The sequence below is a fragment of the Halichoeres trimaculatus genome, unplaced genomic scaffold (genome assembly GCF_033239565.1).
Source record: "Halichoeres trimaculatus isolate MK-OKI-2021-1 unplaced genomic scaffold, fHalTri1.1 fHalTri1_scaffold_2, whole genome shotgun sequence".
In the NCBI taxonomy this organism is placed as follows: Eukaryota; Metazoa; Chordata; class Actinopteri; order Labriformes; family Labridae; genus Halichoeres; species Halichoeres trimaculatus.
This window is the reverse complement of record NW_027437180.1, coordinates 37,910,454-37,980,128: the sequence shown is the minus strand read 5'-3', so window position 1 is coordinate 37,980,128 and position 69,675 is coordinate 37,910,454. Positions and strand designations below refer to the sequence as shown.

Sequence of the window (69,675 nt, the reverse complement as noted above, 5' to 3'; positions counted from 1 at the left end):
TTAAAAAGTGAAGTACTGGCCCTTTAAATCATCACCTCAGCGAGCAGCAGACCCTGTTGACTCATTTTCGCTTCATGTCTCCTTAATGACCCAAAACTGAGACTGTCTGATACCAGACGTCAGGAAGTGAATCAGAAAACACACAGATGTTCACAGAGCTTTGTTTGATATCAGTGGCTAACAGAACCGTTAGCGTTAATAAAAACAAACAACGCCAATGATCAGAACGTCTTCTGAAAACCCAACCCAGAAACTGAAACGACCTCCAAACTTCAGATCAAAGAGCCGCTTTCCTTACAAGACTTCTGATTGGCTCTTTCCTGCCAGCCCCTGTCACGCTGTTCAGCTGCTAGCATGTATGTAGTTCAGTGCTAGAAGCTAGCATGAAAGTGGCTCAGGTGAGCAGAGACGGACCAAATGGGGACCTGGTGGAAGTGAAACATGAATATCCCCATTGAGCTGAGACGGACACTAAAGTCTTGTGTGTTAGCCTTTAGCTTGTGTTTTAGCCTATAGCTTGTGTGTTAGCCTTTAGCTCATGTTTTCAGACTATAGCTTGTATTATGGCCTGTAGACTTTTTTTAGGATTAAAGCTTGAATTAGCTGTAAGCCAGTAAGTAAGCCTAAAACTCATGTTTTAGCCTTTAGCTTGTGTTTTCGTCTTTCACACGTGATTTAGCCTTTAGCTCGTGTTTTAGCCATTACTTAGCGTTAAAGCCTTTAGCTCTGGTTTTAGCATTAAACTCCTGGTTTAGACTTGAGCCAGTGGTTTACTCTTTAGCTTGTCTGCTCGCCATTAGCTGGTGTTTTAGCCTTTAGCTCTCGTTTTAGCTTTGGCTCATGTTTTAGCTTTTAGCTTGTCTTCTCGTCTTCAGCTCATGTTTAAGCCATTAGCTTGTATTTGAGCCATTACATTGAGTTTTAGCCATTAGCCAGTGTTTTAGTCTAAAGCTTTTTGTTTTTGTTTGTTTAGCTCGTGTTCTAGTCTTTAGCACAATGTTTAACCTTTAGCTTGTATTTTAGCCTTTGGCTTGTATTTTAGCCATCAGCCAGTGTTTTAGCCCTTAGCTTTTGTTCTGGCCTTTAGCTTTTGTGTTAGCTTTTGGCTTGTGTTTTAGCTTTTACTTGTCCTTTAGTCTTCAGCTCATGTTTAAGCCATTAGCTTGTATTTTAGCCTTTGACTTGTATTTTAGCCATCAGCCAGTGTTTTAGCCATTAGCTTTTGTTCTAGCATTTATCTCATGTTTTAGCCATTAGCTTGCGTTTTAGCCTTCATCTTGTATTTTAGCAATTAGCTTTTGTTTTAGCATTAAGCTTTTGTTTTAGCCTTTAGCTTTTGTTTTAGCCCTAAGCTTGTATTTTAGCCATTAGCCAGTGTTTTAGCCATTAGCTTTTGTTTTAGCCTTTAGCTTGTGTTTTAACCCTTTAGCTTACGTTTTAGCCGTTTGCTCATGTTTTAGTCTTTTGCTCATGTTTTTGCCATTAGCTTGTGTTTTTAGCCTTTCGTTTTTTTTTTTTTAGCTTTTAGCTTTTGTTTTAGCCTTTGGCTCCTGTGTTAGCCTTCAGCCTGTGCTCTGTCTCTCTCCTGTTTCTCTTTCTTCTGCTCTTCTGTTCTTTTTCTGTCTGACAGTGTCCACCATCACTACAAAATTAATCACAGAAATCTTTTTCAGCAGAGAAAGACTCAGATCTCTCTTCTCACTACTAAACTTCATTAGCCGGCATGGTTTGGAAGTAGCATTTAGGAATAACCTGTGTTGTTGCTGATAATCTCGTGTTAAAGTGTGGATCAGGATCAGGGAGATATCTGGAAGAGAAACTTTTTCCTGCTACTCAGAAACTCCTCACAGGAACTTTAAAGTGACAGATTTAACTACCGGTGTCTCATCAGAGATCCTCTGACTGATTCGTTATTATGTCCACAGGCCGTCCGGTCTCACAGCAGGTTGGAAAGTCTTAAAAGTCGGTGAATCAAAGAAAACAGGAACTCTTCTGTCATTCTGTGAAATCTCAAACTAATAACTTTTGTTTTCGGCTCGTTACACGCCTTTAGAAATGAAAGGCCTCAGTGTCAGCCTGTGAAGCGTTTTACTCAGTGTTGTGATGTGGCTCAGACCCAGCAGCCTTCAGGACAGAGCTGTCTGTGTGCCTCTAATGTGGGTTTCAAAGCTAAAACTGAAACTTTAAAAAGTCCAAATGAACCACAGCACAGCATAAAATCACCTGTTTAATCCAGATTATCTGGATGTCAGATGATTTATTCCTGAGTTTCCAAAAGATGATGATGTTTCTGCAAATCAGATCCTGGCTAACTATGTTTAGCCGCTAACCATGGTTTAACGATGCTAACGTGGTCGTAGCTCGTGTTGCTGAACAGTCGGGGTCGATGTTGGAACCAAACCCTCTGCCCAGCTTCAGGACCACATCACGGTCCAGATTAGAAGAACAAGTCTCCGTGGACTCCACCTTGGGAACAGAAGTCTTTTGTCCCTCTGGCTCCGAGCCCAGGAGATAAACTTTGATACCAGTTCTAACCAATCACAGCACAGGGGAACCAGCCAATCACAGCGCAGCAGAGCAGGATTAGGAGGAAAAGATGGTGGCATGAGGTTTCTCCATGGAAACAATGCCAACGGAAAATGAATCAGGATCCTTTGTTGTGTTGGCCGGATTAATCCCTCAGATTATGTTCGTCTGGTGACTCGGCGTAAAGAGGGATAAAGTCAGCAGCACACGCCGCATGGCTCAGAGGTCATCGCCGTGTTCCTGTCAGCGCACGACGCCATGAATCATGGACGAGAAGCAGACGCCTCCATCAGACCCTCATCCTCAGCTTCCACGACCTTCTTTGACCTTTCCTGAGTTTGGGCGCCGTCTGCGTCACATGGCTGTTTAAGAATAATAAGAAGCCAGCAGCACATGAGAGGAGCCGGCGTGGGAAGAGCAGCGCCAAAATAAAGCCAACATTGTTCCTTACATTAAAACTCATCCCAGATCTCCAGCTGGGAAGAGGGAACGTGTTGGGGACGCCCAAACGCTTCTTTAACGGGGCTTTCTGATTGGTCGTAAAGTGAGGGGAAGTCCAGAGAGGAAGTTTAATCCAGTTAACAAATCCAGGAAGCAGATAGAGTCCGAGTTTAAAGTCCAAGAAGCTCTGAGAGAGGTTAAAGGTCAATGATGGAGGTCAGCATGGAGAGCAGGAGGAACGCCATACCCCACACACGTGTTAACGAGCTGCGGTTCGTAGAGAGTCCACATAAGGCCGACTGCAGAAACCGAGAATCCTCCACATGCTAAAGAGCCCTTTTGGGGGCTAAAAAGCATGCTGAAGTTCCTCCTTGGGAGCCATAAGCCTGCTTAAGTGTCTTCTTACGGGACAAAGTGCACCGTCACATGCCCTTTAAGAGCTGGTCATGGGCTATAGCTCCCTAAGGGGCCAAAATGTTCGCCAATGTGCCCTCTTGATAGCTTAAAAATGTGCTAAAGTGTCCTATTGGTGGCTTAAATGTGCACTAAAGTGGCCTCTTTGTAGCTAAAATGTGTGCTAAAGAAGCTTCCTGATAGCTTAAATGTGTTCAAAATTTCCCTATTGGAAGCCAAAATGTGTGCTGAAGTGCCTTTTTAGCTTAAACGTGCGCTAAAGTGCCGTTTTGTTTGCTTAAATGTGCACTAAAGTGGCCTCTCTGTAGCCAAAATGTGTGCTAAAATGCACTGAACGGCTCATTTGGTATCTTAAATGTGTGCTAAAGTGGCTTTTTGATAGCTCAACTGTGCTCTAAGGTCCCCTCTTGGTAGCTAAATGTGTGCTAAAATGCCTTCTTGTTAGCTCATATGTGTGCTAAACTGCCCTCTTGTTAGCTTGATAGTGCACTTGAGAACCTTCTTGTTAGCCTACATGTGTGCTTAAGTGCCTTCTTGTTAAATTTAATGTTTGCTTAAATCTCCTTGTTAGCTTTTATGTGTGCTACAATGCCTTCCTGTTAGCTTTCATGCGCGCTAAAGTGCCTTCTTGTTAGCTTAATGTTTGCCAAAGTGCCTTATTGTTAGCTTTAATGTGTGCTACAACGCCTTCTTGTTAGCTTTCATGCGCGCTAAAGTGCCTTCTTGTTAGCTTAATGTTTGCCAAAGTGCCTTATTGTTAACTTAATGTGTGCTAAAGTGCCATCTTTTTAGCCTAAATGTGCCCTAAAGGGCCTTCTCGTTAGCTTAAATGTGTGCCAAAGTGCCTTTTTATTAGCTTAAATGTGCGCTAAAGTGCCTTCTTATAATCTTAAGTGTGCGCCAAAGTGCCTTCTTATTAGCTTAAATGTGCGCTGATGTGCCTTCTTGTTAGCTTAAATGTGTGCTAAAGTGGCCTCTCTGTAGCCAAAATGTGTGCTAAAATGCACTGAACGGCTCATTTGGTATCTTAAATGTGTGCTAAAGTGGCTTTTTGATAGCTCAACTGTGCTCTAAGGTCCCCTCTTGGTAGCTAAATGTGTGCTAAAATGCCTTCTTGTTAGCTCATATGTGTGCTAAACTGCCCTCTTGTTAGCTTGATAGTGCACTTGAGAACCTTCTTGTTAGCCTACATGTGTGCTTAAGTGCCTTCTTGTTAAATTTAATGTTTGCTTAAATCTCCTTGTTAGCTTTTATGTGTGCTACAATGCCTTCCTGTTAGCTTTCATGCGCGCTAAAGTGCCTTCTTGTTAGCTTAATGTTTGCCAAAGTGCCTTATTGTTAGCTTTAATGTGTGCTACAACGCCTTCTTGTTAGCTTTCATGCGCGCTAAAGTGCCTTCTTGTTAGCTTAATGTTTGCCAAAGTGCCTTATTGTTAACTTAATGTGTGCTAAAGTGCCATCTTTTTAGCCTAAATGTGCCCTAAAGGGCCTTCTCGTTAGCTTAAATGTGTGCCAAAGTGCCTTCTTATTAGCTTAAATGTGCGCTAAAGTGCCTTCTTATAATCTTAAGTGTGCGCCAAAGTGCCTTCTTATTAGCTTAAATGTGCGCTGATGTGCCTTCTTGTTAGCTTAAATGTGTGCTAAAGAGCCCTGTATTAGCTTAAATGTTCCCCGTTAGTGCCTTCTTATTAGCTTAAATGTGTGTTGAACTGCCTTCTTGTTAGTTTAAATGTGCACTAAAATGCCTTCCTGTTAGCTTTAATATGCGCTTAAGTGCATTTCTGTTAGCTTTAATGTGTGCTAAAGTGCCTTCTTGTTAGCTTAAATGTGCCATCAAGTTCTTTCTTTACAGCTTTAATATGCTTAAGGGCCTTCTTGTTAGCTAAACTATGTGTGCTAAAGTGCCTTCTTGTTAGCTTTAATGTGTGCTTAAGTGCCTTCTTGTTAGCTTTAATGTGCGCTTAAGTGCCTTCTTGTTAGCTTTAATGTGCGCTAAAATTCCTTCTTGTTAGCTTAAATGTGTGTTAAAAAACGTTCCTGTTAGCTTTATGTGCGCTGAAGTGCCTTCTTGTTAGCTTAATTATGTGCTAAAAAACCTTCTTGTTAGCTGAACCATGTGCTAAAGTGCCTACATGTTAGCCTAAATGTGCGCTAGAGTGCCTTCTTGTTAGCTCAAATGTGTGCCTAAGTGTTTTCTTCTTGGCATAAATGTGTGCCTAAGTGTCTTCTTGTTAACATAAATGTGCGATAAAGTGCCTATTTGTAGGTTTAAATGTGTGCTCAAATGCCTTCTTGTTAGCTTAATTGTGTGCTAAATTTCTTGTTAGCTTTAATGTGCCATCAAGTTCTTTCTTTACGGCTTTAATATGCTTAAGGGCCTCCTTGTTAGCTGAACTATTGGCTTAATTGTCCTTTTAGTAGCTTAAATGTGTGAGAAGTGCCTTTTTGTTAGCTTTACTGTATGCTTAGTGCCTTCTTGTTAGCTTAAATGTGCGCCTTTAACTTCCTGCTTCATGGCTAAAAGGATCTGAAGAGCCCTCCTGGTACAAGCTTAAACTTGTCCCAAAGCGACCTCCTGATTGGCTGAACACACCAAACGGCCGCCTTGGCTGGTAAATTTGATAACCTTGCGCTGTATGTGCCGTTCCTTTATGTTCACCCCCTCCATGTTCACGTCCATCTTTTCCTGGAAGTCAGTCACAGTCATGTGATGTGAACTCGAGGTTTTCAGGGCGCCGTCTACAAACGGTTCAGTGTCGTCTGGATGGAGCGGTGTCTGATCATAAAACAGGAAACAATAAGATTAGCCAGGACACACGAGGACAAGAGCCGTTTCTTTGACCCTCACCGCTAACAGAATTACCATCAGAGACGACGCTGTCAGATTATCATAAATAACGATGTAGGATCTGTCACATGACCCACCTTCAACAAAGGAAGCTCAAACACAAGTTATCTAATCCTAATTTAATTCCAGTGTGAGCTCAGTTTATGAGTTATGAGTGATAGCTCCGCTCAGCACGTCACAGAGGGAAAGTGGACTCCAGGAATCGAACCGCGTCTCTGCGCATCGCTCGTCTTTCTAAGATTAGAGCTAATCCACATGGAAAAGAGATTAAAGTGTTACCTCTGTGTGTTTCAGAGAAAACAAACCTCCATTAAATCAATATTACAGAACGCTTTACCAGAAAGAAGCAGCTAAACTAGCATTAGCATAATCTTTAGCATTAGCCGTATTAGCTCCTTGTCAGCAAAGTAGCCTCAAAGGTGTAATTCCTGTGTTTTTTTTAAACTGGTTCCAGTTATTCCATATTTTGGCTCTGAATGAGTCATAATTACTAAATGATTTGGAAATCTCTGCGCCACATTTCTTCAGACGGGAGCGGCTGGAAACGCTGAAAAGCGGCGGCGTAATCCTCGCAGGAGGAGGAGGAGGAGGAGCAGCAGCTCCCTGCTCAACACGTCCGGGCTGAGGTTCGGTTTGTCCACAGTTTCTGTTTCTGTTTACACACACACACACATACCCACACACTCACATACACTGCCTTTAAGCCCACAGGTGCAGCTGCTCACTCTCTCCACCAGAGGGCAGCAGAGGCCTCAGAGGGAGCACAGGGTCCCAGGTAGAAATGAATCTTTTTAACAGAATCTGAAACACCGCCTGACTTTAACATTTAGCTTTTGATGCTAAACTTATCAAACATTTTCTAATCAGTCATCATCTCATCTTTGGGCTCTCTATGAGTTTTCCTACTTTTACTTCTCAGGTAAATTTCAGATGTGGCTGTTTTTACTGTTTTTACTTCTGCTTTAGTGAGGTGATGTGTTCATGTGAGTTGGTGGTATTTTCTGTCTCTAATGTCTGTAAATCTATAAATATAATACACTGATTTTGTAAAAATACAATAGTGGGGACTTTATCTTTTAATGTTAGGTATAAATATTTTTTTACTGTTTTTTATTACTCAATTTTATTTTTCCAATTTTCCTACAATATGCTTTTGTGTACATTTTTTTAAAAATATTTTTTTTATTTACTGTTTTCATATTTACTTGTGTTTTGTTTTGTCTATTAATATTTTTGAATGGGTTTTTGTAAAACAATTTTATATTAATTTTTAAAAATGTTTTTAATGTTTTTTAATGACTTTATGATTTTTTTTAATCATGGTTTATATGTAAATATATATATTTGTATTTTTTATTTTTTATTTCTTATGGTTTTTCTTTTTTTTTTACTTTTTGTTTTTCTATTTTTTGTGTAGTTTATTTATTTATTTATTTATTTGGTGCTATTATCGATTAATTATTTTTTTTTTTTTTATTACACTTATTTTTCCATTTTGAGGTTTTTCTTTTCAGAGACACTTATCTCACCTCAACAACAGATTTCTCAGATTTCTGTGATGTCGTCATTTTTCCATAAACCAGGTGGTTAAAGGTCTGAGGGGTTTTCTAGAGTCTGACTCTGAGCGACTGAAAACATGAAAACATGTTTTTAAAGTGTCTCTCTAAAACCTGAGTGAGGCGATACTTCCTGTTTGGAGGTTCAGCTCTCATTCAGATGCCAAGGTGTCCTCAAACAGGTGTGCTGTTACCAAGGCAACACCTGACCTGCATGCAGAGGAAGCATCTGCAGTGACGACGTCTCACTCTGTCCTCGTTTTGGTCCAAGCAGGAAGTGACGTCTCACCGAGGGCGACCTGAATCTCTTCAACGGCGGCAGCAGCTGCGACGGCTTCGGCGCCTCAGTTTGAGTTTGTTTAGGAGTTAAAAGGGATTTTGTTTTAGGAGGTCGGTGAAAGTAAGTTTATTTTGTTTGGTTGTTTCTGGGATCCTCTCACAGTTTTATGAAGTGATGGATCAACTTTGGTCGTTTCATTTTCTGATCACGAATCTGTTTTTCTGTGCTCTAACTTTGTTTAATTTTTTTTTTCAACTACGTTTTTTTTTATATTCTGTTTTTTTGTTTTGTTTTTGTTTCTGTTTTTGCTTGTAGTGAGACGTCTGTGTGTTTTCCTATCTTTGGAACAGGGGGAGAGAGAGAGAGTATCGTCTCTTCCTCTCTGTGTCGATCTCTCTGTGTGATTCTTCCTCAGAGATGGAGGACAGAGCAGACCGAGGAGCAGAAGGAGAAGGAGGACGAGGAGTAGGATACCACCAGGCAGCCAAGCGGCTCCGGAGGGAGGAGGAGGAGGAGGAGCTGGAGGACGCTGGAGGAGAGTCAGCGAGAAGCAGAGGCAGAGAGAGCAGGAGGACCGGAGTGAAGGTGAGGAGGAGGAGAAGGAGGAGGAGGAACCTCTAAAAAGCTGAGAGTGGTCAGGGTGATGTGTCGGACACAGAAAATCAAGTTTCATGGATTGAACATGAGGGTCTTCATCAGACTCAGGGACCTGGTCTTTATTCAGACCCAGCAGCAGGTGGACTGAGGGAGGTCTGGTCCGGTTTGTTGACAGACCTCCAGCTCAGAGCTGAGTCCACACACAGGAAGCAGAGCGTGGTCCTGCAGTCTGAAGCGGTCCCTCAGGGGACCGGTCTCCACAAGCCGCGCTCTGACGCCGTGACATCAGACCCTCTGTTTGTCTCCAGCTGCTCCGTCTGCAGGAAATTAAAGAGCTTCACGCTCGGTGCTCGTCTGATTTACCGACAGGAACAGGAAGCTGGAGCCGTAAAGCTCCAGCACAGACAGCTCCTACAGGAGATGATGATGTTTACACTTTTTATTTATCCACAGAGAAACGAGCTCAAAGAAATCTGATCATAAAAACATTAAATGGCTCCAGAAGCTTTGGGTCTGAACTAAGAGACAAAAATACACAGAAAAACAAAGAGCAAATTCTGATGCTTCACGACTTCTTTTTACTTCTAAACATAAACACGATTTCTATAAAAGTGAAAGTTAACTTTATGCTTTGACTCACAAGTTGGTTGATGGAGCATGGTTGTTGGTGTTGTTTGGAGGTTTGTGTAGTTTGAGTGTTGGTGTGGATTGCTTGTTGGCGTAGTTTGGTTGTTGTAGTTTGTTTGTTGGTGTAGTTTGGTGTAGTTTGATTGTTGTTGGAGTTTGGTTGTTTGTGTAGTTTGGTTGTTGGTGTAGTTTGGTGTAGTTTGATTGTTGGTGTATTTTGGTTGTTGGTGTAGTTTGGTGTAGTTTGATTGTTGTTGAGGTTTGGTTGTTGGTGTGGTTGGGTGTAGTTTGGTTGTTGGTGTAGTTTGGTTGTTTGTGTAGTTTGGTGCAGTTTGATTGTTGTTGAAGTTTGGTTGTTGGAGTAGTTTTTTGTAGTTTGGTTGTTGTAGTTTGGTTGATGTGGTTTGATTAGTGTTGTTTGATTGTTGGTGTAGTTTGGTTGATGGAGTTTGGTTGTCGGTTTAGTTTGATTGTTTTTGGAGTTTGGTTGTTGATGTAGTTTGGTTGTTTTAGTTTGGTGTAGTTTGATTAGTGTTGGAGTTTGGTTGTTGGTGTAGTTTGGTGTAGTTTGGTGTAGTTTGGTTGTTGGTGTAGTTTGGTGTAGTTTGGTTGTTGATGTAGTTTGGTTGTCGTTTGAGTTTGGTTGTTGCTGTAGTTTGGTTGTTTTTGGAGTTTGGTTGTTGGTGTAGTTTGGTTGTTGATGTAGTTTGGTTGATGGAGTTTGATTGGTGTTGTTTGGTTGTTGCTTTAGTTTGGTTGATGGAGTTTTGTTGTTGCTGTAGTTTGGTTGTTGAAGTTTGGTGATTGGATTTGGTTTGATGGAGTTTGTTTGTCGTTGTTGTTTGGTTGATGGATTTTTGCTGTAAAATTGTTGTTTTTGAAGTAGTTTTGTTGATGATTGAGTTTGGTTTTTGTGGTTTTCTATTTCTATTTGTAGTTTTCGTTTGGTTGTTGTGCAGTTATTGTAGTCGATGTAGTTTTTTGTTTGGTTTTCCTTATTTGAACTCGTAGTTGGGTTGCTGAAGAAGTTTGGTTAATAAAGTTGGGTTGTTTGATTTTTGTTATTGTTGTTGTTGAAGTAGTTTGGTTGATGTTTTAGCTGTTTTTTTTGTTTTCTATTTGTTGTTTTGTTGTAGTTTAGTTGTTGTGCAGTTATTATTGTTAATGTAGTTTGGTCCATGTTTGAGTTTGGTTTTTGTAGTTTTTTCTATTATTTGTTTTGTTGTTGTTTCTTTTTTTGTGCAGTTATTGTTGACGTAGTTTGGTTATTTTTGTAGTTTGGTCTATGTTTGAGTTTGGTTTTTGTAGTTTTCTTTTTGTTGTTTTGTTGTTGTAGTTTGTTTATTTGTGCAGATATTGTTGACGTAGTTTGGTTATAGGAGTTTGGTTGTTGCTCAGAGATGTCAGTTAAAATCAGACTGATGAAGCTCAGGGTGATGGTCTTGGTCTTGTCTGGTTTTCAGACCTTCATGGTTTGTTTGTGGTCTCTGGTTCTGTGAGACAGTCTGATCTCTGGCAGGGACAGGAAGTGCCTGCTCTCAGCAGGAAGTGAGGCCATCTGTCGACCTTTGCTGAAGTGTGTGTGTGTGTGTGTGTGTGTGTGTGTGTGTGTGTGTGTGTGTGTGTGCTCAGACTGTGTTCCAGGCCTGAGCTGATTTCTTTGACCCTCCTGGTCAACGATGGTCAAACGGTCGTTTCTCAGCTGAAGGGACTGTGCGTTCTGAACTGGACCCTCGTCTCCTAACCTGTCCGGTCTTTCTCCGGCTCTGGTCTCCATGACGACGGTAACACTCCTCAAACTGCTTGATCAGCATTCTCCTTCTGAGGAAACCTGACCAAGCTGTGCAGACAGAGAGCATCATGGGAAATGGATAAAAAGAGAGATGAGAGATGTGAAAACATCGTTCCCTCTGACAGAAGAACGCCGGTCCACTTCCTGTCTCACATCTCAATGATTCAACCCTGGAGCTCCTGTTTTTAGGCTCCGCCCCCTCTCTCTGGATCCCAACGGTTTGAACCCTGTGTGGTGGTTTTAATGGAGAGCAGCAGCAGGTGTGTGAGACTGACTAAGCAGAGTCAGAGGACGGTAAAGGAGGAATCATTCATTCATTCTTCAGTTTATAAATGATGAATCATGGTGCCTCGTTAGCTGCTTCAAAAGCTCGTTAGCTCATTGAAGGGTCAGGGAGGAGGAGGTGATGAAGAGTGAGACAGCTCTGATGACACAGCCAGTCCAACAGGAAGGAAACAGCCTGTCACACAGAGTCTCTGTTTCCCTTTTGGAACTGTGTCATTATCGGTAGGAGCACGTCACTAACACCGTCTGTCCTCATCAAAGTCAGCGTTGCTATGGTAACCAGGCCCAGCGTGGGTACAGTTTGAGGCGCTCGTCTGTTAAAATGTTTCTCACGTCACCTGAAGGCCAGAGTTTGAGGTTCAGAGTCCGTGTCACAGCGGGTCGGTCAGACGCTGAGGCAGAGCTCGGACCACACAGGCTGAGAGGGGACAGCACACACCACAGACGCTCAGTCTGCAGATTATTTTAAAACGCGTTTCTCTGAACACGTCTGTTTTTAGAAGCGCACTGAGCAACGTCTTCATCCTGCAGCAGGTAAACAGACTGAAACACCACAGGAAGGTCCTACAGATACAGAGAGAGGACTGAGAGCAACAGGGGAGGAGGAGTCTTAAACACACACACACACACACACACACACACACAGACAGGGTCTTTACTTCACATGACACAGGAGCTGCTGGTCGACCTCTTCCTCAGTTCTTCACCTCATTTCTAACACTGTGTGATGTCTTTAATGTCACTTTGATCCAGTTGTTGAACAGACGGTGGGCAGGTGGGGCCCCCTGCTGGCCCAACTGTTACTGAGGAGCCAAACTGAAAGCCAAAACATGTGATAATGCGTAGTTTTTAGGGCCAAATCATGTGTTGAAGTGCCCTCTTTGTAGCCAAAAAGCACTTAAGGGCCAATTTAGTAGCAAAATCATGAGCATAAGTGCCCCATTTGAGCCAAAATACATGTTTCAGTTCCCTTTACAGAGCTATGACATGTGCCAAAGTGCACCTTAGGGAGCTAAATCAAGTGTTGAAGTGCACTTTTTGGAGCTAAAACCTTTGCTACAGTGCCATTTTTGAAGCAAAGTGTGTAAAGGTGCCCTCTTTGTAGCCAAAGAGCACTTCAATGCCAATTTTGTAGCCAAAATAAGTGCAAAAGTGCCCCATTCAAGCCGAAATACGTGCTTGAAGTGCTCCTTTTTTAGCTGAACCATGTGCTAAAGAGCCCTTTTAAAGCCAAAAGCACTTTAGCGCCAATTTTGTGGCCAAAAATTTGTGCTGAAGTGCCCCCTTTGAAGCCAAGACACATGCTTAAATTCCCTTTTAAGGGACTTGAACATGTACCAAAGTGTCCTTTTGGAACTAAAACGTGCTAATGTGTCCTTTTTGGAGTAAAAATTTGTTCAAGTGCCTTCTTTGTAGCCAAAAAGCACTTGAGTGCCAATTTCACAGCAAAAGAAATGTGCTAAAGAGCTCCATTTGAGCCAAATACATGCTCAAGTTCCCTTCATGGAGCCAATATATGTGCGTAAGTGCCCTTTAAGGGATTAAATTATGTGTTGAAGTGCCCTTTTGGAGCAAAAACCTGTGCTAAAGGGCTCTTTTTAGAGCCAAAAAGCACTTCAGTGCCCCCTTTGAAGCCAAAACACACTTAAGTGTCCTGTTGAAGCTAAAACATGTGCTAAAGTGCCCTTTCTGGAGCCATATCACTTGTCAGGGTGCCCCCTTTTATGCCAAACCACATGCTAATTTTTGGAGCAAAAACATGCTTCAGTGCCTGGCATGTTAAAATATTATAAAACCGCCTTCTTGGGTGGAAAAACTGAGGAAGGTGTTGGCACCTTTTCGTGTATTTTAACCCCCGTCCTTTAAAAAGTCTGTGCACCCTGCTGCTCTGATCTGATACAGTTTCTACATCAACACCATGACTGAGACAAACTGACAGATGAAAGCAGAGGTAGACAGCTGACTCCCTGACTGAACATGAAGGATGTTCATCTGCAGCTTCCCCAGCCCCTCCAGACTGACAACACAAACAAACCAACCCATCGAGGCAGAGGTAGATCATCAACTCCCATGTTTACTAACCTGTAAGCTCAGTGGTTAGGGTTAGGGTTAGGGTTACTGTATGAAACAGGAATATTGTGTTGGATAAAGGTAAAGAACTGAGGAAGAGGTAGACCAACAACTCCCATATTACGCAAGCTAACCCCCTGTGTGTGCAGATAGTGATGTAACAGATGTCTGTGGTTGAGAATCCCCCTCCGCTGTTGCAGAGAGCTCTTCTTACAGTACAGAGTGAAGGTGAATCTAAACTCGGAGATGATTTCTCTGATAACGCCGTGATGTCACGCGCAGAGGAAGCAGAGAGTGGGTGTTAGTGAGGAACAGGCCTTGAACCATCAGAGATCAATCAGAGCACTTCCTGCCGCCGTTTGGCACTTCAGCCACCACCTGCAAAAAACAGGTCGGGCTGCAAACTCTGCAGCGCTCGCTCTGCCTCCGCGCTGTGTCAGCACGTTTGTGCTGCAAGAGGAGCTGTTTCCAACCTGACAAAACAACACACACCCAAGTCTGCAACACCTCAGAGACAAATGAACAGACTTTAGTTCAGCAAGTCTGCCGTTCAAACTCAACCTGATGTTTACGTCACAGAGATTCAGCTGAAACCGTCTCTCCTCTCCTCAGGATGCTGTGGAGCAGAGTCACCGCATCCCGCCGTCTCCAGTCGTCCACGTACGAGGACTCTGTGACGCCGTGGTGGAGGCTGATCTGGTGGAGGCGCTCGAGAAGTTTGGAAATATCTGGTAACACCCCGACTTCCAGTTCCTTTATCACTGAGGCTGAGGTGCAAAATGAGCTGCAGTTCCCTGAGTGTCCACTAGAGTGTCCCCAGCAGTGAGTCAGGCCCCATAGAGCTCCATGTTGAAGTTAACTCCCTCCTCGTCCTGTCTCCTCCACTTGCAGCTACGTCATGATGATGCCGTTCAAGCGTCAGGCTCTGGTGGAGTTCGGCGGCGTGGAAAGCGCCGAGCGCTGCGTGTCGGTGGGAAGCCGTGAGGGCGTTAGCGTGGCCGAGCAGCGGGCGTTCTTTAACTTCTCCACCAGCCAAAGGATCACCAGGCCCACCAACGCCGACGACCCGACCAGCGGGAACAAAGTCCTGCTGCTGTCCATACAGAACCCACTGTACCCCATCACCACGGTGAGTTGGTACCCCAGCTATCAGATGCACACTTCCTGTTCGCCGCTCAGCTACTGAGCATGCTCACTCTCTCTCTGTCTCTCAGGATGTTCTCTACACCGTCTGTAACCCTGTCGGAAACGTCCTCCGCATCGTCATCTTCAAGCGTAACGGCGTCCAGGCCATGGTGGAATATCCTGACTGGGTTAACACATTAACAAACCCTGAAGCTGGGATTGGGTGGGCGTGGTCTTTCCTTCTTTCCTCTGATTGGCCGGTTTCTGATCATCCTTAACGAGCTCGTTAACGTTTGACTCGGTGGAGGTTGCTCAGAAGGCCAAACTGGCGCTGAACGGAGCCGACATCTACGCCGGCTGCTGCACGCTCAAGATCGAGTACGCTCGGGTAAACACACACACACACACACACTCTGAGCTCCAGACAGACACACACCCTGCTGCATGCACACACACGCAGCCTCACTCTCATGCCCACGCACACACACCCACCCAGAGGTGCTGTGCTCTGTCGCCCCCTGCAGCCCAACAGACTGAACGTCGTCCGCAATGACAACAGCAGCTGGGATTACACCAAGCACTTCCTCCTGCAGCGAGGTAGGACACACACACTCACACAGGAACACACACAGGAACACACACAACCTTTAAATTGATACTAAAGATCACTTTGACCAAACCCACCAGGAGAAAGAATCCTGAGGTTCCCTGAAACACAACAAATCCAGTTCAAGTCTGATTCAGAGACTTAATACAGAGATTAATACTTAAGTTTCAGTTTCTCTTCTCTACACGTGCTCCTCTCTATCTATCTATCTATCTATCTATCTATCTATCTATCTATCTATCTATCTATCTATCTATCTATCTATCTATGCCTTTTAAGTCTTGTTTAAAAACACATTTTTATTCACTTGCGTTTAACCCGACATGAAATTGTGTGGTCCTCTGACTGTTTTTATTTTTATTTTTTTGCTTTTACTCTGTGAAGCACTTTGGGGACCTTGTGTTGGTAAAATGTGCTATACAAATAAAAATGGATTGGATTGGATATGCTGAGCAATGAAAGGTTGAAAATGACGCCACATTACGTTTAAAAAAATGCTAAAGGGTACCTCAAAACAAACTTTCCTGGATGTTTTAAGAGTAGAGACCAATCAAACCAAATTTGAAGATCAAATGTGCAGCTGAAGGGAATCTCAAAGTGACAAAGTGAAAGCAGATGAGGCGCCCTCTGCTGGCCATCAATGAGACTGCAGGTTTAATATACGAGCAGAGGGACTCAGGTGAGGCCAGGTGAGGTCACTTACTGCTGCTGCGACCTCCAAATTCACTGGCAGCTGATATCTAGTGTGTGTGTGTGTGTATGTGTGTGTGTGTGTGTGTGTGTGTGTGTTACAGAGCAGGGGAAGGGAAGGCAGCGTCAGGCCATCCTGGGAGAGCATCCATCCAACGGCTATGGTAATCCTCCTGTGTGTGTGAGTGTGTGTGTGAGTGTGTGTGTGTGTGTTCTCCATCCTCACCCTCACAGCGTCCTCCCCATCTCTGCAGGCCAACACCGCCCCCTGCTGCCACTGCCCTCTAACAGCAGGTACAGGAGGAGCTGTGAGGAGGTGCAGGATTTGATCAGCTACCCTCTGCTCCTCCCAAAGACCTCCTCCTCCAGCTCTGCCTCCAGCTCCGTTGCCATGGTGAGCAGCCTCCATCCTTCCAAGATGAACTGCGGCCGCGTCTTCAACCTCTTCTGTCTCTACGGCAACGTGGAGAAGGTGTGTGTGCGTGTGTGTGCGTGTGTGTGTTCCTCAGAGGTGAGAGTGTGACGGTGTGATTGCAGCTAAAGAATCCTGTTTGTGTGTGTGTGAAGGTGAAGTTCATGAAGAGCGTCCCCGGCACGGCGCTGGTGGAGATGGGGGACGAGTACGCCGTGGACCGAGCCGTGACCCACCTCAACGCCATCAAGGTGTTTGGAAAGAAACTCAGCGTGTGGTAAGCAGCGTCCTCATGATCAGCGCCGTTTCACCAGAACATGTTGGTGAAATAACCCCCCCTTCACACACACACACACACACACACACACCCCAGTGTGTCCAAGCAGCAGGCCGTGATTCCCAGTCAGGTGTTCGAGCTGTCCGACGGCAGCAGCAGCTACCAGGACTTTAGCCAGACCAGAAACAACCGCTTCAGCAGCAGGCAGAGCAGCAGGAACATCATCCAGCCCCCCGCCGCCGTCCTGCACTTCTACAACGCCCCGCCCACTTTCAGCCAGCAGCATCTGCACAAGGTGAGGTGTACGCCTCCTTCAGGCTGTGGATAGGTTTGTATCACAGTGCAAGGTTTTTACTGTGAAGAGAAAGGGACCGAATATGGAGCCCTGAGGGACGCCCTTTGTAACAGGAAGTGGTTCTAACAGCAACTAAGGTTTACGGTCCTCCATATTTTTACAGATTTGTTTCTGTTTGATCAAGTTTGACATGACATCATTTTTAAACAAAGTTTTTTTGATGAAAACACCTAGTTTTATAAGACATTCGTCTTGGTAATCTGATTTTTAAGTTAGTTTATAAAAGATGACACACTCAAAGGGAAAGTGTTCAGTATTTTAACCTGACACGTTTCCCATCAAAGTCACCTTTTCTGGATTACAAACAGTCTAACCTGTCTCTTCTTTCACACCTGTAGCTCTGCGATGAACACAGTGTTCCCACTTTCATCAAATTCAAGGTCTTTGACGCCAAACGTAAGTTTAAATATCAGAGAGGGAGTTTATGACTCTTTTTTTTAACCTGGGTCATTTTTTTTGCCTGTTGGTGAATGAAATGATCAGTAACAAAATCTCAGAGTGTTGGTGTTGGTGGTGGTGTGATAATATGTAAAGAATGCCCAGATAGAAGTAGGGGTAGACCAGCAGCTCCTGTGTTCTCTGAGGTGAAATTCCTGATTCCCAAAACAGAGTTTGTTCTCCTTGACGAGATGTTTTCATTTTTTAAAAGCGGTTAAATCTTTCCAAACAGTTTACCAATCCAGTCTACAACTATTTGTGCCATCTAGAGAGTTAAAGCGTCCTAAGTAGTTGAGTGCAAAAACATTTTTGACACAACAAACATTTTAAAACGTAAAAAAAAAAAAATCACAAAATAGAAAAAAATTCCTGCAAAACATTTCAGTGTTTTGTAAAACTCAAAAAGTTACTGAGATATTTTTGCCAAAGACATATCTAATTTAACACATTGTACTCAAAACCAACACTAACAAAAAATTGTTAATTAAAGCAACAAACAATGACTTTCACCAAAAAATTGAATTTAAAAAAAGAGGAAATTTCATTGGATTATATATATATATATATATATATATATATATATATATATATATATATATATATATATATATATATATATATATATATATATATATATAAATATAAAATTTATTTATTTTTTGATGTAATACTAAAATTCAGTGAAACTGAAAAACATAAAACGAAACAAAAAAAATTCAAAAAATATTCTTACAAAGTAAGGATATTTCATAAATGTCAATTTTCAAGAAACAAATATATTTTAACTCAGTTATTTCTTAATCATTATATTCCTAATAAAAGGTAAATGAACAAAAATAGGGAGCAAATTTAGTTTTTCCACTTGTACGACAATACAGGTATTCAGCAGAATCAATTCAATTTTTTTTATAATGAAGTAAGTGTAAAGAATTCATTTAAAATGCTTGAAATAAAACTAAAAATATAAAAAGCCTTCTTTTTAAACTCATATTTCTGGTCTGATCTGCTGTTGAGGGGAAACAGGGCAGCTGCCTGAGCAAAAGCTGAACAAAAGGGGACCAAGCACTGAACCCTGGGGTACACCTTGGGACTGTGCGTTTTATAGATGTAGCAACAATGTGGTCCAGTATTAACAGCGTTAATGGTTTTATGCAGATGCTGTTCTGACGGTAAAATTAAAATCTTAGTGTATTCTTCTTTTCATGCTGTGTCTTCATATCGACCCTCCTCCTCTCTGTCCCAGCAGCCAGCTCCAAGACTCTGTCTGGACTCCTGGAGTTTGAGAGCAAAACTGAAGCTGTGGAAACTCTGACGGTTCTCAACCATCACCAGATCAGAATACCCAGTGAGTAGAAACCACATACACACCAAGACAGACTTTACACACTCAGTCACTTTCTGTGGTGTCATACGTCAGTCCACCACCAGGTGTCAGGATTCTCTGGTTCATTCATGGCAGCAGGTTGAAGCTGAAACCCATCAGACAGTGTGTTTACTCTTTGTTTTTCTGACTGTGTGGCCTGCAGACAGTTCCAACCCCTTCACCCTCAAACTCTGCTTCTCCACCTCCTCACACCTGTGACCACCATGAGAGGCCGCCACGGTCTCCTGGACCTCCACCTGGAACCATGGAGGAAGAGAAAAGGGACAAACTTTTCCTTTTTCTGTGCTTCCTGTGTTGTTTGTTTGACAGACAGATAGACAGGAAGTGAGGGACGGTGGTGAACTATTTTACAGAATAAAAGCACCTTAGTAGCTGTGCAATGATGTCAGGAAGTTTTAAGAAGGAGTGAAACAGACTCAGGGAGAAATCTATGAAACTATTAAACAATCAGGAAGACAGTCCTTTCTTTTTTCAGTTTATTTTGTTAATTTCTTAAATTTCCGTCAGATTTTTGTGTTTTTATTTGAAGTTAGAAGGTGTCAACTGTTGTAATTTGTAATTTGTGATAATGTGTCTTTTCCGTGTTTTCCGTCTATACATCTGAGAAGAAATTGATGTACTGTCAACCACAGGACAGCAAATATAAAATAATGATTTTTTTTTAAAATTCTTTCTCACTTGTTTTTATCTCAACTTTCAAAACACCTTAAATGAAATGAAAGGAACATTTTTCATCTACTTTTTTAAAATAAAAGAAATGCATATTTAACTGTTGAAAATCAAGATGATTTTTTTTCATATTTCGTATCTGGAAAGAATGAAATTAAAATGTTGAAAATGAAACTGAAAGTAAAGTTGAAATGTTTAAAAGTCTCCTCAGTTCCTGCTAATATTAATTCATATTTTAGGTCTGATTTGCAGTTTTATTGAGGGGACTGTTTGGGGACGACAGACAAGTGGGTGGAGCAAGTATATGATAAACATAAAGGGACCGAGCATTGAGCCCTGAGGTACACCTTGAGACTGTGCAACACATAAATGTGTTTTTGTGACATCTCCCTTCTGATTCTGAGAGTTTTGAGGCAACTTTTTCAATATGGGGGCATATTGAAGATACTGACTTGACCTAGCTTTGCCTGAGTTGGGACGAGGTAAAGAGGCGGGGCTTAGCCTTTTCCAAATATGGTCGTTTTTAGATCAGTGAAATTAGGGACGGCTCAAACTCTGAGGGATTAAAGTGCAGCTAAAGTTGTGTTTGATCTCTGACTGCAGCTCCTGATATCTAGCTGCTCTGTGTGTGTGTGTGTGTGTGTGTGTGTGTGTGTGTGTGTGTGTGTGTGTGTGTGTGTGCTGCAGACACATCAAGGTGACACACACATGCGATGAAGAAACCAGGTCAAAGTTTGAACCTGCTGCTGCATGTGCACCATCTGATAAATGCTGCTGGGCAAGTTTACATTCCCAGCATGCACTGGGGGAACATAAAAACAGGACATTTTCCCCTGACAGACGGCTTCAGCTGACCGTCTCTAACACATCCATTTTCTATGGGAGAGTCACAAGGATTCAGAAACAAGAGCTCACATTAATGATGTGTTAGTTCTGGTTAGAGTTAGGAAAAGATAAGCTCTGTCTCAGGAAGAAAGAAAAAAAGTTCTGTGTTACTTTAACTTTATTATTCTTATTTTTTTTAAAAATTGGCCTTTTTTTGTAAAGTAGCTGATTGATAAAACGTATGAAACGTGAGATATAAATGACGGCCTGATTTCAAAATGTGAAAAATGGCTAAATAACAATTAAAAATGTTTTTTTTTGTTGAATGCATTGGTTTAGTTTACTAAAAATTAGCATCTCAGCTAATAAAATGTGAAACAAAACTCCTCTGTGGTGAAAAAAATCGTGTTTAATGAATGTTATCTCTCTAAAATGTAAAATTAACAGCTTATTTGGACTGAAAACAGACGCCAGTCCCCTAAAGGGGCGGGGCTTAGGCTCTGTATTTAGGACCTCGCGGACACCACCGCGGCTTAGAATCCTGTGACGTCACAGCATTCTGCTTGTATCAGCAGGTCAGGAAAGATGGCGGCGGCGGAGGAGAGCAGGTTCAAGCAGCGGAATCACACAAACAGCTTCTCCACCATCTCCACACACGGTGAGTCAGAACACGGGGAGGGCTCCCTGGCGGTACCGACCCTGGAGGAGCCAGGGGCAGATTGCCGAACCCGTGGCCCGTGTTTCTGTGTGATTCGGCGCGTTTTTTAACGGTAAATGTGATGATATGTCTCTGCAGGGAGCGCTCCGCTTCGACGAATAAACGCATCTCCCGTTGTTTCGCCTCCTGCTCGGGCTGAGCGCTCTCTGCTGAGCCCGGGCTGTGTTATATGACAGAAAACACGTCTGTGTGTGTGTGAGGGGAGAGACAGAGGGCTGTGTGTGAGCTGGTATCTCCGCTGTGAGGTGTTTTTTAAGCCGTCCAGCTGTCCTCACCTTCAGCTCACTCTGTTTGTTGTTAGCATGCCGGCTAATACAGCTGCTAGCCTCTTCCAGCTAATTCTTCATTGTGTGTTTTTAAAAAGCTTTCAAACGGCTCGAACATCAACTGGCACTTTGTAGAACGATATTCAGCTTCTGATACACCCTGTGTTTTAAAATGACTCTTTAAACCTTAGCTCAATATTAGCTTAGCACATCATAAGACTGCTCCGTTTTAATGTTACTTCATGCTAAAATACAGGGATAGCTCCCAATCTCATACTCTTAAAGCTTAGCAAGTGGGGTTTAACATGTGTCTTCTTCTTCAACACACTCACGGTTAGCTATGAGCATAAAATCAGACATATTACAGCTCTGTGTGACGTGAAATGAACAGAAGTGTGTAAAATCTAGTTAACACCTAATTGCAAATTGCTAGAACATAGCTCGTTAAGCTAACCAGCAAGTTAAAAGCTGTAATCACATCCACTTTTTTAATTCTATTTTGTCCAAATTAGAATACAGGGTTAGAAAAAAGCAGCAGCCACAGGTCTTAAATCTTGAAGCCTATGCAGCCAGCTGTCAAAAACTGCAGTTCCTTGAGTGTCCACTTGGGGATGACTCTAAAATTATTGGATGATAGTGTTAACCGTTAACCATTTGGGCCAGCACACTTTGCTGTTGCTGGTTTAAGAAAGTCATTAAAAAAATAACGTCAAAAAACATGTCTTTAAATTTTAGTTTAAAGAGTGGGTATACTTTAAAGTGAGGGTATTTCTTTCAAAATTTTTTAAGACTTAATTGTATCTCTCGGAAGCCCCGTAGTGTCTTTTATATGACTAACAGCTAAAAAAAAATCCAATTTTTTTCTGTCCCTGATGTTTTAGAAATCCTTTGCTTAACCTTCTGTCTGTGTCTTTAAAGCTCCCTGCTCCGAACCCCCCCCCCCCCCCCCCCTTCACTCTAATTGGCCAGCTATCCAGAGGCTTTTTTCAGGCCCCGCCCCTCCAACATGCCGTCTAGCTTCATGTCATGTCATTGGTGAATAGATCGTGTAGATGGGACTGTTCCATTATTATCCGTTTAAAGCTACTGCTAGGAATTCTGGTTTGTGCTGTATTCGGCGCCCCCCTGTGGTCAAAGCCAGTTTTGCTTAATTTTGTGGGGGTTTTTTTCAATCAGAAACTCAGTGTGAATCATACCTGGGAGATGTATCTTTGATTGATTCACTTCCTCTCCTGCAGCAGCTACTTCTGGCATTAATGGTGACGATAATGACATAATCAGCTGTTTTGCTAAGAGACATCTGTTTTCACTTCAGTCTGTTTCCTAACCAGCTAAAACAACTCAAAGCAGCTTTAAAATGTTTATTTTAAATCAAGTTGTTGTGACAATATTGACGAAGTGTCAGCCTACCGGCCCATTGAGTTACAAAAAATCCTTTTATAACTTTTAATTGCCAGTGGGTCTAACATACGAGATTTGAAGCAGATCAGAAAAAGTAATTGTTGTACCCAAGAAAACACCAGAAATCGCAGCAAAAGCTTAATGCTTTTGCATAGACACTGGAATCATAAATTTTTTCGCCATGACTGGATTTCGTGTCACCTTTCGTAACGACATTGAAGGCTCATAATTTGGGGTTAAAGCGGCACAAGAAACAAAGAAAAAGAATCATCCTTGAAGTTTCAACAGATGAACACCTTGCGGTCAGGCTTGGCCCTAAACAATCGAGGAGAGGAGGAGAAACCAAGGATTTCACAGGAAGTTTCCTCTGCTGCTTTGTGAACCATGGTTTCTGTGTAAGGCTGCTCAAGGTCTTACTATAAGTGTGTTTAAAGTAGGTGTTATTCGGTGTGTGTGTCACGTTCAGTGTGTAGGCTGAGCTCACTGACTCTGAGCAGTAGTGTTATCCTGTTTTATCATCTGTGTTTGATCAAAGATGATGTTTTATTTTCTCTCTCTCTGAGATCATTAGCTCGATCCCTGCTGTGATGTTTGAACCCTCCGGCTCGCCGTGCGTCTTATCAGCGTTGTGAAAACGTGACCATCAGTCTGTCGGAGCTGTTGACCTCATGCTCATGAACCTTTTCCTGAGTGAAGTCTTCGTCTCTGACCTGCTTGTGTTGTTGTTGCAGCTGCAGAGACCTTCTTTGACTGCTCGCTGCGCTAAGACCAAAGTGGGGCAAAAAACTGAGCCATGTGTCATGTGATGTATACATAATTGTACTGGTGTAGTGATCCTCTTACTCCAGATTTGGAGCTCACATTCTGAAGCGTTCATTTTTGTGTGTAAGACGAGGGGAAAGAGGAATTCTTCAGGCGTCAGAAATGTGTTAGTGTTAACTCATGAAGAAAGCTGTTTGAAAGGAGGGCCTGAGAATAAAACGAGCAGATTTCTGAATGGGGTTTGGTTTACAACAAACCTGGTTTTGGTAATTCTGGGTCCTATCTGACATATTTTCCAATCTTAGTGATTTAAAGGAACCAAAAGTTTTGTTATTACTAAAGCAGTAGTTGGAGTAATTTTCAGGTATCTAGGGATGGGTACCTATCACATTTGAAAAGATACAGTACCGTTGCCTGGTACCTGGCAATCGGTATCAGTACTCAGCTGTAGGGATGGGTACCTTTCACACCTGAAACAATACGGTACCAAAGCCCGGTACCTGGCAATCGGTACCGGTACTCAACGGTACCGATTTTCAGTACTTTCTTGTGTTTATGTGGTAGAGAATATCAATTTTTTTACTAATGAAATATAAAAAAAAAAATTTAACATATGTATCTTTCGATATATAACCTTGCAATGGTGTGTTCATGCCCAGCGTGGAAAATTGCGTACTCTTCTATTACCTCACAGTCACAAGGATGTGTTTTAGGTACCTAAACATGGTACCTTTTAGTTTTACCTCAATCTATACCCGGTACTTTTGACAGAATTCGGTCGGTACCTATAAAAGTACCTAATTCGGTTCCCATCCCTACTCAGCTGTACCAATTTTCTGTACATTTTTGTGTTTGTGTGGTAAAAATATCAATTTGTTTAATCATAAAATCTAATTTTTTTCAATGTAACATATGTTTTCTTCAATATGTATAAACTTGAAATGCTGTGTTCATGTCCAGCATGGAAAATCACCTATTCTTCCACTCCCTCACAGTCACAAGGATGCGTTTAGGTACCTAAACATGGTACCTTTTGATTTCATGTGAATTCTTACCCGGTACTTTTGACAGAATTTGGTTGGTACTTTTAAAAGTACCTAATTTGGTACCCATCCTTACAGGTAACACTTTAAATAAAGACAAATAAACCAAAAACACATCAGCAGGTAATTCTCCCTGTGAGGCACAAATCACAGATTTTGACCATGAAGTCTGCTAGCTCAAGAGACAGTGATTTAATATCCGTTTATATTTCAGAACTAGGGATGGATACCAAATTCTGTCAAAAGTACTAGGTACCAATCCACATAAAATCAAAAGGTACCATGTTTATGTACCTAAATGCATCCTTGTGACTGAGAGGGATTTTCCATGCTGGACATGAACACAGCATTGCAAGGTTTAGAGCTGAAACGATTCCTTGATTAATTTGAAGTACTTGATTACAAAAAAATGATCGAGGAGTTTTCTCCGCCTCGAGGAATCGTTTAATTTTAAAAAAGATCAAAGAGTGGTATTTCAAACTGTTGAGCTAGCAAGGAATCAATTAGAGCCCGACCGATGTGGGATTTTTGGGGCTGATGCCGATTCCGATACTGGGGGCAAAAAAAAGCAGATATCCAATATATCAGCTGATATCTGATATATCGGCTGATATATATAATGAATTCATTGATATACACAGGATATATACTGTATACCATCACAAATCATTATAATACCCATATGATTCAAGACAGAGACAGAACACTATTAAATTAAAACAAGGAACTTAAATTATGAAACTGTCAACATAAGAACTGTAGTGTTAACCAATGATAAATAAGAACAAGCTGTAAACACAATAAAGAAGTCAAACTGTAAACACCTTAAATAAATACGTCAAACTTTAAACACAGTAAGTATAATAAAAAATTAAAAATGTAAAGACAAAATGAGCAACTTAAACGACATTAAAACGCTGTATTATCGTCATACATTAGATAACGGTGGACGTGTAAATTAACAGTAGCATCTATCTCTGTTTATCTCAGAAAAAAACAACTTACACGATGTTAAAACATCACTCTATAGTCTTACATTTCATAATGGTGGACGGAAGGGACGGGCAGTGTGCAGCCCAACACTCATGAACAGGAGTGACAGAATCTCCATGGAGCAAATTTTTTTTAATCGGCTACATTTTGGCCGATGTCGATTAATCGGTGATAGGCATAATCAGGCCGATTAATCAATACAGGATCAGAGTGATAAGGGCATTGATATTGAAAAAAACATTCTTAAGTATCCGGATATTTTGTTTAACGACTTTAAATCGGGATGTATTTTTTGCAATTTTTTTTTCAAACTTCAGTCTTTCATTTTAGTCTTTTTCAGCTGAGTTGGAAAAAAGTTGAGATGTCAGGTCTGAGCATTTTTCAAGGAAACATGTCTCCTGATTCAGTCTGTGGACATCATCAATATTCAGCCTTTTCCACTTGGTCTGTTGTCAAAACGGCTGACTAAAAACTGCAACAATTGTTAATATCTAAGAATCGCAATTTACAGCATCCCAGCCCTAACAGACTCTGGTGGACACTCAGGGAACTGCAGTTTGTTTTAACACCAGAGCATCTTTGGCTCAGAGTGAACGTCTCTTTCTGGCCGTTTGTGTGCTGACTGTAGGAGTTGTTGACCAGAGCAGACTGGTGTCATCATGGAGGAAACGCTCAGCTTCCTCGTCCGCTAGAAAACTGCAAACCCAGCGTTTCTGTGGGTGTTATAGACGTCTTAAACCGAACTTAAGAAGCAGTTGTTTCTTGTTGCTCCTGGTTTAGTTTGAAAGTTTATCACTCTGTTATTAAAACGAAATGGTCTGTGTTTATATTAAATCAGTTAGAAAAGGCTGAGCAGTGTCTGTGATCCCTGTTCCTGAACAGAGCAGCTCCTCTGTGTGTTACTGCCTCCAACCATCAGATGTTTCTCCTGGAGGCTGACATCAACCACTTGACCCCGTGCTTTGGATTTAGAAAACACTGAACAGTGAATCACATGATGCAAATTAGCTTTCTCTGTTTTTTTTTTTCATTTTCCCTTCACGTGTGTCAAAATAAAACATAATAACCAGCAAATATCACAGCATGGGTGTAACGCAGACTCTGTTTGACCTTTTTTCTTGGTATATAACACCCAGAGGTTTTGTTTTCTGCTGAAACTTGACGCTGCGTCCCCTCGGCACACAGAGGAAGTCGTATCTGTCCTCGGGCAGCTCTTGTCCCGTACAGAGAGAACGCTGAGACTGAATTAACCGGATCAGTGGCGCTCTAAGAGCCCTGGTTACAGCACACATGACGGTCTGAGAACAGTTTTTTCCTGCTCATCATCCTGACGCTGAAGCCTGCGCGTGTTTAAAGCTGCAGAGCGCTCACATGTCCCGAGCAGCTCCTCGCTGACCTGAATGAAGACGACTCTTCTTCCCATGAGGCCGCGGGGCTGCTGCTGCTGCTGCTCGGGCCTGTTCTGAAGCCGTGGGATCACACTGCTGTCACGCTAACACGTCGCACGCTTATCATGACTTCAAATCAAGACTCTGTGAAGCCTCATTCAGATCAGGGAGGGAGAAAACACAACTCCCAAATATGTCCTGAACCAGGCGCCGCGCTTCCAGAGTCAGCCGAGCGGATCTGCTGCCGTACAAGGAGACAGGGAGCAGGTGAAACTGACTGACTGGTATTTACTGTAAAGCTCCAAACCATCACCCGACAGGAGACGCTCGCACAGATCCTTCAGGAATCAAAACCAGGGTTGTTTTCACCAAATCTGAGACAGAAACTGTGCAAAAGTTGTGTGATACTAAAAAAAAGAAACGCGATTACAGCTGTGGCTCTGTAGTGGAGGGGTCCAGGTGCTTGTTTCCTAACCGTGTTTCTGTCCCTCAGGGGGATTCAAACCAGACAAACCCACCATGACGCGCGACGAGGAAGACGACGACCTGCTGGAGGAGGAGGTGGGCGTGGCCCGGCCGGTGCAGATCGTGGTGGCGGACGAGGAGGAGCACTCGTTCTCGCTGCAGGAGGAGGCGCTGGAGCGGCTGCTGCTCCAGGAGGAGGTGCAGGACCTCCACGTGGTCGTCGTCTCCGTCGCCGGAGCGTTCCGCAAGGGCAAGTCCTTCCTGCTGGACTTCATGCTGCGCTACATGTACAAACAGGTAAAACACTGATCACACAACATCCAAACTGGGCTCAGTGCCAGCGGCAGCACACACCCACTGCCTCCGATCATAACGACGTCAACACACTCTCTAGCCCAGCAACCACATATGCCGACTCAAGAGCTGTGCACCTGACTTAGCATGTTAGCACAAGCTAATCACGGGTATTTGACACATACCTGGTTAGCAGAAAGCTAACTCATGTTGCTTTTTACTAGAGGTGTCCCAGTCCGATATTGATATTGGCTATCGGTCCGATATCAGCAAAAAAACAAGTATCGGTATTGTATCGGAATGCATCTAAAATCTCCGATATAAGCAGTTTCTGTTACCCATTGGTTAATAATAAATGGGTCAGATTTTCCTCATACCTACTGTTGCTGACTACTGTTCTTTGTTTAAATAATATCAATTAATCAAGCCTTTTCTAACATGACATACTACAAAATAAGTAATAAAGTATGCATGTTTAATGCTGATATTGTAACGGATTAATATGGGTATCGGCCAATACTCAATGCTGCAGTATCGGTATTGTATCGGAAGTGAAAATGAAATATCGGGACATCCCCCTGCTGCTCTCCAAGTTCTGAAACGGAGTGAAAGTTCTGCTATGCTTCGCCCTCGTTTAGGAAAAAGCTTTATCTGTGTGGAGTTTCACTTTGGTTGTTTTTCTTCCTCAATGCTACGTAAGCTATCGTAGCTGCTCTGATTAGCTTCTTCCACTCGCTAAACAACAAGCAAAGTCACTTGTGCACTGGGCGCGCAGTGATTGGATGAGGTAACCACACTAATTCTCTGTCCAGAAATGTCCTGAAACAACCAAAACTTCAACATCCAGGCAGAGGAGAGGGTATGAGGCCGACAGACACTGACACACATGTAGAGAGACTCAGAGGAGGTGATTGAGCAGGATTTTTTTTTGTTAAAGTTGACTGTATAGTTTTTAAGAAAATCCTGCAGACTATACCTTAAAGGTACTCCACAAAGAAATATAAAAGTTTCATGTCATTCTCAACGTTTCTGTTCAGTCATCCTGACAACTTCTACGCATTGCACCTTTAACCTTTCAGTCAGAGATCATTTCCAGAAAGCCCTTACTCTGTAATACTTGCACCCCAAAAATCACCGTAAAGCTCGTCTTTTCTCGCTAGCTTGAACGGTTTGAGAGTTTTTGGTTCCTGCTGACTTCCAGTAAGTCAGGTAGTCCAAATTTTTTACCGGGATAAATGAAATCAGTGGGAAATGAGCAGCAACCCCCTTTCTTAAAAAATTGAGTCAATGTAAAAGTGTCCTAAACTGCAGTTCTTGGAGTGTCCACTAGAGGCTGGCTGCAGAAACACCAGAAACCACACACAGAACTTTTTAATTATTTATTACATTTAATTTAATTTGTTTGTATTATTGATCTACTAACAGGAAGTGTGTTTGTGTTTCCTTAAAACTATCAATTATTAGTCGACACATAACTTCCTGGGTTGACTTCCTGTTAGCAAACTCCAGTGTGTGAGCGTTGATCTCTGACGTGCCCTTTGGCCTGGTTAATCTACGGTAAGCGCTGAGGAACATTCTGGAGCGTTGAATAGAGTTGTAAAGAGGATTTTAGTCGGGCACAATGCCCGCTCTGTGTCAGGGTGGGCCTCTGCAGGGCTCCCTGCTGCTTACCGGGATGTAAAGGACGTCTATATGCTGGGGATAAGCCCCGCCCCACTCGTTGGGTCACCGGGGTCAGTTTGTGACTCAACCTCTGCTTGGAGTCGAAAAATCAAACTCGTGCTTCTTCAGTTTTGTTGGACTGACCTTTGCTTGTCTGTTTCCAGTCCCCTGACTCGTGGGTCGGCGGGGAGGAGGAGCCTCTGACCGGCTTCACCTGGCGAGGCGGCTGCGAGCGGGAGACGACGGGCATCCTGGCCTGGAGTGAGGTGTTCGTCGTGGAGAAACCAGACGGCTGCAAGGTGAGTCCCCCACTCAGGCGCCGTCACCACCTGATGGTTTGAGAAACGTGTCTGAACCAGAATCTGCTGCGTTGTCTTCTTCCAGGTTGCAGTTCTACTAATCGACACACAGGGGGCGTTTGACAGCCAGTCCACCATCAAAGACTGCGCCACGCTGTTCGCTCTGAGCACCATGACCAGCTCGGTTCAGGTGAGCTGTTTGGAGACGTGAAGACGTCTGATGTGGCGCGGTGGCAGCAGCTGGCTGACGCGTGTTTGTGTTTCAGGTGTACAACCTGTCGCAGAACGTTCAGGAGGACGACCTGCAGCACCTCCAGGTCAGTACCATCCTTCGTCTCCAAATCTGGTGTGTTCTGAAGTCAGGATTAAGACCTGAGCTGACCCGGCACTCGGCCTCCTTATGAGGCGCCGTGTTTGGTCCTGACGTCAGCTCGGGGTCTCTGTGGATCTCTGCAGCATTAAAGGATCATCAGAGGAAACCGTGAGAGGCGCTTAATGGAAAAGCTTTCATGTAGAGGAGGAAGCTGCTGTTCACACACACACACACACACACACACACACTCACACACACATATTTCTTCCTCTCAGATTGATCCCTGTTTGATCTCTCTCCTCAGCTCTTCACCGAGTACGGGCGGCTCGCCATGGAGGAAGTCTACGAGAAACCCTTTCAGGTACCACCCAGTGACGTCCCTCTGCAATACTCTTCCTAGACACATGGGGGCAGTGTAACTGACAGCCAAAACATAGCATCCAGGCAGAGGAGGGGGTTGAGGCAGACAGACACTGACACATCCTATATCTGTTATTGTCGTCTTTGGTGTAAAGCTACTTCAAGCTAAAAACTCTGCTTCTCCAACGTTTGGAGGCAGAAATCTTCTCCTGACTGAATGAGCTCTAAGGTTTACGTCAGCCAATCAAATCACAGAAGCCTCTCTGTTATAATCTCTGAGCCAATGACATCAGAGGTTGTTGGAGAAGCATTTTCAGGACAAAGTCATCAGAGCATCTTTAAAGACCACCCCCTCAAACCCATCTCCCTCTTTCAGTCCCTGATGTTCCTGATCCGGGACTGGAGTTACCCCTACGAGCACCCGTACGGTCTGGAGGGAGGACAGAGCTTCCTGGAGAAGAGACTGCAGGTGAGTTCTACCTGTTTGGGTCAACAGGCTGCTGGAGAGTGTGCCTCAGGTGTTAAAGGTGTGTGTGTGTGTGTTTGTGTGTGTTCGCCAGGTGAAGCAGAACCAACACGAGGAGCTGCAGAACGTCAGGAAACACATCCACTCCTGCTTCTCAAACATCGGCTGCTTCCTGCTGCCTCACCCCGGACTCAAGGTGGCCACAAACCCGCACTTTGACGGGCGCCTCAGAGGTAAGAAGGTCCCCGTGGGACCTGGTTTCTGTCCTGGTTTCTGTCCTGGTCTCTGTCCGTGTGGGGCGAACGTTCCCCTGACTCTTGGTGGATTTCTGTCCCAGACATCGACGAGGACTTTAAGAAGGAGCTGGTCAACCTGGTCCCCACGCTGCTGTCTCCAGAAAACCTGGTGGAGAAAGAGATCGGAGGAGTGAAGATCACCTGCAGAGACCTGCTGCAGTACTTCAAAGTCAGTTTCTCACACGCACACACACACACACACACACACACATACTTCAGGTCGTCTGAGAGTCCGTTTTAACAAAGACGATTTCTCTTTCTGGGTCTGAGCCTCGTCTTCCTCTCTGTTGTCGTTTTTTCAGGCCTACATGAAGATCTATCAGGGAGAGGAGCTTCCTCACCCCAAGTCCATGCTGCAGGTCAGACACCACACACTGTTACACAGCTCCACCTGGTGGACACTCTGTGACATCACAGCTGTTTCAGCCTGGCTAGAGTTTAGGGAGAAGAAACGGTGACAGAAAAAATGAGATATTTATTGTTTGATGACCGGAGACAACGACACACGCTGAAAAACTGTAAACAGAAAGAGACACAGAGCAAAGTGCAGCTGCAGGGGGCGCCAGAGCTGTGAAACAGAGCAGAAACAAAACGTCCTCAGAAGATTTCATGTTTCACATATTTATTCTTCCTCTGTTTTCTTTTTTTTTATTTTTAAGGAGTGTTGCGAGTTAACAATATCTACATTTTAATAATTGTTTTAGCCAATATATATTTATAAGCTACCAAAGCATCTCTTGACCAATAAATAATGTATGTCCACGCTGACATGGGTACAAAAAATATAATAAACTAAAAAAATAACAAATAAAAATAATGATAATAAAATAGACATAATATCATCATAGCATACAGATACTCACACTCACATCCACATATGCACACAAACACCAACATATATATTGTTTTTATTCATTTTAACCCTAAGGACTAATCAGGGACATATTTCTCCCATCAACTTATTTTTGGTATTAGTTTTGTTTGTGTAATTTTTTTTAATTAATAACCTTAAAATTCAAATTTTGTAATTCTATCCAAGGTCAGTGATACCCTGGGGTCAAATGTATGACCCTTTGAGGACATGAGAGGTCAAAATATGTGATAAAATATATAGTTGATGTATCGTAGTATCAGAATTTTTTTGTCAAGTGATTTTAATTTTTTTCTTTTTTGTTCAAAAAAGTATTTGTTGAAATTATTTATATTAAAATTATATTATTGAATTTATTATTAAATTATATATTAATTTTATTTAATTATTTTATATAATATTATATTATTTATTATTATGTTATATAAAAAAAATTTTGTTCACAAATTTATTTGTTTAGATTTTTATTATTTTGATTATATTATATATATTATTTCATGTATTATATTTTACTGTATTTTATGTATCATATTACATCATTAAATATTGAAATATATATGTTTTAACTTGTTTTTTCTTTTTTTTTGGTTCCAAATGTAATTTTTTTTTAAATATCTTTCTGTAATGTGTTTATTGTGTTTTGTAGGCAACAGCTGAAGCCAATAACCTGGCAGCTGTAGCAGGAGCCAAAGACGTCTACAACAAAAGCATGGAGCAGGTAAACATGTCACCATGGAAGAGTGTAAAGAGGAGATGTTGATCTTTTCAGTCTTTATTCTGTCGTCTTGGTGCCCCCTCAAAACAGAGGGTGGGGCGAAGGGTTTAAGACGACAGGGAAGGGGGTGGAGTGACAGTTGAGATTGGCCCTTAGTGTGTTTGTTGGTGTATGGTAAAGTTTTTTTGTCCAGCGTGTCAGAGCAATGCGGCGACTCATGACAATTACTCTTTAAAACCTTGTGTAAAATTGTGTATTTTTTTTTACTGTTCTAAACTTTTAAAAAATTTAACTTTTTGAAATTTATTTTTATTTATTTATTTATTTTTAACTTTTAACTTTTTTAAAACTTTTGTTCTTTATGTAAACTTTGTGTAAACTTCACCTGGATTGGTTTGTAAAAAGTTAAACAAAAATTCCTGAGAATTTTGTAGCTTTTAACCCAAATAGCTGCATTTCACCATTGTTTTCTGAATTTGTACATTGTTTCCTAAATTTACAGTTTATAATTGCATTTTAAGTTATAAACATGATGTGTCACACGTTTATGGTTCCCTCTGTAAAAAAATCAAACTTTTCTTACTCTGATTTTGTAATTTTCCCAGTCCATTTTGTTCATACGCTACATCAAAAAGAATAAATGGTAAACAAAAAAAAAGACGCATCGAGGTAAAGTGAAGAGTCAGAGATTTCCTGAAGTCGCTCTGACCCCTGCTGTTTCCTGTTCCCAGGTGTGCGGTGGAGACAAACCCTACATCTCGCCGACAGAGCTGGAGCGCCGCCACGTGGAGCTGCGGCAGGCGTCAGTGCGGCACTTCCGCTCAGTGAAGAAGATGGGCGGCGAGGATTTCTGTCGACGCTATCAGGAGCAGCTGGAGGCGGAGCTGGACGAGGCGTACGCCAACTTCAGCAAGCACAACGATGGCAAGAACATCTTCTACGCAGCGCGGACGCCCGCCACGCTGTTTGCCGTCATGTTCATCATGTACGTGATGTCCATGGTCACCGGATTCGTGGGCATCAACTCCGTGGCCACCATGTGTAACCTGGTGATGGGAGCGGCGTTGACGGCGCTCTGCATCTGGGCATACGTCAAATACTCCGGGGAGTTTCGTGAGGTGGGCGGAGTCATCGACCAGGTGGCAGAAACTCTGTGGGAACAGGTGAGAGGACATCTGATGGGTCTGCTTTCCTCTGCTCTTTATTCCAGCTTCAGCTTTCTGCAGACTCCACGAACCGCGGCGCTGCAGCTTTTTGTTTTCTGCTCCGACGGGAACTCCTCCTCTTTTTACGTCTGCAAAAACTAAAGAGAAAAGTTTAGACAGTGACTTACTTTAACTCCTCCAAGTGATCTGTTTGGATTTAGTTTTTACAAAAATTAAATGCTTCAATTAAAAAGAATATTCTTGAAATTTTCTTGAAAGAATTTTCTAAACATCAAAATAATAACATAACATAAAAAGGTAGTGAAGTCAGACCTGAGCAAATCTGAATGAGAAGTGTACTAAAATGTACTACATTTTAAAATATCTCTGAAAGTGTAGGAATTTTTTTAAAGGTCCCATGTTCTGCTCCTTTCCTGCAGTTTAATCTGGATCATTGATGTCTTCATGAAATGGTAGTAACATGTTTTGGTCCAAAAAGCCAATAAATCAAGCACAGCAGCATTGTTTCCAGGCTCTCATAGCCCCTCTGTTCAGAACGCTCTGATTTAGTGGGCGTGACCTTCATATGTAAATGAGCCACAGCTGATACGGCCCCGCTCTTCTGCGTCACTGAGAGCGGCGCCACGAGCTCCGAGTGCACAATGTTTAGAAAACAGAGAAGCTCGTTTACCGTAACATTACAGGCTAAAACAACAGGCTAACTGCAGCTAAAGTTAGCATCCTGAAGCTAACACAGAGACAGGGGGGACACTGAGGAAAAGCTCTTCCATCTGCTCCACAGCACACAGCATTTAAAATACTCACATTTCCAGGGTCCCAGGTTTGTTGGAGGATGGTTGGTAATGCTCCTGGATTCAGGACCAGTCTGTTGGCTAGCCCTCTGTTGGACTGTCCAAAGTTGGAAAAGCAGTCGGCCGTGAAGTGACGAGCACACACATGCACAGTTTTACTGAGTGTAGCTGGAACATTTCCTGATAAATGAACTCTAGACACTTAGTCTGTCTTCTTCAGAGATGGGAAGCTTGAGCATGGAGCTATGTGGCTGTTTACAGCCAAAAACAGAGCAGTGATGGCTCTTCAACTTTGGCATTCTCCTTCTGGGTAGGGGAGTGGGCGGGGAGAGGGTTCGGGGGTATCTGCTCCGATGGACCAATCAGGTCAGACTTGCTCCTGATTGGAATTTTGGGGATTTTCTGACTTCAGCGATTCCCTTTTTAAACCAAACAGCTCGTTTTAGGTCAGGATTTTACATTCACAAGCTCTACTAAGTACAGGTTTGATCATTAAATATCACATTTTGTGGGCTGGGAGGAAAGACAAAGACCCACAAATTTCACTAAAAGACTTAATAAAGTAATTTTTGCATAATATGGGACCTTTAATGAAGCTAAATTTTGTGTCTGTTCTTAAAAACCATGTTTCCACCAAGTGGTCCGGTACGGATCAGTTCAGTTTGGTACAGGTTAGATCAGTAAAGCCTGATCCTGTTTGCGTTTCCACAGCCAACCGTGCCCTTCTTGGTAGCTGGATGCTAATAGCAGCGTCAGCTACGCAATAGTGTGACGGCATAGAAGAGCGACACAGTGTACCCCACTAATAAATCCAACGAAGAAGAAAACAAGACACAGTTTTGTGTCAATGGCACCCTGTTCGTGACGCCAATTTCCAAACAAAATTTAATTTCTCTTCACAAAGTCAACTTGAGTTTTAAACATGGAACGGTTATGTTTCTAGCTCCACCTTCTGGGGTCCGATCTGTGTCTGACAACCCAACAGAAGGGTACCAAAAAGTGGGACGTGGGGGTCGGTAATTTGGGGACCTGTCCTGGTTTAAGTCAAAGGAAACGCCACAAAATGCGTGCCGTACCGAGATGAACCAAACTGACCCACTTGGTGGAAACAGGGCGTAAAACCCTCCTTTCTCTTTCTCTCTAACATCCTCTTCATTTTCTCTCTCGATGCTTCCAGAGGACTCCTCGAAAGGTGAGCACAGAGGAACCAAAGTTTGGATTAAAAAAGAAAAAAAAGACGTGGCTTTTTCAAAAATATTGTTTTCAGGTTCTTGCACAGAGTCCTGGTTTTTAGGATCTGCAAAAAAAAAATGAAATGTACAAAACAGATGCATTTATTTTACTTCATCCAAGGAAAATTCAAAGAATGACTCTAAATTTTTTTTTTTTAAATGAGCAAGAAGAGTTGTTTTTTCCACTAATCAGGAAGTCATCAGATCATGTTTTCAGTGTTAAACATGAGTCAGCGGAAAGTTTGATGAGCCGTCAAAGTTTGTTGAAAAAGTTTAATCACGGACATCAAATGTTATTATTTTAACAAGTTTTTGCATTTTGATGTTTTTGAATGAAAACCATATAATTGTTTGATGTTGAGTTTATAATTACCCAACATTAAAGTCATCGTTTCAGCTCCGTAGGCCCCAAAAGACAATTTTGAGCTGAACATTTTCAAAATTTTGACAAAGAAGACCAAGACCAGGCCAGGTTTCAAAACTGAGAATCCTAAAATTTGACAAATCCTGATACTGTTCCACTCAGACCCAGAGTCCTCTGCAGTCCTGTTTGAAGGCCCTAAACTGGTCTCTGAGGTAGAGCAGTGAATCGTCTGCGTAGCAGCGAAGTCGACCCTGTAACAAAGACCAGTTTACCACACATGCAGGGAGGAAAAGAGTGTAGATCTGGTTTTACTGAAGTATCATGTCACCCAGTGAAAGTGTGCGATTTTTTTATGACCTTAAACCCCACCCCCTGACTTGACTCCGCCCCCTTTTCTTCCTCTAGGTTTTCTCCAAACTCTTCGAAGTCGCTCGGAGTAAAGTCCCACTTGGAAGCCTCATCCCGACGCCGCGGCCCCGGCTCGCCTCAAACAACAACGTGAAGAAGAAAAACTAGCAGCACGCCTCCTCCCTCACCCTCACCCCCTCCTCCTCCTCCTCTTCCTCCTCCTCCTCCTCCTCCTCATCCTCCTCCTCCTTTTCCCTCCTGCTCAGTTTGAAACAGAGTTTTTAGGACTGTTTGAATCAGTTTCTGTTCTCTGACTGTAGATGGCTCCTCGCTGGAGGAGCCGCTGTAGACCTGGATGAAGCAGTGTGATGTATTTGATTTTTTGTCAGGGGGGCGGGGTTTAGGTATTTATTGGTGGGCGTGGCCATTTTTCAATCACTAAGCATCATTCAAAGTGTCGACATTAATGATTCCGTTTTACATGAATGTACGAATGAAGAGCATGACCATAGACCCTCCTCCAGGTGTCTCCTTCCTCTCCTTCCTCCTAGAGGCTCCTGTGGGCGGAGTCTCAGGGAGGAGGTTGAGTCCCGACCAAAGTTTACAGCTTTACTTGTAGAGGCTCAGACCGAGCGACTGACAAACTGCAGATGACTGACAGCTGGCTTTCAGGGACTCTGGAACAGTTTTTTTAACTCTCCCAGAATCACAGACTCACAGACTCTGACGCTTTTATCCTCCACTGACTTAAACGCCAACTGTAAAAACCTCCATCAGATCATTTTTCCTCTGCGTTTTACAAAACGCCGTCACTGTTTCCAGATGAGGTCGATTTAAACTTGCACTTCCTGATGATACCCAGCACCTCACCCTGAGTTTTGTGACAGACTGAAGCATCGTCATGACTTATTTCAAACTGTGAAACTGAATCTTTAACCTGGTTTCTACTGAGTCTGATTCTGGGATAGCTTGACTAATATTGAAGCCATGTTTTCCTGAAGCCAGCCGACCCTTGAAGTAGCGTCACTGACTGACAGCGATACCGTCGGACCAGAGCTCCTCTGGAATGATCTCGACTTCCTGGACTGACTTCATGTGTTTGTGGTTCTTGTTTGATTTAAAGGTTCCTGATTTTGGAGGTTTTCTGATCCGTCTTTTATGTCAGGGTTCTGGATCATCTGGAGCAGGTTCCCTGATCCTGCGGCAGTGAAACAGGCGGTACTGGCTGACGGGGAACTTTTTGGTCTGAGACGGTTCCTTCTACTCCTGGAAGTATTTCTGTGCCATCAGGATTTGAAATTTGATTTCTAACATTGTTTTTTTTTTCAACTTCAAAATCCCACTTTGAATTTCTTAAAACCATCAAATTTCTTGCACTTACCTTTTTTTCTGCCTTTGATTTTGAAATAAAATTCAGTGTACTAAAAAAAATTAATCTCAAAATATTTAGTTTTAGAAAATTTGACAACTTTTTTAAAACTAATAACTTTTTGAGAAATTGAATTTTGTTACATGTTGAATTTTATTTTCCAGTTTGTTGATTTTTTTTTTAATTCAGCTGCTCTGAAAATATTCAGCATAAAAAAATTTAACTTTGCAAAAAATCTGTGAACAAAATTTTAAATCGGTGCTAGAAATTTGGATGATGGAAAAAAAAAAAAAAGTGTTAGAAAATCATATTCCACCCCAACGGCACAGAAACACTTCAGTAACAGTCTGCCCTGGTTCTGGATCGGTAGAATTATGGAGACATTCCGGAATGTTTGTGAGAGCATCAGGAACATTCCAGAATGTTCTTGATGGACATTCCGGAATGTTCGTCAAAGCACTTACACAAAGCTCTTGCGACTCCCCTTGTTTTCACTTCATGCTTTTATTCTGAAGTCGACCGGACAGTTTGGTGAAGGATGTAACTTGTAAAGCACTTTCAATCTATGAATCATTCATTCAATTAATATTTAATGAATCTAAAAAAAAACGTTGAAAACAGTTCAATTTTTGTTTTGTCTTTGTTGAAACAAAAACGAATAAATGAAAATGTGTTTGTTTGTCAATATCCCATTTGTTAGTATGGATCAAATAAAGGGAAGTTAAATTACAGGCGCAGACTGATTTTGATTTTCTTATTTAATTTGTCTCCGCCTACAAATGATAACAATGTTCCGAAAAATTCAACAAAAAAATCAAAATCAGTCCGTGTCCTGTGATTCAACTTCTTTATTTGATTTATACTAACAAACAGGATGCTGACAAACAAATTTTCATTCATTTGTTTTCATTTCAAAAAAAGAGGAAACTAACCGTTTTTCAGTGTTTTCTTTAATTTTTAATAGAAAATCAATTGAATGAATGATTCACAGATTTGGACTGAACCGTACTGCAGCCTTGGACCCATGAATAGTTCTGTTCCAGCCTGTCAACCTGCAGCAGGATTAGAGAATCCATCAGATGAAATCCAGAACTTTGTTCCCCTTCATTCATGAAACAGGACCCAGGTTTAGAGTCGGAGCTTTCTAGAGAAATGTTGAGTCTTTCCTGAAGTCTTAAACCATGTCTGGACTGTCCTTTTACTGTATTTAATAATGATTCCAAAAGGCTTTTAAACTCTTTCCTCTGGTCCACTTCGGTCCAGTTTAGAGCTGTAGATGATGTTTAATGTGTTATTTAACTCCTGTGTCATTCCTCCTCCTCCTCCTCCTCCTCCTCCTCCTCCTCCTCCTCCTCCTCCTGTCTGAAGAACACTAACAGTCAAGTCTGTCTGCTCCTTTTCTCTCATTTCAACCGTCACAACATTTCCGAACACTTCCTGAAGACACTGATCAGTGTTTCCGTTTGAAAAGCCAAACCTGCGATCGAAGGTTTCATTCCAAACACGGCCGCTCCTCCGGGGGTCAGAGGTCATCACCACCTTGTTTCTATCATTCCATCCACTACACCATCACCACTGTGTGCTTTTTGTTTTTGTACAGTTTAGTTTTGTACAGCCTCATCCACACACACTCTCACACACACTCAGACACACACACACAGGGCATGTGTATGAATATATATATACATATATAAATATAAATTTTCTAGGACCTTTTTGTAGCTGGAGGGCGGACGGCTCGATTCGGTCGGGGTGGTAGACCAGACTCAGCTCACTGGATGTAAAGGAATGCTTTCGTGATGTGTGGATATGTCTAATAAATTCCTTTTTTATATATAAATATTTGTAAATTTAATCCAACATGAGCACTGCGATTCCACCCCCTGCTGGCAAAGAATGTTTATAATCTGGATCTTTTTTTTCTTTGTCTTCTGTTGCATTTTAAAGTTATTTTCGTTAATTTATTTTTCAGTACAATATTAAACCAAACTCCCACGACACAAAACGATCTCCGGCTGTTTCTTTATTGATGATGGATGTTTGTAACCCAGCAGAGGGCGCTGGTCACCTGGTGTGGTACTGTTTCATGCACTTAGCAACTGAGTTTACCAATGTAGAAAATGATATAAAGTATAAATAGTTGTAGAAATAATGAATACAAACCTTTCATATTGTTTTAAAATCCAGTAAGGCTGAAAACAGTTTTAAATCACTTTAAGTGTTATTCTATGTTTTTAATTTGTGAGAAAAGCTGTTGAAGCACTTAAAACACAAACATCACATTTATACACTGGCTGTAAACTGTGTCTATTAAAGTAATTTAATGAATATTTATTTAGATTAATCCACCCACTGGCGTTTGATCATATTTAATTACAGTTATGGTCAACATGTTAAGTTTTCAACTCCTGAGTTAGATCACTTTGGACTCAGCGTGGGAGCCAGCAGGTGGCAGCAGAGTACCAGAACTTTACTTTGTTATTCCAACTGGATCCTAAATACTCCACTTCAAGTTCTAAAGTCTGAGTTAGAGATTTCTAAATGTTGATGAAATGTTTGTTTGTTTTTTATTATTTTTTTTTCTAAACTGAGATGTCTTTGTGTCTACAAAATATTACACATTATATATATATATATATATATATATATATATATATATATATATATATATATATATATATATATATATATATATATATATATATATATATATATATATAATGTGTAATATTTTGTATATATATTTATTTTTGTATATATATATATATATATATATATATATATATATATATATATATATATATATATATATATATAATGTGTAATATTTTGTATATATATTTATTTTTGTATATATATATAATGTGTAATATTTTGTAGACACAAAGACATCTCAGTCTCATAATAAAAAACAAACAAACATTTCATCAACATTTAGAAATCTCTAACTCAGACTTTATATATATATATATATATATATATATATATATATATATATATTAGAATTATTGAAAAATAAAAAATATTTTTATATAATAATATAAAATACATAAATAAAATCAATATTTATTTATAGTGAAATTTTGTTATTTGTTGTTTTCTTTTTCTCTTTTTTTGTCCCGCCCTTTTTTCTTTGTTTGTGAATGCATTTTTGGTATTCATATTTAATCTGGTAATTTCAAAATAAAATCTAAGGTTTCCTTCCTAACACTAGATTTCATTGAACATTTTTTCAGTATTATGCAGCAATAAAATAGAATATTACAAAAAAAAACATTTAAATATTTACTGAATTAAATGTTTCAAAAACAAGAAACAGTCTGTGTTTTTTGTGTTTACTAATTGAAATAAATGTAAAAGTGTTTAAAAATAAATATAAATTATAAATAATACAGATACTTCCAAACGTTTTTCAAAATAAAAGCCCCCTCCAGCTGAGGAAGAGGAGGAGGAGGTGGAGGATGTGCTCCAGAGGAAGCAGCTGAGGATGCTGGGATATTTTTAGGATGACGATGATGAAGATGAGGATGACGAGGAGGAGGAGCTCTGACGTCATAGTTTTGTTTCTGCAGTGCTGCTGTTTGACCTGATAAACTCCCGCTGGACGGATTTATACTTTCTTTACTCCTTCTTCCTCCTCCTCTTCCTCCTCTCCTCTTCCTCCCTGTCCCTCCCTCCGTCTCCTGCTCCCTCCATGCGGCTCTCTGTCCCGCTCCGCCGCGAACACCGGGCCTTCCTGTAGCCGCCGCCGCCGCCCCGGCCTGCCTCTCCCTCCGGCCGGCGGAGCCTCCCAGCTGAGCCCCGCTGAGGTGGCCTGTTGCCGGGGAGAGATGCTGTAGAGCAGCCGGGGAGGAGATGCCTCTCCCGGACTGAGGAGAGCAGAGAGCCGCGGAGGAACGCAGGAACATGTCCGGCAGGATGCCTCTGACCCCGGTGAGCGAACGAGAGTCCGAGCAGGTCAGTCCGGTTCGATTACGGCTGAAAAATGGAGTTTGATCAATAATTTATACCGGTGTTTTTAACGTTTACCGACTTTAACGACTTCATTCGCTCTCATTCTTTCACTGACCCGTAGACAGGAGGGAAATATCAGCCACATCAAAGTCTGAAAGGGTTTAATTTAGGAATATCGATTGTTTTTAGGACTTTTATTTTGTAAGGGTTGTGGGGAATGGAGGTTGTTGGTTAAAAACCAGTAAAGTCAGATCTGATTGGTGGACTTGCAGACTGGGAGTGCATTGCTCAGAGGCACACAGGCAGTACCCAGGAAACAACCTCCATCATCAAGCATCACCTGTCAGGTCACTTAGAGGTGACTACCTGTGTTGGTGCAGGGTCACTTCTATCCGACAGGGGCGCTACTGAGCAGTTAAAAACCGGGCAACTCGATGCCTACATTACCCATAATGCTCCCCTCGCTCACTACTCTGTGTTAGATGTTTGTTGTTTTTCTCATAGCAGCCAGGCGCTAACTTCCAGCTGTAAGACTTGACGCTAAAGTGTTAGAAGCTGTAGTTCCTGGAGCGCCCACTAGAGGCTGTGTCTAGAAAGAGCACAAACCACAAACACAGCCAATCAAAACGCAGAAAAAAACACGTGTACAGCCTGGTTCAAAGAACGACGATGATGGCGTCACTGTAAATGAAACGCTCGCACTGTAGGTTTGTAGTTGTTCTGGTAATTCAACAGTAGGGGGCGCTACTGCACCGAAAGCAGTGTAATAAGTGCTTATAGAGAATTGATCTGTTCAGACTGAAATCCTGTTCGATCAGTTTTTTAAATGGCTGTCTATACGGTTTCTGCTCCTTCTGCACACAGCCTCTAGTGGACACTCCAGGAACTGCAGCCTCTCATTTCTGTGTATCTGTGTTAGGAGCATCCTGTCGTGATGTTCCCTCTCTTTAAATCCTTCCCCCTCAGCTCCAGCTGGCTCCTGCTGTCTGTTTGATATCAGTTTTCCCAGAATGCACTGCAGGCTGTCTTTCTAAAGTCACATTTAGATCGTGAAGTTTGTCTCCTTCAGGACAATGAGCTCCAGCATCCCCCTCCTCTGTCCTGTGTGTGGCACAGTGTGACCTTTGACCCTGCTCTCTGTGTCATGTGCCGTCCATCGGCGTGAGGGTGTGAACCGTGAGACCCTCCCCACTGTGGGAGTGGACTCACACTCACTGAGAACTCTGACCTTTGACCTCTGGGAGTGAGAGTGTGCTGGAATCCTCCTGACACGTCCTGGTCAGCATCACAGCTAGATTAGCTCAGCTACGCTAACGCTGTAGGAGTCTAAATGGGGTGGTGTTTCCTGTGGGGAATCAGTCAGACTGGTTTCTGACGGCTCCTGTTAACCTGTGTCTCTTTAGGTCAGGTACCCGTCCATCTGTTTTTTATCATTAAATCATTTCTTTGTTTTCAGCCGAAGACTTCAGACGGCCTCCCCGATCCCCCGGCCCCACCCACTAAATCAGCGAGCCGCCACAGCCTGCCGCCATGCCGCAGCTCGGTGACGGGCTCGTCAGACGAGCAGCCGCATGTCGGGAACTACCGACTGCTGAAAACCATCGGAAAGGGAAACTTCGCCAAAGTCAAACTGGCCCGCCACACTCTGACCGGGCGAGAGGTGAGTAAAGGTCACTTCCTGTTTCCTCTGAAGGTCGTTAGTGTCTCTGGGTAAAAGTTTTTGTAAATTTCTTTTTTTATGATTTTTTCTTTTTTTTTCATTTTAATTTTGGTGATTTTATTTTTTTTTCATTGATAGGTAACTGATTTTTCTTTGAGCTGAGTGTTTTTTATAGAGACGTGAGAGTGCCAAATCACAAAAATAAATCTATAAAAGAATAAATAAATAAATAGATAAATAATGAATAAATTATTTAAGAATCTATAAAAGAATTAATGAATCAATGAAAAAAGAAATAAATTATATAAGAATCTATGAAACAATAAATAAAAAAATAAATTATTTATTAGAATCCATGAAAGAACAAATAAAAAATGAATTAATAAATAAATAAATTATTTAAGAATCCACAAAAGAAAAGGCTAACAAAAACAGAAATATAAAGAAAAAAAAAAAGAAAAGTGCTTAATAAATAAATAAATAAGATAATGAAAAAAAAAAAAAGAAAGAAAGAAAGTAGCTATATGAAGTAATATTAATCAAAGAATAAAGCCTTGAAATAAAAGGCTAATAAAAGTATAAATATATATTTTTCTGCGCATAGTTCCTTTGCTTTTAAAGTGATTGCTTTGTGATTTAAAAACTTTGATTTATTCTTGTTTATATTGATACTTTTATTAGCCTTGTCATTTAAGGGTTTATTTTTTGATTAATATCACTTTATGAAGCTACTTTCTTTATTTCTTTATTTCTTTATTTCTTTCTTTATTTTTTTAATAAGCGCTTTTCTATTTATTTATTTAATTTTTCTTTATATTAATACTTTTATTAGCCTTGTCTCTTATGGATTCCTATATAATTTATTTATTAATTAATTTTTAAACTATTTTATAAATTCTTATATAATTTATTTATTGATTCATTTGATAATTATTCTTTTATAGATTATTATATACTTTATTAATTCATTTTTCATTCTTTTATAGATTTTTTATTAATTCATTTTTAATTCTTTTATAGATTCTTATATAATTTATTTATTGATTCATTTTTTAATTATTTTATAGATTCATATACAATTTATTTATTAATTCATTTATTTATTTTCTTTTTTTATAGATTTATTTTTGTAATTTGGCACTCTTACTTCTCCATAGTTTTTGATAGTATTAACCCTTTTTAATGTTGAATGGATCACATGACTCTAAGCTCCGCCCCCTCAGCCTCTCCCCTCCGCAGAGCCATGGAAGTTAAATCTGACACAACTCGCCACCGCCTCACCATCAAATATTGATGCTGCTGATGTCACACGCTCACAGCTGATTGGACCAGAGATCAAACAGAGTGTGTGTGTGTGTGTGTGTCCAAAAAGAAACACACACACACACACACACACACACACACACACACACACACACTCTCCCAGCTGGTTTCCTGCTGCTCAGTTTGAATCTCATCGATCATCTTTTCAGACTTGAGGCGACTCAGCAGTTTTTGATTTCTGCTGACTCACTGTTTGTCCGTAAACACTAATTAACCCTTAATCGTCTGTTTGATGGAGCCGTTTGTGTTGTAATGAATCATGGGAGCGTGATGGGGGCGTCGCACGGCAGCGAGTGAACGATGATGTGTGAGGTCAGTGAGTGAGATTAGCGATGAGGAGAGGAGCTGAACGCAGCTTTAATCTTTTTAGGAAAGTGCTGTTCACAAAATTTTATTCAATTTTCTTTTAATGTTTCCAGGAAGTGATATTAGACAAAGCTTTTAAAGTCACAGCAGAGCGGTAAACACACACACACACACACACACTTACACACACACACACACACACACACACACACACACAGAAACAGCAAACAGGCGTCAGAGATGTTCCTGTGGTTTGACTCACAGGGTGTGTGTGTGAGTGTGTGTGTGTTTATAACCTGACCATCAGTGTGTTTTCTTCTCCTGCAGGTCGCCATCAAGATCATCGACAAAACTCAGCTGAACCCGACCAGCCTGCAGAAGGTACGCCCTCACCTCTGTGACCTTTTTTAACCTTGAACTCATCACCACCTGAAGCGTTATCCTCCACATGAAAAGAAATCACAACGTTCAGGTCCATAAATAATGATTATGGTGAATTAAGTACGATAACACAGGAAAAAAGTATTGAACACACCATGGAAAGGCTGTATTCTTTGGCAAGGAAATTCACCATACCACCTGAAATCTGTCAGTAATTATTACTTGAACTTCCAATTAGTGCAAACCAACATCAGCTGGGGTAGAGCAAATTGATGGTCCTATAAAAAAGGTGTTTTTTTCACCAAGCAGTTAAATAGCACACACCTCATGATGGGTAAAGGCAAAGAGCTCTCTGAAGACATTCACAACCTGATTGTTGCTCAGCATCAGAATGGAACTGGTTACAGACTTATATCAAAGCACCTGAATATTCCAGTCAGCACCGTTGGGGCCGTTATTCACAAGTGGAAGAAGCACCACCTTACCATCAACAGGCCACACACAGGAGCTCCTTGAAGATTTCTGACCAGGGAGTCAGAAAGATAGTCAGAAGAGTACTCAACGAGCCAAGGACCACCCTGAAAGTGCTCCAGAAAGACTTGGAGGCAGCAGGTATAATTGTTACAGAGAAAACAACAGGCAATGCACTCCACCGCCATGGCCTCTATGGACGCTCAGCCCGCAAGACTCCATTCCTCAAGAAAAGGCATGTTGAAGCTGGTTTAAAGTTTGGTAAACATCATCTTGACAAGCCTGTAGAATACTGGGAGAATGTTGTCTGGTCAGATGAGACCAAAACTGAACTTTTGGGCTGTCATACTACAGATCATGTTTGGAGGAGAAATGGCTCTGCACATCACCCAAAAACACTACACCAACAGTGAAGTTTGGAGGTGGAAGCATCATGGCATGGGGTTGTTTCTCATCTCATGGTGTTGGCAAACTTCATCTAACTGACGGAGCAATGAATGGAGCCATGTATGGGGAAATTCTTGATCTGAATCTGCTGCCATCCACCAGGATGATGAAGATGAGACGTGGCTGGACCTTCCAGCAGGACAACCATCCAAAGCACACGGCAAAGTTGACTCTCAAATGGTTTCAGAAAAAGAAAATCAATCTGTTAGAATGGCCTAGTCAATCACCTGACTTCAATCCAACTGAACATTTGTGGAAAGAAGTAAAGAAAAGGGTTCACCAGAGGGCACCAAAGAATATTCCAGATTTAAAGACAATCTGTGCGGAGGAATGGGCCAAAATCACACCTGAGCAGTGTGGGCCATTAGTTCAAACATACAAGAAGCTTCTGGAAGCTGTCATTGCAAACAAAGGCTTCTCCACTAAGTGTTAGATGAGTCTCAGTTAGCGTCTTGCTCGGTGTAGACTGAAGTGTTGTTAAAATCAAATGAGGGGTGGTTTGGGTTTGTGAAAGCACCCCGCTACATGCAGGTGATGGTTGGTGTGACGTTTTCTCGTCTCCTGCTCCTCAGCTCTTCAGGGAGGTCAGCGTGATGAAGATCCTCAACCACCCCAACGTGGGTGAGTCCAGTCCTCCTTTCCTCAGACGCAGAGCGAGCAGCAGCTCAGAGCTTCTTCTCTTTAAAGTGCGTAGATAAAATGACTGACGCGTTTGTGTTTGTCTTCAGTGAAGCTGTTCGAGGTCATCGAGACGGAGAAGACGCTCTACCTGGTGATGGAGTACGCCAGCGGAGGTAAAGACCGGCTCCTCCTCTGACTGTTATCAGACTCACAGCTGGAGGTATGAGACCTACGCTCACCTGTCTGTCTCTCCACCTGTCTGTGTGTCCCAGGTGAGGTCTTCGACTACCTGGTCGCTCACGGACGAATGAAGGAGAAGGAGGCCCGAGCCAAGTTTCGCCAGGTGAGAACATTTGAAATCAGCTTTACTTTGTCCTCACTGATGCTCGCTCTGCTCTGGGCTCTTTGCTGCTGCTCTGCCTGCCTTCGCTTCAGGTCTGAAAGAGACAGGGTGTGTGCTCTCACAGGATCGGTCTGCTACTGAAAACCTTTTGAATTAAAATATGAAGAGTCTCCTGTCAAATAATAAAATACAACTGAATGTGATTAAGACGCAACAAAAACTAATCCAACTGTGTTTTATTAACCATTAAAATAAGAGAAGAATTCAACAAAACAAAATGTAAATATTTGGGTTAAAGACATATATAGAATAAAAATGAAATGAAATAAAAATGTAATATGAGTGTGATTTTTATACAATTCAAATGTGATACAATTTGATGAACTGTGATTAAAAATATGATGAAAATACAGTAAAAATATGATTTTAATGGGATTTAAATGTGCATAAAAGACAATAAAAACGTGATTAAAAATTAGATGTAAATGTGAGCAAAAAGAATTAAAAAAACATTCAAAATCAAGTAAAAAATACCAGAAAAATGTATTTAATTTTTTTTTTAATAAATTAGAATACAATAAAAATGAAATGAAAATATGATTGAAAATGGAGTTGAAATACAGTAGAAATACGATCAAAAACAATTTCAATGAGATTAAAATGTGATATATGATTAAAATGGGTTTTGAATATCAGAAAAATCTGATTGTAATGTGTTTGAAAAAGATTTGATTAAAATATGATTAAACTTTGAGTAAAATGTAATTAATTTGTGAGTAAATACAATTTGTTATGATTAAAATATGATAGAATACGAGTTAAAATATTTTTTTTATTAAAATCATTGAAAATGTAATCCAAATATCAAAATATGATTTTTATTTTATTGAAATTTAAATAAAATCACAATTAAATGTGATTAAATTTAATAAACTGTGATCAAATCTGGTCTAAAAAAAATTCAAATGTGATAAAAATGTGATCAAAGTTTGCTATATATATCATTGAAATTCAGTTTAAATGTGATTCAACTTTGATTTGATATGAATAAAATGTGTTTGAATATCAGAAAACTTTGATTTTAATGTGTTTGAAAGACAATAAAATTGTAATTGCTAAGTAGAGAGAGGAAAAGGTGGTTAAATGCATTTCAAATTTGATTTAAATAGGATAAAATTTGAGTAAAATGTATATAAATACAATCAAAAAGTGATTAATTTGTGAGAAAATACAATTTGTTATGATTAAAATGTGATAAAATATGAGAATTTTTTAAATGAAAAGCATTGAAAATGTTATTCAAATGTGATCCAAATATTATTTTAATTTAATTGATAAATGACTTTTAAATTTGATCAAATTTAATTATACTGCGATCAAATAAGGTTTAAAATATAATTTGAATATGATTCAAGTCTGGTTTATGAAACTAAACCAAATATGATTAAAATGTGATAAAAATCTGGTTTAAATGTGATTTGACTTAGATTTAATATGATTAAAATGTGTCAAAATATCAGAAAAAATGATTTTAATGTGCTTAGACTACAATAAAATGGTAATTGCAGAGTAAAGGGATGAAATTTAATAAAAATATGATTAAAATTTTAGTAAAATGTGATAAAATACAATTTGTGAGAGAATACGATTTGTTATGAATAAAATATGAGAAAATCTGAATTTTAAGTTTTTAAAAAAAATAAAGCATTGAAAATTTAATCAAAATGTAATCCAAATATTATTTTGATTTTATTGAAATGTAAAATAAATAATTTTAAATGTGATTAAATTAAATAAAACTACTATCAAATTGGGTTTAAAACATAATTTAAAAATAGTTAAAATCTGGTTTAAATTTTTTTTAAATATGATAAAAATGTGATCAAAATTTGATTGAGATATGATTAAAATTTGATTTAAATGTGATTCATCTTTGACTTAAATGTCATTAAATATGATTAGAATAGGATTAAACTGCAAGTTTAGTATATTTATAATACATTTAAAATATGATTCCAATGTGGTTCAACAACAATGTTAATTAAAATGAAGTATGATTAAAATTGAATTTGATTAATGATTTAAAAACGATATAAACATGAATAAAATGTTTTAATTCGCTCCTCCACCATCAGGCTCTGCGTCCTTCAGACACTTAAAATGATCGGGCAGTATCACCATCTCAATCCCTGAACAGATCTCAGACAGGTTTAGAGAGCAGGAACTTTCAGCAGGAACTAGGGACCTTTAAAGGAACGCTGAGTTTTCACAGCAGGAACCAGGGTCTAGATTTAACTCTTGACGTTATTCTCCAGGGAGTTAAACTGAGTGGCAGAACAGTTCCTGCACAGGGGGGGTGAAACTTTCCAAAGCTTCATGTGAAGAGGGCTCCCCCCTGTGGCTCCTTTAGGTACTGCAGCAGGTTGTAATGAGCAGCTTCTCTCTGTGTTTGTGACAGATTGTGTCGGCCGTGGAGTACTGTCACCAGAAGAGGATCGTCCACAGAGACCTAAAGGTACAAACACAAACCTCGAGTCTTACGTGGGGGACTGACCTTTGACCTTAAATAGATTCAGTAAACAAGTGTGTGTATATGTGTGTGTGTGTTTGTGTGTGTGTGTGTGTGTGTGTGTCAGGCGGAGAACCTGCTGCTGGACGCCGACATGAACATAAAGATCGCCGACTTCGGCTTCAGTAATGAGTTCACTCTGGGCAGCAAGCTGGACACCTTCTGTGGATCTCCTCCTTACGCTGCTCCTGAGCTCTTCCAGGTGAGCACCAAGCTCCTCCCACCACACACCTGCTGTCTCTCCCATAATGCATCTGAGTAATATCTGTGTGGAGGCCTTGATCATTTGCTGCATGTCTGACCTCTCTCTACTCCCCACACTTCCTGTCTCCCCTCAGCAGGGAACAGACATAACAGAAATATACGGAGGCCCACTGCTGCCATTTTAATAAAAAAGAAAGAAAGAGAATTTAATCTTAATAAATGAAACAAAAATTGGAGTCATGTTGAAAAGTAAAAAATTTTTTTGTGCACACATCACTGCAGAAAAATCCAACTGGCAATTTTGACATCTTATTTCAATTTTCTTTTCTTTTTTTTCTGGTCTCTGTTTCATGACTTGTACTTTATTATCTCATATTACGGCTAATCTAATATTTGAACGTTTTCAAAATTTACATTTTATCCTATAATTAGGCTTTAATCACATGTTTCAGACTTTGTATCTCATAAATTAAAGTTAAGATTCAGTTTTTCACTCAGCCAGGTCAAGTCTTCTTTCATTTATGTTTATTTCTGTTCATTTATTTATCATTTTTCCATTTATTTAAGCAAAAAGAAAACATTTTTGGAGCAAACGTGTGTGTATGTGTGTAGTACAGCAGTGGCTGCTGGGTAACGTAGTCCTGTGACCCTGCAGGGGAAGAAGTACGACGGGCCGGAGGTGGATGTCTGGAGTCTGGGAGTGATTCTCTACACGCTGGTCAGCGGCTCGCTGCCGTTTGACGGACAGAACCTGAAGGTAACACCAACAATCTGGGTCCTCTGCCGTCAGAGAAGTGATGTCATCAACACTTGCTAGCTTAGGTAGCACACAATATGTGTTAGCTCAGGAGCTATTTCACACTTTCCACCCAGCTCCCATGTAAAAACACCACGGCTCACCTGCTCACAAGCCAATCAAGACTCGTTAGCGGTCTCACTCTTCCAACCTGTAGCTAGCTCAGTGGCTAATAGACTCTGCTTTGTTCCCATCGGCTAACTAGCTTGTAAAGCCTGGTTAGCAATCTTTGTTAACCCATGCTAGCTAACTATCACTAAAAATCTCTTTAAGTACTAGGCTGCAAAAAATGTTTTTGACAACAGTTAGCACACTAGCTTGCACCTTCCAGCAAGCTTTAAGCTAATAAAATGTGTTATCTTAGCTGCTCAGCTCATACCATATGCAAAGTCACTACTCAAAACCTTAGCTCACGTGCTTAGACACTATAGTTAGCATACCTACTCTAAACCCCAGTAAGCTTGTTAGCTGAAAGGAACAGGAACGCTAATGATGTATGAGATATTAGTTATCATTTTGGCTAGAAACTTCTAGAATGCTCTCAAGCTAATACACTCTAGCTCAGGCATGGGCAAACTATGGCTCGGGGCCACGTGCAGTCCGTTAAACGTTTTAATCCGGCCCGCTGAACTTGAAAAAATGAAATGAATAAACCTTGTTAATGTTTTCTTTTCCCTGCAATTCTGATGTTTTCCCACTAGATGGCGCACTGTAGAGACATTGGCTTTGTTGAGGTGAAGCGTAGGCCTATTACTCCACGTTTGCACTTTACCCTCTGACCCATCAGCCCTTCTGTAAAGATGAACGGACCTAAGAAAAGGAAAGTGGACAAAACAAAACTCATTGAAACACATGGAAGTGCGCATATGCGCGCGGATAAGATGGAGTGGATCGTCAGCGATCTGTTACTTATTAAAAAAAAAGCTCAGGAACATGTCTGTATAAACCTTCAATGTGAGTTATTTGTCTAATTTTTATATAGAGACGTTCACATTTAATATCAAAATATCACACAGACAGTTTTGACACAATCTTTTATTATTTTTTGTTTTTTAATTTTTAAAACCAGGACAGAAAAAACGCATTTTTCAGTTTTTCTGTAATTCTGTTTTTCCGTTTTGGTTTTAAAACAGAAAAACAAAAAAACAAGTCTGTTTCTTCGTCTTTTAAAAATTTTTTTTGAAACAGAATAACGAAGGAACGAACCATACACGGATTAAAAATCCCATTTTAATTCCATTCTCTCATATTCTAATTTTAATTTCAAAACAAAATCAAAACAGTGAAAAATGGACTGTTATTTGTTTTCTGATTTTTGATTTGAAAACAAAAAATTGAATAACAAGTCGTTATCCGTTTTCCGATTTTGGATTCTAAAACGGATATGGAATGAACGAATGATACCCTGATAGTTACCAAAGCGCTCCATCCATCTGCTCCTGCTCCGGCCCCTTTGTCAAATGTTAGAACCCATTGTGGCCCACGGATCAAAAAGTTTGCCCACCCCTGATCTAGCTTATTAGCAACTCAGTCATAGTTAGCTCACTCACCAATGTTAGCTCACCTGCTTTTACAGTCTAGTTGCACACTAGCTGTTAAACACTTGTTCGCTTTCTGGATCGACGAGCTTTGCTTTTTGTCTTTCCTGACGTCTTGCTTGCTTGTTAGCATATGTAAACAAAGTAAAGCTCAAAATAAGTTGACTTCACTTTTCATTGCTAAGTTAGCGGACTAGTCAAAGATACCAGTTAGCACACTTGCTAATGAACTAAAGCAGACGTGTAACTTCCTGTTCCTGTGTGTGTATGTGTGTGTGTGTGTGTAGGAGCTGAGGGAGCGTGTCCTCAGAGGAAAGTACCGGATCCCCTTCTACATGTCCACAGACTGTGAGAACCTGCTGAAGAAGCTTCTGGTGCTGAACCCCAGCAAACGAGGCAGTCTGCAGGTAAAAACCAAGCACGGGGAGTTGAACCAGCAACCTCAGATGGTTTTAATGAATCTGAGCTCATGTGATGTCTGATCGTTGTGATGATCCGTCCTCATGTAGTGTCTCAAACCTCTCTAACAGCAGCAGCCAAACAGTCACAGAAAACTGAACCTCAGCGTTTACCGAACCAGTCTGTGCTCAGGATTTGATCAACTCTGACTCTGTTAATGTCAGGATGACACAATTAAAAAACTTTATTAACGAGGGTAATTTTACTAAATGATGTTTTTCTCTGGGATCATTTCTGAACTTTGTGTTTTGCAGCAAATCATGAAGGATCGGTGGATGAACGTGGGCTACGAGGAGAAGGAGCTGAAGACGTACAACGAACCAGAGCAAGACTTCAACGACCTCAAACGTATTGGTCAGTGACACACACACACACACACACACACACATACACACACACACACACACACATTTAGGAGTCTTAGCTCCGATTCACATCAGTTACACTCACAAGAGCGCTAAGTACGCCATCTTTAAACCTCAAGACTGGTTAAAAGTTAAAAACTAACCCAGATAACCAGATGACCTTTTATTTATATTCAGTTTATTAATTTCACCCCTAACCCTGTAATTCTTCTGCACTAAACTGATAAATTGGCTAAACAGCGGTGCCTTCAATTATAAGTGTCTCAACAAATGAGTTTTTCAAGATATGAGCCATCCCCACAGCTAAATCTCTGCGTTGAGTTCAGAGCTGGATAAAGGTTAGGAGCCTGTTTCAGATACCACACAAAAGGCACAGTGAGCACCACACATTCACCAAACATCCAACTATCATCCACTAAACCACCCAGTATCTGCCAAACATCCACCAAACATCAACCAAACATCCACTTATCATCCGCTAAACATCAAACCAGGATCTGCCAAACATCCACCAAACATCAACCCAGCATCTACCAAACATCCACCCAGCATCCACCAAACATCCACCCAGCATCCACCAAACATACACCAAACATCCACCAAACATCCACCTAGCATCGACCAAACATCCACCAAACATCCAACTAGCACCAACCAAACATCCACCAAACATCCACCTAGCATCGACCAAACATCCACCACACATCCAACTAGCACCAACCAAACATCCACCAAACATCCACCAAACAACCACCTAGCATCAACCAAACATCCACCAAACATCCACCACACATCCACCAAACATCCACTCAGCATCCACCCAGTATCTGGAAAACATCCACCAAATATCTGCCCAGTATCTGCCAAACATCAACCAAACATCCAGCAAACATCCACTCAACAACCACCAAACATCGACCAAACATCCACCAAACATCCACCAAACATCCATCAAACATCCACCCAGCATCCATCAAACATCCACCAAACATCAACCAATCATCCACTCAGCATCCACCCAGTATCTACCAAACATCCACCAAACATCCGCCAAACATCAACCAATCATCCACTCAGCATCCACCCAGCATCCACCAAGCATCCACCAAACATCTGCCCAGTATCTACCAAACAGCCACCTAGCATTCATTACACATCCACCAAAAATTCACCCAGCATCTGCCAAACATCCACCAAACATCCATCAAACATCCATTAGCTTAAATAAACCAGTTTATTGCAGTTTATTTTATTGTGGGTTGATACAATATTCCTGACTTTGAGTTACATTTTTTTTCATTTAAAAAATAAGTAACAGAAAAAATGTTTTTTTGAGGATCTGGAACCAAATAATGGCATTTCAATTTATTTCAATGGGTAAAATTGATTTGGTATATGAGTAATTTGATTTATGAGCTCCATCATGTTTGAAATTAATTTTATGAGTCAAGGCACCGCAACATTTTTGATCTCACTAAACCAGAAACAGCTTCCAGAAAGATCCACCATAGTAATGACAACAGACGTGACTCTGTAGTGGAGACCACAGCATGAAAAAAGTGTTTGTGCGTGTGTGTGTGTGTGCGTGCGTGTGTGTGTTCCTGCAGAGCTGATGGGGACGATGGGTTTCCCTCAGGACGAGGTGAAGAAGGCTCTGGAAGGTCAGAAATACAACGAGGTGACAGCGGTCTACCTGCTGCTGGGGAGGAAAGCTGGAGAGGTGAGTCAGAGCCACAAACAGTCCAAACCTCAGGCCAAAGACCCAGGACCAGACCCGCCTCTGAGTCCAGATCAGCTTAGCTTAGCATCAGGACAGGGAGGCACGAACTGATGCTAACTCTTTCAACAGTTTGAGGGAAACAACTCTCTGTCCAGCGGTAGCCTGGGTCAAAGGTCACGGCCCAGCAGTGACCTCAACGGCTCCGGTCAGTCCCCGGCCCACTCTCGCAACGTCACGACCAATCAGAAGCAGCGGCGCTTCAGCGACCACGGTGAGTCTCCGTCTGTTAGCTTAGCTCGCCGCTCACACAGACAGTTAACCTCTCTCCCTGTGTGTCTCAGTGGCGCCCTCCATCCCCCCGCCCGTCTCATACACCAAGCGCGGTCACGCCAACAGCGTGGAGAGCGACAGGAAGGAGGAGCCGGCCTCACCTGTGGGAGTTCCAGACCGCAGGAGGTCAGCCACAGCCTCAGGGGTGAGAGGACTCAGGGTCTGGACTAAACCAGGACCAGATCTACTTTCAGAGTCTGCGTTCAGGAGTCACATGACCATAACTGTGATGTCATAATCTGTGTATGTTTCAGAGCATAACTCGTAGAAACACGTACGTTAACGACCGGACGAGCACTGACCGCCACTTGGCGTCCGTGCAGAACGGGAAGGACAGCAGGTGAGAGGAGTCCTGGGATTGGTCGATGGTGTAAACCCTGATCAGAGACTAACCTGAGTCTGTTTCAGTCTACCTGAGGTGCCTGCGGCGTCCCCCTCGCCCTCCCCGGGGGCGTCCGTGTCCTCAACACGCCCCCGACATGTGAAGTCCATGTCAGCATCCGGACACCCCATGAAGTCCAGTCTGCCTCCGATTGACGACAACGCCGAGTACCAGAGGTGAGTCAGCCGCTCACGTCGCCTCACAGGTGAGCGTCATTTAATATCGGGTCAGTAACCTCCTCCGCCCTCCTCCCGCAGCTCCCCGCAGCAGCCGCCGTCCTCGCCGTCAGCCTTCAGCATCACCAGCAGCAGCAGCACTACGCCGGATCGAACCCGCTTCCCCCGGGGCTCTTCCAGCCGTTCCACCTTTCACGGCGCTCAGCTTCGAGACCGTCGCCCCGCCACCTACAACGGGCCGCCCGCCTCCCCTAGCCTGTCGCAGCACACCGCCTCACCACTACGCGGAACTTCCAACTCGCTCATCGGGAAGATCACTTCCAAGTTTGTTCGCAGGTCAGTGACATCATAACGAGACTCTGTGCTGATTGGCCGCCTGTATGTTGTCTGAGAAATGCAGAGGTGGAAAAACACCAAACGAATTTGGCGAGTTCTCCAGGAGAGGTGGCGCAGGTGAACCTGGTCTCAGACCGCCTCTGATGGGGGTCAGGTTTTCACCCTTGCGTGTGTTCCCTCTTGCAGGAGTTTCTCAGGCGAGCCCAAAGAGGACTTGCGGGACTCCAAACCTCGCGCTCTCCGCTTCACCTGGAGCATGAAGACCACGTCCTCCATGGAGCCGGGCGACATGATGAAGGAGATCCGGAGGGTCCTGGACGCCAACAACTGCGACTACGAGCAACGAGAGCGCTACCTGCTCTTCTGCGTGCACGGAGACGCCCGGCAGGACAGCCTGGTCCAATGGGAGATGGAGGTGTGCAAGCTGCCCCGCCTCTCGCTCAACGGCGTGCGCTTCAAACGGATCTCCGGGACGTCCATCGCCTTCAAGAACATTGCCTCCAAAGTGGCCAACGAGCTGCGGCTGTGACACGTGATGAAACAGTAACCTCTAACACTCAGAGGAGGACGCCTCCTCGCACCGTGACGCCTCACCAAGTGATGGCGTCCGTTTTGTGTTTAGCACTACTCCTCGCTAACTGCTGTATGACTCAGCAAAAACACCTTATCCTACTAAACTCACTATTTAATGTTAGCACTAAGTGTTTGAAACCAAATAAACCAACGACTGGCGTAGATCCTCAGCGGGTCGTCCCTCAGCGAGGAGCGAGGAACTTAAAGACGCTAACGACCACGAGGAGAGAGCGGAGGCTTCCTGTCAGTGCTGGGCTGTTTAAATGCACTTCAGATGCTTCAAACAGTAAAGTGAAAACTCCTCCCACAGGAGGGCGAGCACAGGGTCGTTTTTATGACGAGTCATGAGACAGATTTTAAAACCACGTTAGCATCAAGCGGTTAGCATGTCAGAGATCCAGAACCAGCTCGGACTGACCGGGACTGCATGTGATCTGGACTTTTAGACCCTTCCTTCCTGCAGTGCATGGAAATGCATCATCCATGTTTGTAGCTAAACGTTAATGCTAATGCTAATGCTAATCTGGAGTGCAAGTAAACAGTGAGCGCCGTCACCTCAGCTCGACCTGCGCAACCAGCATGCTCCACTGCAGCGCCTCCTGTCTATCAGCTAAGTTCATAAACCGGCTTTAAGAGGGCTAGCCTAGCCGTTTACTAGCTAATGTCTGCTAACTGCTAAAGGACAACAACACTCGACACATGATATTGACGACAAACCTCCCTCTGAATAAAATCTTGTGAGCTCCTTCTGGACAGGGGGATGTTAAGATGCTAATGCTAGCATAGCATCATGCTGTCTGTAGTTTGATTCTGCAGGTTGCGCAGTTTACGACAGAGGTGACCAGTCACGGAGGTGATATTTCTGTCTTTTAACATCTTGAAATGAGACATTTTTCTGGGCCTGTATTGCACATCCAGCCATTAGGGATGACAATGGACCATTTTTACCGATGGTAACAAAAAACTGGATTAGCGGTACACAGATTTAATGGTGGTAGACTCCACCATTACAGCAGGAATATAGCGACTGTTGGGCTGTTTGAAGGATGGTGGACCTATGAATGAGTCCTTTGGAAAAGTTTGACAATGTCGAGATTTACAGCAAGATCAAGAGACAGGAAGTACACAGTTTGAATTCCCCGACATACGACCTGTTTACACCAAGCAGGTCAGTCCGGGTCGTCTCAGTACGGTACATGCTTTGTGGCGTTCCCTTTGACCAAAAACCACTTTGCGACCTGTACCGTCCCACTTTTGGGTTCCCTTCTGTTGGGGGTCCAGACATACAGATCTGACCCCAGCAGATCGAACTAGAAACATCACTTCCTGTGTGACAGCAGTAGTAAAGAGCACCACATAACCCTGCCGTGTTTAAACCTCCAGTCCATTTCCTGAAGAGAACTTTCTGTTTGTTTGGAAAATGGCGTCAAACTATTGTAGAGGTTTAACTGTCGCGTTTTGCTTTTTTATTGGACTTATCAGCGGGGTACATTGCGTCGTACTACCATTCCGTCACGCTTTGTGTAGCTGACGTTAGGGCTGGGACGATATGCTATCCTCACGATTCGATTCTATTACGATCCCAAATTGTGTTTTTTTGATATTTACGTTTTTTTGTGTGATTTTTACTTTCCTTTTTTAACACCAGACCATGGGAAAAAGTTAAATGATGATAATGTCAAACTATATCAGGAGCCACATTTTCCCATAAGATGCACATCACTTAAGTCAGAGAGAAACATTTCGCCCCCTGCTGGAGAAAAGACGTAACTTTTCTCTAATCCATCCAAACAAAGACTGAAATGAAGAATTTTAATCGGAAAAAGAAAATCGTGATAAAATTGTTTGAAAAAATAAATCCTGGTTTATTGATTTTTCGATTTAGGTCTCCATTCAAGCCAGTGTGTTAACTTAAACTGGATCCGTTCTGTTGCAGTCGGTCTGCGTGGCTCGTCAGTCGAGTCGCAGTGATTTGCAGTCATCCTATTTTTGCCGGACACAGAGCTGTGATGCATTAATTCAGTGTAGGGAAGACCCAGAGATTTTCAAAATAAAGCAAAATGTGTCAAAACCAGTTTGCATTTAGCTTGGCTCTACTTGGTGGAAATGGGCCTAAGGGCTGGATGTGCGTACCTGGCTCAGGTGAAGTCTCATTAGATCATTTAAAAAAAAAAACAAGACTTAAACACTCGATAAGGTTCCTCACTGTCTGATAAAACCAGAGACTGCTAAAGGAAATGGATTAGTTCAGGATAAACTGAACCCCCATGAATGGGACTTTACCCGACCTGATCAGAGCAGGTCAGTAAACCAGCAGCAGCACCTCAAAAAGTTGCCCAATTCTGCTCCAAAACTGCAGACCTGGCAACCCTGCTTTGGGCTTGTTTTATGTTTTTTGGGGGTCAAAGTGGCTGATTTGTCCAGGAACAAAAAGAGATTTCCAACAGGTGAAAAAAAGTTTTTATACTCCTTATAAGACAAAAACTACCATAAGTGGGGTACACTGTGCTGCACTGCTGTAGCGTCATGCTATTGCTCAGCTGTCGCTGCTATCAGCAATCGACTTACACGTAGCCAGCCTAAAGGGGCACGGTTGGTACCAAACTGTACTGATCCATACCGGACTGCCTGGTGGAAACAGGGCTTAAGGTGGTGAACATTTTCTCTGAAAGAGTCGCCCCCTGCTGGTGGTTTGAGAGTATGCAGGTTAGCAACATTAAAGCTCTGGATCCATGAAGTCGGCTTCTTTCACAGTCTCTGGTTTTATCTTTACGAGGGAATGCGATGCCTGTGACCTCTGACCTCCTGAAGCAGTGAGCCCTCCTGCTCCCCCTGCTGGCCAACGTTAGCATTTCTGCAATAACAGCCCAACAGGAGCTCTGTGGAGCTCTTTCCACTCGGACAGCTGACAGATCAGAATGTGTTCCATCATTCCTCCTCCTCCTCCTCCTCCTCCTCCTCCTCTTCCTCTTGGTTATTAACGCTGTAGAAACGCTACCTGTCCAGGTGAACATGTGCAGGCACAGTATTGGTTTGTGTACAGTCTGTTTTTATTTACATTCTTCATTCTGCAGCGTCCTGGCCTGAAACTCTGGGCACACCGTTACTTCCTGTTGGTTAAACTCTGTTTCCTGTCTACATATCCTTACTTCAAACTTAAAGGACTAGTCTGGTGATTTTATACGTTCTCCATATCGTTCAGTGGTTCCTTCTGAAGGCTCTGCTGCTGGGAAGAAGAAGGTGGTTATGTTTTTTTGTTTACAGGAAATAGGGCGGGTTTTGATCGCCGTGTACGCCTCTGTCCTACCGTCATATCTCCTCCGCCATCTAATGCCTTCTGATTGGACTGCTTTATATTTCAGAGATTTTCAGTTTCTGTACAGATTGTTTCTTCTTCCTCTTTTCCAACCTGTGCATCCCGGAGCCTGGAGCTGGCTCAGCTTAGGCCCTGAACGTTCACTGTGCAATGGTTCTCCATCACTGGTTGTCGAAGAACACTTTGTACTGTTTGTCGAAGCACTTCTAAAAAGTAAGGGAACTAAAAATTCAAACTGCAAGAAGAATCCCAACATTTCTACAACCCCAGCTCCTGAAACAGAGTCTGATGTTTGTAAATCGTTTAGCGGACACGTCAGATGGGAAGAGGTTCCCCACAGTGAGAGACTGTTTTTTCGACAGTTTGAGACTGTTCCTCAGAGTTTGTGAATTCAAGGCCAATCCCAACTCTTTCCCTTAGCCCTTTGGTTTTGCATGGCCACGTCTACTGAAGAGGTGTCCCAGTTCCTTGTAAGGTAAAGGGGAAGGGCTACCCAATCCTTTGCAACTCCTCGTAAAAATCAGCCATGTTTTAGTTCTTGGTTGTGTTTTGAAATTGCTCGTTATAAGGATCTAGCTAACGCTGCTATAGCTGCCACAGCTAATGATAGCTACACCGATGTCAGAGCAGGGTGACAGATTTACGGCAAACCAGACTTCACTACAGTGAACTGCATTTCATGTATCATCATACAGAAAAGTTGCATTCAGGAGCTGCATTAGCCACATAGGCTACGATAAGCTAACATTACAGTATTCAGAAGCTACATAATGTAGCTTCTGAATGCTGTAACGTTAGGTATTCCTAGCTTAGCTGTCTCATCACTTATGTAACGCAGTCCATGGTAGTGAAGTCTGTTTGCTGTGGATGTGTCGCCCTAATCTGACACCAGTTTATCATCGCTTTGTAAAAATGTGTTCGCTTTGGAAGAGAAGAAACAGTCGCTCAGCCAGAGACAGCCAGAGAGACGGGGGGGGGGGGCCTAACGCAGCGGGGATCGAGTAGCGTCTCATTTCTAAAAGATGTGTTTTCACGACATCCCATCAAAACAAAGAGCCAAGGGGGAAGGAGCAGACAAAGGGAGAGGGGGACGAGTGACAACTGGGTTTGTCTCTTCGGAGAACCTGTAGAAACCTCTGAACTGAAGGTACACTTGTGGGTGCAACAGGTAGGAGGACTAGTCCCAGCCCTTCTCCCCCTTCAGGTACCAGACAATGGGCCGTTCTTCCATCTCCCGGGCGGCAGTCAGTCAGGGTGCCTGAACGGGGTGGACGCTTGTCTCTTGAGATAGGGGTAAATGGGGTGGACACTTGTCTCCTGAGATGGGTCCCTTCTTGGGCAGAGGATTAGGATTCTGGTGAGGGGGAGGTGTCCATCTGGCACGGCAGATACGGCAGTGAGTGGAATATTCCCCAAAAAATTAAAAAAACAAAAAGGAAATCTCCACCCCGAGTGGGAGAAAGTCGTACCCCCTGGAAGGGAGCTTGCACCCAAGCAAGGGGTGGGTGCCCGTCAGACCATCAGTCTATCAGTCTTGTAAAAGCCAAGAAGTGTCATTGAAAGAAATTGAGACTGGATGGATGACATCTTCAGGCCCCTATGCCACAGTCTGTAGTGGAAATCACCGCATTAAAACAAAATCCCCCCAAGAACCATCGTTGCTGTTGTTTTCAGAGCTGGGGTTGTAGATCTTGGTCTAATTTGTACATATTTCGGGTCTAACTGATCAACAGGTGTAAAAATGAAGATTTGGAAACGCCAAAAGCTGTTTTGATCCTGCAGAAGGTAAACAAGCTACAACGCAACACCCCTTATGTCCACTAGAGGTCATTATTTCTGATTGGAGTTGCAGAATATGGTAGTTGCTGCTCTACCTCTTCCTCGTTTCTTTGCCTTATTTGTGATATGATGCGACTTTGGTGTAGCAAATGAAAGCTCTGATGAAGGATCATGTTTCAGACGCCACGGCCTGTTTACCTGCTGCAGGATGGAGAGATCTGAACTCTAGTGACCTCTAACGGACCCGACCTCGCCTGTGACATCCTGGTCGGTCTGGGGTCGTGGAGGTCGTCTGGTTTGAATATGATGCTGCCTTCATGTAGCCTGGGACACGTTGTAAATCTGAGCCTCTTACTTGAACTTAGCCTCACCTCAGCTTGCAGGTAGTAACAGGTAGTAACAGGTAGTAACAGGTAGTAACTCGTAGCAGGGGGGCGAGTCCGACTCTCTGGGCGGAGAGTAGCAGACGTCCCTTGTAGCCACGATGGATTCATTTCAAATAAAAGCCTCACAAATGAAACCGGCTCAGCTCGACTCTTTTCTTTGCTCATCAGGAGGAGAAACTTTGGACACAGAGGAGGTTTTATTCTTTAATCTCGATCATTTTGGGCAAACATGGCCTTTCATCTTCTGGTAACACGTCTGAAACAACACTCTATTGTCCGATAGGTCAGTTTGCCTCCTCATTCCGACCAATTAACATCCAGATCTACTTCTGTGTAGGAACGAGGTCGTCGATGTCCCCGCCCCCCTTCAGCCTCTTCTCCATGGCGATGATCAGTTTGACCCCATCCACCACCAACTGGGCCAGCGCCACCTCGCTCACGCCAAAGGTCCCCACGTTGCTCAGACAGTACAGCCCAGGGGATTCTGGGAATGAAACAGGCAAGGAGTTGCTGGTCTGCCTCTTTCATCCGTGTATCATTTAGTTAATATTCATTATAAATCAAAAACAAAACGTTGGAAAAGAGTTCATTCTCCGTTTTTTAGTAGAACTGAAATTTGCTGATCTCTCCAAGGTTGAATAATGGGCCATGGGCTGATTTTGATTTTATAATTTTATTTATGAAACACATATAAAAGTATTTTCATCACGGGTGTATAAAAATTTTTCACATTATGTAAATATTTACATATATTTACATGGGGCGTCTCAAAATGAGTGAATCATTTAGAGATTCCTGAACGTCCAGAGTTTTCTTTGCCCTTTTTTTTTGTCCGTACCTTTAAGTGACCTTAAATTATACTCCGTTTCTTTTCTCGACTGTTGTATATTGGGTCATTTTTTTGATAAAATTACATAATATTCCACATAAAACATAAGTAAGTCAAGAAGGAAAATCTTCTGACAGTTTCAGTTTGCACTATCATAAAAAGATAAAACATACTTTGTGTTGGTAGAAAGTTGAAATTGGTCTGTACTTTGTAGAATCGCTCTAGTTTCAATTTCACAGCGTGAAAATACCATTTGTCTGGTTTCATCTACGCGCTTTTGACAGAGAAGTTACTCCATCAACAGCTTCAAGGTCACGATGATCAGATAAAATAAATGATAAAAATCAAAATCAGCTCCTGGCCTGTAATCCCTGTTTTTAATTTGTTCAATTGATATTCAATTATTTATCAAAAAAACAAAACATTAAGAAGATGACATGAAAACGATTAAATGAAAATTTGTTTTTAAATGTCCTGTTGTTGAAATAGATGAGTATAAGTATTCTATTTTAGTTACCATCCCTAGTCCGCAATATAAATTATAAAAAAATAAATAAACAAAACAAAAAAATGTATATACATGCAAACATTTTTCACAAAAAAACAAAATAAAAATAAAAATCTCTGTAACTGAAAAAGGAGTTTGCTGAAGTCGTGGCTCATTTTCTCTGTCCTGTACGATCTATAAAATTATCCAAAATATCAGAAATGCAAATAAAGAAAATAAAAAACAAAAGATTTACTGTAAATTATTCTTGTTAATTTTTGACTTTTACCAAACCCCCTGAACTTGATTTAAAAAAAATCTTTTTTTTAAAAAGTTTTGAGTACAGGTGGAAGACTTTTATTCTTTACTCAAAATTATTTCTCTAATGTTTTAAGTTTACAGCATCTAAGAATTTTAAGGTGTGAGACTCTATAAATTATGATAGGAAGTAGGGGTGGGTAAAAATATTGGACGAGGGCCACGAGAGACCAAACAACAACAAAAAATGGCAGCCAAAGCAGCAGCAGCATAAAGCCAGATCCTTCAGCTTTTAAGTTTGACATTTGGTTTGTTTTATTGCTCCAAAAGGTGAGGTGACACACCACATATGTTCACCCGGGGCGTGAAAATCGATAACTGAAGCATCTGAATCAATATCAAGACAAATCGATATGGAATCGAGTCGCAACCCAAAGAATCGAAATCAAATCGAATCGTGAGGTTCTTAGCAATACCTAGTCCTAATTGGAAGCTTTATTTATTATTCTAACAGATCAAATGACGTTAAATCATGGGCCTGGGCCGATTTTGATTTTTCATTTAATTTGTCCGATCATCGTGACCCAGACGTTAAAGATGGAAAAGCTTCTCTGTCGAGGGAGCGTAGCCGAAACCGGCTTGATGAGCCGACTCTTAAAGATGGCGACGACTGAATAAATCGTCAGGATCTTTCAGGGATGTTAGTTAGCTTCGTCATCCTTAAGAGTCGCTCGTTAAGCTCCTCTGAATCAAAGGAAGTGGTCCAACCATCAAACCGGCTTCACCTATGCTAACTGGATGGAGAATCTACTCCGTCTACAACTTCTGGGTCATGATGATCAAACAGTGAAATAATAATACTGAAATCAGCCCATGGTCCCTGATTCAACTTATTTTCTTTATTTGTTTTCATTTCAAAAAGGAAAAGAATTGAATTTTTAACTTTTTGTTCAGTTGAGCAAATGTTACCCAGATTCTCTGCTCCTGTGGTCTGATCTTTTTCGAGGTTTGACTTTGGTATTTTGAGTTTAACTTGAACCCTGAACCATACGTGTGTGACCCGTTGCCTCAAAGGACGCTGTAAATGAGACAAGGGTAGACCAGGACCTGAGGTACCTGTCTGATCCATGTGAACCCTCAGTCTCTTCAGGACGTCCTCCAGGCGTCTGTGTCTGGGGAGGTGTTGCAGCCTGAGGTGGACTTTGACCCTCAGACCCGTCCCCACGTCCGCCGGAGAACTGGTCACCCAGCCGAGCTGCTGCTTCCAGATGAACGGGTGTTTGAGCTCCCTGTACGAGTCCTCCAGCTGGGTCACAGTGAACAGATGTTAAAACCAGATGCTGAGAGTCTTCATGGTGAGGCGGACTCACAAAGACCAGTTCCTCACCTTCTGCAGGTATGTGTAGATGTTTCTGAGAGCCTCGGTGACGTTGGCGTTGTCTCGTGTGTTCACAACCTTGAGGTGGTCGTCTACGTTGATCCAGATCACCAGGCTGCCGTCTTCACTCACCCTGCAGCAAAGCATCATGGGATACTACAAGTTTGGCACCAAATATAAAAGACACAAACATAACCAACAAAAACATGCGAGGTAGACCAGCAGCTCCCAGACTGACCACACGGCCCTGGCATCGGGCCAGTCCCGAGCCACGCCGGTGCGGAGCTGGAAGGGGGATGGGGAGTTCAGGTTCAGCTTGGTCTTCTGCTCCTGGTCCAGCTCCTCCAGGGTGAGGAGGCGACCCGGCAGCTCCTCCTGCAGGCGCTGCAGAGCTGACGACAGACAGGTGAAACTCTTTCGTAACGTCCTACCTGAACCTGCCGGTCTGAGTGAGCGTGCAGTACCTCTCCTGGCCAGCGAGAGGAGCTGTCTGCGCTCTCCTCGGCTGCAGTGTGTGGGGAAGCTGAAGTCCTCGACGGCTCGGACGATGCTGAGCTCACAGCTGACGGCGTACGAGCTGTCCAGCTCATCACCTCCCTGAAACACGCGGCTGGCATCGTAACGTTTAAAGGGACAGTTCACTGTTTTTAGATCAACACAGACTCTGTTACCTTCAGGTTGTCGTAGTTGAGGTCGCTCTGCGGCGTCTCTTTGGTGACCTTGTGCTGATGGAAAGCCTCGATGATTCGGTCAAAGAAGTCGCAGAACAGGATGTAGGACTGGGCGTCACCGGCAACACATCCGACAAATACAGGACCCGACCAATCACCTTTCACTTCAAACAAAACAAAGAACACGTTCAGAGACCACGGACTCAGACTGATCCACTCCTTTGATCTCGATCAACTCGTTTGATCTGGTTTTATTGCTTTGATCTCGTTCCATCAGCATCACCTGGTTCCTCGAGGCCGGGTCGTATGACATCATCAAAGATGACCCCGCTCTGGGTGCAGCGGTCGAACTGTCGGCGGTACATGGGCAGCGTGAGGATCCGCCCCATCAGAGTAGAGTTCCTGTTCAGGTCTGGGAACTCCAGCTCAGGTGTGACCCTCCTCAGGTGGAACTGGGACATGGGGTCAGGAGGAACCAGACTCTGGGACACAGAGGGAGCAGGATCTTTATTCTCAGGCCAGCCTCATTGGCTCTGCCTCACACTGCGCCACGCTGCGTTGAACGTTTACCTCCAGGACGGGCCGGTACCTCGCCTCTTTGGCAAAAACAACCGGAGCTGGAACAGAAGCAGAACGTGAGAGTCTGAACGAGTCCGTTCAGTTTTAGAGACGGGATTCAGCTTTAAGAGTCGAGGCAAGCGACACACAGAGAGCGCCAGCGAGGGACCAAACATTAGACCAAGAGATGAAACCATCCAACATCAGGACACAGGAAAGAGATGGGCTTTATTTTTATTTTTCGGAAATTAAATAATCTCTTTGTAAAATAAACAGCAACTGAAAAACAAAAACAAATTAGAGGGAGAAAGGGTCCACACATTTTTTAAAATCTAACCCCTTTTTATCTTTTCAAATCTGACTTTTATTCACAAATCTGAAATTTTAAGGCACAATAGTAAAACCTTCATCTAAATTCAGAATCTCATAATTAAAAATAAATAAAATAAAAAGTGAATTCTGGGATTAAAATCAGATTAAATGTCAAAGGTTAATTCAGTGTTTTAAATTGGATTTTTTAAACTAAATTAGGAATTAAATCTGAATTTTAGGGATGATACTTCTTCTTTTTTTAGGAAAAAATATAACAAATTTTTGGATAAAAGTCAGAATTTTAAAGGAAAGTTAGAAAATCTTTCCATTAACCATATTTTTCAGTGTCTGGTCTCCAGGAGTTTTAAAGCCACTGGATTAATTTCTCAGATGTTTGATCTTAATTTTTTGGAATTCTAAATTTTTTTTCTTAATTATTCTAAAATAAATAAATAAATAAATGAACAAATATGACATTTAATCACAAGTATATATCCTATGACAGGCCACGTATTAAAAAAAAAAAAAAAAGTAAATAAATAAATAAACAAATATGACATTTTATCACAAGTTTATATCCTATGATGGGCCACATATTTAAAAAAATTAAAATTATTCTGTTATTTTGAAAATTATTAAAATTTAGAAAATAAAAAAATAAAAAATTTAATCCCATAATCTCTTAATTAACTTTATTCTTGTAAATTTATGAGTTTAATCTTGTAAATTTGTTTTTCTTGTCTTTCTTTTACCTAGCCCTAATTCTCCGTCGTAGGATCCTTCTTCTTCTTCTGTTTGATTATGACAAAAATAAAAAACACATTTTGAACAACTCTACAAACAAAGCTGAAAAGGTTGACCCAGGATTTTAAAAAATGAAAATGAAATGAAATGTCACCAGATTTAATCTTGGAGCGTCTGATGCTAGCTGGCTCGCCATCAACTGAGAAAAAAAGAAAAACTGTGTTAGTGAAACAGGGAGGGACTCAAACGTTAGCGTCTGAGGCTCAAACCGTCTCTGTCCTCTGATGTCATGACGGGCTGAGCTCTGAGCATCAGCTGCTGAGCGCCCGAGATGGACGGATGAACACCCTGTTTCCAGCCGTCCACACGTCCTCACGTCCCCCTGATCCTATTCAGACCTGGGACAGAGACGGGTTAGTTTAGAGAAAACGGAGGCAAAACACTCACGTTTGACCTTCCACATGTTGTCAGCGTCCGTCAGCGTCCGTCAGCGACCGTCAGCGACCGTCAGCGACCGTCAGCGACCGTCAGCGTCTGTCAGCGACCGTCAGCTCAACAAAGGCTCTAAGAATAGTCCATCAGTCCGAGCGGCTCATCCTGCAGCCTGCAAGGGTCAGGTTACTGACCAAACAATGTCAGCTGTTTATAACCCCTCACACACACACACACACACACACACACACACACACACACACACACACACACACACACACACACACACACACACACACGCACACAGACTGTATATCAATGTAACTGCTGTGATGTCACCAAGTGATCTGTGAACTTTATTTATTCTTTTGGCGTGGTGTGGAGGTGACCTGGACCTGGACCTGGACCTGGATCTTGATTTGGAGGGGTCAAAGGTCAGCAGAGATGATGTAACAGAGATCGTCACTGTGAAGCTTTTATTTTGACTTTTTACTTTTCTAATCCATGATATCTCTCCTTTTTGAAATAACAAACGTGCTTTTATTTTGAAAAGACAGAAAAAAGGTGCTTTCATGAGATTTCAAAGGCGGAGCAAAAGAAAACCAGAAGAAGGATGGTTAGTGAAAATGTTTAGAAACTGAGCTAAATATTTAGAATCAGGACATTTATTTATAACATTCAACATTTAGATAAAATATTTGACAAATATTTCTCTAAATCTGCAGAAAAAGTGATGTTTTTGAGCTGAATGTGGAGAAATGTTGTTGATGTTTGTTGTGTGCACCAGCCTGCAAACACAGAGGCTGTGACTCTGTTCCAGACACTTTCTCCTCCCTCTTCTCTTTGGAGGAGGTGGTGGCCTCGCTGTTTTCATAAAAAAATGTCTGAAGTGTGTTTAACGTGCTCTTCAGTAAGTTACAGATCCACAGCTGGATGTGTACCACACAAAAAGTCGCCTCCAGTTGCTGACACCAGACACCAACGCCACATGTGAAGAGCTTCACCTGCAGTGAGCAGACAGGACCCAGGAGACAGAGACTGAACAGACTGCTGAAGAAGCTCAGTCCTGGACCCTGTGGAGGTGGAGACTGGCTGACTGGAGAATGATGGACAAGCTGTCACCATCTATTTTCTTATGGACATTTTTACACTTTCTATACACTTTCTTACTTTGGTTTTCTTGATTGCTGCTGTGACTTCAATTTTTGTCGTACTTGTTACAATGACAATAAAGTTTTATTCTATTCTATTCTATTCTATTCTATTCTATTCTATTCTATTCTATTCTATTCTGTTCTGTTCTATTCTTTGTAAATACACTTATCTGAAGCCAGTGGCGGGAAAAAGGTTGTTGTGGATATCGAATGAATGACAGATTGCACTGAAACGTCTTCAGGTGTTAAAAGCTGCAGCGGGGTCATATTGTATAGATACTGGGGATGGGTACCTGTCACATTTGAACCAATACGGCACCAATTCCAGGTACCTGGCAATCGATACCAGTACTCAACGGTACCAATTTTTCAGTTCCTTTTTTGTGTTTATGAGGTAAAAAACATCAATTTGTTTAATAATAGAATATATATTTTTTATTTAACATATTAATTTATTATTAAATAACCTTGCAATGCTGTGTTCATGTCCAGCATGGAAAACTGCCTACTCTTCCACTCCCTCACAGTCACAAGGATGCATTGAGGTACCTTAACATGGTACCTTTTGATTTTACATGAATCGATACCTGGTACTGTCGACAGAATTCCGTCGGTAC

At 42.0% G+C, this 69,675-nt stretch overlaps 4 protein-coding genes across 7 annotated transcripts; 3 read left to right on the top strand and 1 right to left on the bottom strand.

Moving 5' to 3' along the window:
* Window positions 1-8,397: 8,397 nt before the first annotated feature.
* Window positions 8,398-19,054, top strand: LOC141805504 (heterogeneous nuclear ribonucleoprotein L-like). 2 transcript variants are annotated; one of them, XM_074690599.1, is made up of 13 exons: window positions 8,398-8,650; window positions 14,049-14,167; window positions 14,328-14,565; window positions 14,651-14,736; window positions 14,853-14,949; window positions 15,086-15,158; window positions 15,963-16,022; window positions 16,113-16,330; window positions 16,426-16,547; window positions 16,644-16,842; window positions 17,241-17,298; window positions 18,584-18,685; window positions 18,867-19,054. In XM_074690599.1, exons 1-13 carry the CDS (start codon window positions 8,483-8,485, stop codon window positions 18,920-18,922), a joined length of 1,596 nt encoding a protein of 531 aa, XP_074546700.1. In that variant the 5' UTR covers window positions 8,398-8,482; the 3' UTR covers window positions 18,923-19,054. The 2 variants fall into 2 exon arrangements, with proteins under 2 accessions (XP_074546700.1, XP_074546708.1); XM_074690607.1 differs by having other exon boundaries at window positions 8,402-8,650; window positions 18,587-18,685.
* A 1,686-nt stretch (window positions 19,055-20,740) lies between these two features.
* Window positions 20,741-39,833, top strand: LOC141805914 (atlastin-2). 2 transcript variants are annotated; one of them, XM_074691158.1, is made up of 14 exons: window positions 20,741-20,876; window positions 27,283-27,551; window positions 29,375-29,509; window positions 29,595-29,699; window positions 29,776-29,826; window positions 30,127-30,183; window positions 30,559-30,651; window positions 30,743-30,881; window positions 30,986-31,113; window positions 31,247-31,303; window positions 32,462-32,533; window positions 33,262-33,693; window positions 35,665-35,679; window positions 36,489-39,833. In XM_074691158.1, exons 1-14 carry the CDS (start codon window positions 20,804-20,806, stop codon window positions 36,597-36,599), a joined length of 1,737 nt encoding a protein of 578 aa, XP_074547259.1. In that variant the 5' UTR covers window positions 20,741-20,803; the 3' UTR covers window positions 36,600-39,833. The 2 variants fall into 2 exon arrangements, with proteins under 2 accessions (XP_074547259.1, XP_074547268.1); XM_074691167.1 differs by lacking the exon at window positions 35,665-35,679 and having other exon boundaries at window positions 20,742-20,876.
* A 1,505-nt stretch (window positions 39,834-41,338) lies between these two features.
* On the top strand, window positions 41,339-62,358 carry mark1 (MAP/microtubule affinity-regulating kinase 1). Of its 2 annotated transcripts, XR_012599744.1 has the most exons (19): window positions 41,339-41,757; window positions 43,211-43,414; window positions 45,371-45,424; window positions 46,915-46,963; window positions 47,071-47,136; window positions 47,236-47,306; window positions 49,765-49,821; window positions 49,943-50,077; window positions 50,735-50,836; window positions 52,701-52,820; window positions 53,127-53,226; window positions 54,845-54,957; window positions 55,087-55,228; window positions 55,299-55,432; window positions 55,542-55,627; window positions 55,696-55,845; window positions 55,927-56,181; window positions 56,368-60,941; window positions 61,001-62,358. XR_012599744.1 is itself a non-coding variant. In XM_074691139.1 (18 exons), the coding sequence occupies exons 1-18, from the start codon at window positions 41,707-41,709 to the stop codon at window positions 56,708-56,710; spliced, it is 2,232 nt and encodes a 743-aa protein (XP_074547240.1). In that variant the 5' UTR covers window positions 41,339-41,706; the 3' UTR covers window positions 56,711-62,358. The 2 variants fall into 2 exon arrangements, 1 of the variants encoding a protein (XP_074547240.1); XM_074691139.1 differs by having other exon boundaries at window positions 56,368-62,358.
* A 178-nt stretch (window positions 62,359-62,536) lies between these two features.
* LOC141805928 (creatine kinase M-type) lies at window positions 62,537-67,935 on the bottom strand. The gene is made up of 9 exons (XM_074691180.1): window positions 67,920-67,935; window positions 66,429-66,475; window positions 66,142-66,340; window positions 65,859-66,016; window positions 65,652-65,784; window positions 65,426-65,579; window positions 65,197-65,320; window positions 64,926-65,115; window positions 62,537-62,719 (listed from the first exon to the last, which is right to left on the bottom strand). Exons 1-9 carry the CDS (start codon window positions 67,933-67,935, stop codon window positions 62,559-62,561), a joined length of 1,182 nt encoding a protein of 393 aa, XP_074547281.1. The 3' UTR covers window positions 62,537-62,558.
* Between the last annotated feature and the right edge of the window lie 1,740 nt (window positions 67,936-69,675).

Coding starts and splice junctions, on each gene's coding strand:
- LOC141805504 (XM_074690599.1), top strand. CDS start 8,483: ATGGAGGACAGAGCAGACCGAGGAGCAGAAGGAGAAGGAGGACGAGGA. Junction 15,159..15,962: donor GCACTTCCTCCTGCAGCGAG/GTAGGACACACA, acceptor TGTGTGTTACAG/AGCAGGGGAAGGGAAGGCAG. Junction 16,548..16,643: donor GGAAAGAAACTCAGCGTGTG/GTAAGCAGCGTC, acceptor CACACACCCCAG/TGTGTCCAAGCAGCAGGCCG.
- LOC141805914 (XM_074691158.1), top strand. CDS start 20,804: ATGGCGGCGGCGGAGGAGAGCAGGTTCAAGCAGCGGAATCACACAAAC. Junction 29,510..29,594: donor AGAAACCAGACGGCTGCAAG/GTGAGTCCCCCA, acceptor GTCTTCTTCCAG/GTTGCAGTTCTACTAATCGA. Junction 30,184..30,558: donor TCTACGAGAAACCCTTTCAG/GTACCACCCAGT, acceptor TCCCTCTTTCAG/TCCCTGATGTTCCTGATCCG.
- mark1 (XM_074691139.1), top strand. CDS start 41,707: ATGTCCGGCAGGATGCCTCTGACCCCGGTGAGCGAACGAGAGTCCGAG. Junction 47,307..49,764: donor CCCGAGCCAAGTTTCGCCAG/GTGAGAACATTT, acceptor TGTTTGTGACAG/ATTGTGTCGGCCGTGGAGTA. Junction 54,958..55,086: donor TGGGGAGGAAAGCTGGAGAG/GTGAGTCAGAGC, acceptor CTCTTTCAACAG/TTTGAGGGAAACAACTCTCT.
- LOC141805928 (XM_074691180.1), bottom strand. Junction 65,580..65,651: donor CCTCTCGCTGGCCAGGAGAG/GTACTGCACGCT, acceptor GTCTGTCGTCAG/CTCTGCAGCGCCTGCAGGAG. Junction 65,321..65,425: donor CCCGATGCCAGGGCCGTGTG/GTCAGTCTGGGA, acceptor GCTTTGCTGCAG/GGTGAGTGAAGACGGCAGCC.